This window comes from Blennius ocellaris (assembly GCF_963422515.1).
Source record: "Blennius ocellaris genome assembly, chromosome: 18".
NCBI classification, from domain to species: domain Eukaryota; kingdom Metazoa; phylum Chordata; class Actinopteri; order Blenniiformes; family Blenniidae; genus Blennius; species Blennius ocellaris.
This window is the reverse complement of record NC_137667.1, coordinates 7,439,012-7,510,446: the sequence shown is the minus strand read 5'-3', so window position 1 is coordinate 7,510,446 and position 71,435 is coordinate 7,439,012. Positions and strand designations below refer to the sequence as shown.

General features: G+C 42.3%; 6 protein-coding genes across 7 annotated transcripts; 3 read left to right on the top strand and 3 right to left on the bottom strand.

Moving 5' to 3' along the window:
- Positions 1-13,028: 13,028 nt before the first annotated feature.
- On the top strand, positions 13,029-14,456 carry pou3f2a (POU class 3 homeobox 2a; the record flags this gene model as incomplete). The annotated part of the gene is made up of 1 exon (XM_080514558.1): positions 13,029-14,456. Exon 1 carries the CDS (start codon positions 13,245-13,247, stop codon positions 14,454-14,456), a length of 1,212 nt encoding a protein of 403 aa, XP_080370684.1. The 5' UTR covers positions 13,029-13,244.
- Positions 14,457-22,109: 7,653 nt separating this feature from the next.
- faxca (failed axon connections homolog, metaxin like GST domain containing a) lies at positions 22,110-29,564 on the bottom strand (the record flags this gene model as incomplete). Its single annotated transcript, XM_080514281.1, has 6 exons — positions 22,110-22,479; positions 23,500-23,616; positions 24,312-24,529; positions 25,282-25,478; positions 25,761-25,896; positions 29,305-29,564. 6 exons carry the CDS (start codon positions 29,562-29,564, stop codon positions 22,139-22,141), a joined length of 1,269 nt encoding a protein of 422 aa, XP_080370407.1. The 3' UTR covers positions 22,110-22,138.
- An 813-nt stretch (positions 29,565-30,377) lies between these two features.
- ccnc (cyclin C) lies at positions 30,378-36,060 on the bottom strand. The gene is made up of 12 exons (XM_080514606.1): positions 35,935-36,060; positions 35,484-35,590; positions 35,223-35,307; positions 34,335-34,404; positions 34,115-34,166; positions 33,963-34,018; positions 33,309-33,344; positions 33,120-33,211; positions 32,958-33,025; positions 32,768-32,847; positions 32,213-32,331; positions 30,378-31,889 (listed from the first exon to the last, which is right to left on the bottom strand). Exons 1-12 carry the CDS (start codon positions 35,964-35,966, stop codon positions 31,835-31,837), a joined length of 852 nt encoding a protein of 283 aa, XP_080370732.1. The 5' UTR covers positions 35,967-36,060; the 3' UTR covers positions 30,378-31,834.
- Positions 36,061-36,762: 702 nt separating this feature from the next.
- On the top strand, positions 36,763-40,297 carry ngs (notochord granular surface; the record flags this gene model as incomplete). The annotated part of the gene is given in 12 exon segments (XM_080514399.1): positions 36,763-36,820; positions 36,823-37,075; positions 37,174-37,339; positions 37,694-37,840; positions 37,979-38,098; positions 38,202-38,297; positions 38,721-38,855; positions 39,179-39,289; positions 39,381-39,491; positions 39,614-39,738; positions 39,857-40,105; positions 40,204-40,297. Coding segments are annotated over 12 exon segments (1,665 nt in total).
- Positions 40,298-40,662: 365 nt separating this feature from the next.
- On the bottom strand, positions 40,663-45,366 carry pgm3 (phosphoglucomutase 3). Of its 2 annotated transcripts, none has more exons than XM_080514598.1 (13): positions 45,272-45,366; positions 44,451-44,659; positions 44,083-44,267; positions 43,881-43,948; positions 43,638-43,771; positions 43,333-43,528; positions 42,889-43,046; positions 42,716-42,799; positions 42,534-42,632; positions 42,237-42,356; positions 41,711-41,833; positions 41,282-41,455; positions 40,663-41,169 (listed from the first exon to the last, which is right to left on the bottom strand). In XM_080514598.1, the coding sequence occupies exons 2-13, from the start codon at positions 44,655-44,657 to the stop codon at positions 41,083-41,085; spliced, it is 1,635 nt and encodes a 544-aa protein (XP_080370724.1). In that variant the 5' UTR covers positions 44,658-44,659; positions 45,272-45,366; the 3' UTR covers positions 40,663-41,082. The 2 variants fall into 2 exon arrangements, with proteins under 2 accessions (XP_080370724.1, XP_080370723.1); XM_080514597.1 differs by lacking the exon at positions 45,272-45,366 and adding an exon at positions 45,127-45,197.
- Positions 45,367-47,742: 2,376 nt separating this feature from the next.
- On the top strand, positions 47,743-70,024 carry LOC308143533 (clathrin coat assembly protein AP180-like; the record flags this gene model as incomplete). The annotated part of the gene is given in 22 exon segments (XM_080514378.1): positions 47,743-47,872; positions 54,551-54,693; positions 55,046-55,121; positions 55,782-55,884; positions 56,028-56,121; positions 56,219-56,407; positions 56,409-56,483; positions 56,745-56,786; positions 57,286-57,359; positions 58,130-58,142; positions 58,231-58,361; positions 58,519-58,592; positions 59,163-59,177; positions 59,711-59,881; positions 61,573-61,674; positions 65,265-65,348; positions 67,234-67,320; positions 68,090-68,151; positions 68,884-68,937; positions 69,097-69,180; positions 69,269-69,380; positions 69,891-70,024. Coding segments are annotated over 21 exon segments (1,890 nt in total). The 3' UTR covers positions 69,356-69,380; positions 69,891-70,024.
- Between the last annotated feature and the right edge of the window lie 1,411 nt (positions 70,025-71,435).

Sequence of the window (71,435 nt, the reverse complement as noted above, 5' to 3'; positions counted from 1 at the left end):
GATGTGCGGTTCAGTCACCGGTGCAGGTCAGCTTTGAAAAAACGGATTATTTGTTGCACAAACCAATTTAGGTTTTTAGATTTACATGGACATTTTCAACTTTGCACTGATTTTGATGGCATTCTTTGTCTTTAGCTTGTCATTTTAGTCAAATGTATTGTCTGGCATGATAACAGAGGAAGTTCACATCAAAAATTTACCTTTTCTTCAATACTGATACCATCAGGGGTTTTTCTGCTTGTCAATGATGAAACGATACTTGACACGGTTTTGAAAAAGGGCAGATTAAGTGATCACAGTTCGGCTGAGTTAGAAATCCATAGCAGTAAGGACTAAAAAGCCCTTCTTAGATGCTAGTGAGTCCTGCTTTTCCCAGAAAATTACAGCCGTGCCCTGCACAATTTCGCACTTGCTTAATGTGAAATTCATAGCCTTTACTCTGTCCTCTTTAATTAAATGTAAGATTTTCGGAATTAATTTCTCCACGCTTACAGAAATTGGCAAAGGTTTTCGGCCGTCCCTGGCCTCACTCGTGCAAACCCGGGGCGTGCAGTGTTTTCAGGCTTTATATTCACATAGAAAATACATCAGAGATGAAATATAGCCCTTCAAAAAGAAGGCAGAAGATCACCTCCCACCTCCAGTCATAGCCCCTTCTCTCGCTTCCACACACACACGCATATACACTTTTCACTGGCGACGTGCTGATTGGATGCGGGCAGGGGTTTGCAAACAGAACTGCTTGTGATGGGAACTACACTGAGCGGCAGAGAGATGAGAGGAGCCCCTGCAGTGCCGAGGATTGGTCCACAGTCCTTCATACTCCTAACGATGAAAACATCAAAAACACAGAAGAGAGGACACAGACAGCACACGTCCTGATGCACACATAAAGAAATACTGTCAATGGCCTCCGGGCTGGCTGGGTTTTATGTCTACCTTGTAAACTGGCCGCACATCTCTCTGCCCGTGTGAGCATCGAGTTTATGAATGTGGAGGTGCTTTACGAGAAAAAAAAAAAAAGTACAAGGAAGAAGAAGGAGGGGAGCAAAGGGAGTGTGGTTCAGTGACCCCAAACAATCCTATTCCATTCAGATTGTGCTGCTATTTCCCAGCTGATCTATGCCATCTGGCTGTGGATCTGAATTTTGGCACCTCATCCGTGTGGAATGCCCCGACACACGGCTCAGCTCGCAGTGAAATGAAGGGAAAATGAAAATGAAATGAGCTGAGCTTCTCTCCTGATCCTGGTCTCAGCTCTGTCCTCCGCTCAATCTCATCACCTCCCCTCCCTCCCCTCTGTATCATCCTCCTCCTCCTCCTCCTCCTCCATCCTCCCACCTCCCTCACCCTCCTCCTCCTCCTTCCTCCTCCTCCTTCCTCCTCCTCCCCTTCTCCCTCCCGCCACCCCTGGGTAATCAGTGTGCTCTCTCATTCTGTGGCACACGGAGACACATTGATCTGGCAGCGAGCACTCGCCGACACGCACCTACACACACACAAACACAAATACCAGGATTGTCTCACGTACGCACACACATACATTGATCTGGCCCGCAGGTCAAGTTCAATAGGAACAGCCAAGCGGCCCTCCTTTTTTTTTTTTTTCTCCCTACCCCCCCCCCCCCCCCCTTTTTTTTTTAACTGACTAGCTCTGCAGTAAACTGCAAGGAGCTCTCACTCCTTATCATCCTCTTTCGCGCACACACGTACAAACACTATTACATACACACCCTTTTTTTTTTTGGTACACTTGCTGGCTTCGGCACCTGAATCTGACAAAATAAATAAATAATAAAAAACACAAAATAAATGAAGTCACACATGGCTGCGGGATGAAATGTCATTCTCAAGCATTCTCCAATTGTAGCGCCATCATCACCCATTAAAAACAATATGTTAATTTATATTAGAGGGTTTAAACTGTGTAAAATATTTGGGTTACGTTTAGACAGGATTTAAAATATGGTTTCATGAATGAAAATGTAAAAATGAAATCGGGCAAAACTGTGAAACTCCCCGGTTGTGTACCCGCTCTGCTTGCTCCTGTTTCTACACATCAGACGAAACATGACATTCATTTCTGTACAAATAAGTGTGAATTTTCCTGTGAGATCCAGCTGGCAGAGACCCACCAGTACATGCATCCTACAACCAGAGACACCGAGGAAAACATGCAGAGAAAGACACAGTCAGAGAAACTCTCACAACCCACCGGAGGCACATAAGCCAACATGTCAGTAAGCAAAAGCGTGCTGGGATTGTTTGGGAGGGGGAATCCCTCTTGACTGAAATCTCTCTTTTCCTCTCTTTCTCTAATTTTCTTTTACTCTTTTATGATGCCGGAGTAATTTATCCCTCAGAGAGAGAGCGAGACAGACAGACGGACATACAGCGAGGGAGAGAGGCAGCGGGAGAGAGTCCCACATTTGGCACTGCACTTTGATTTAGCGAAGCAAATTTAATTTTGTTTGCTTTATGCAAAAAAGCGGCGTCGGCCTCGACTTCTGTTGATTTCCACTGGAGGCAGAAACATCGCTAATGGGAGCTAGCGCCGCACTCACCACAGCTACAGGGCTACGACACTAACTGAATTAGCCTCATGCATATATTTAATACCGACCTGCTACACAAATTAGCCTAGTGGTATGTAGCCTAGCACCTCTCCAGTGAGGCTTTGAGATCTGAGCTGCAAATTAATTGGCTAGGTTGCCTCCAAGAGTAGCTCCTCTGTTTTTCCTCCACCCTGAATTATGCTTTTCAATTGCCGAAACATATTTGATATGCACGGGGTGGAGGGAGGGGTGTTGTAAAAGCAGCGTCGCCTCACAAAAGCAATGTTTGCTTTCATTCCTTCACTTTTGTGCATCTGTCATTCATTTAATCAAGTGCAGTTATATAATTGTATACGAGTCTCAACATATGCAATTAGCTTGTTATGCACAGGAAAACAGGGATGGATGTTCCCCCAAACATTTCTTTTGGGTATTTTCTGCTCTCATTTGATGTTTTATTTGAAGGTGAATTTGTCTGTTCATTAGGAGTCACGTAAAAGTCTACATGCCGAGAGACACTTTAATGAACATGAACACATCTGTATCCCATGGTAACTAGCAACTGGAAGTACTGGGAGACTGTTCTTTTGACGACCCAGAAAAACTGCAGAGAAAAGATATGTTTAGAGACAGTGAGGCAGGAGAGAGAAAACCTCAAACGGAGTCAAAGGAAAAGAGATACTCTGCTGTGTGTTAGAGACAGAAAACAAGTAAGAGAACAAGACAGAGATTAGTTTGATTACCACGCTGAGAACAACCATTATTGCTCCCCGAGGTCTCGGCTCTATCCATCTTGGTTCGATCTCAGGACATACATCTTGGCTGAGTTTCAGGACAGGATCTTTAAACGCAGGCATGGCTTAAGTCACGCCTCGCGCCATCTCTTGTCAGACGGGTGGTCATTTTCTGTTCCACGCTGACCTTGACCTCGACCTTGTAAAAGCTTAACGACGGTTTTTATAGCACTTTAATTAATTTTAGCTCAGGAAGCACACAAATATGTCAATACTCTATTCATTTGTGAACAGGAAGTGCTGTCCAAGTGACTTTAGGGGACAACGATGTGACATGAAGGACTAAAGAAAAACTTTCTGTTGCTGTTTTCTTTTTACTTTTTACTATCAATATGAGATTATGTTTTTGTCTTTTGAGTTTTGCTTTAGATTAACTTTAAATGTAGTATATTCACAGCAGCACAGTGGCGAAATCTCTGGTGGAGTGTAAAACATCGACATACCATTTCACAAAAGCAAGAAATTATTATCAACTTCATCCCATCTTTACATCACAAATGGGAGAATCTATTTTGAAAGGGGCTGCATGACAATCTAGAACTGCTATTGAGGAAGTCATACATTCAATTCAATTCTGCTCTGTGTTCATACATTTCTTTAATAAAGAGCTGTACATGCTTTGATAAGCTGCTATTCAGGCTCAGCTTCAGGAATGTTCTGCACGTTTTACACACTGATGGTAATTAAAGGTGCGACCCTTTAATATGTTCTCCACGAACACAGCCTTTAAGATTGGAAAACAATGTCACTATCTTGTCGGGGAATTTTTTTAAAAATTTTTACATTATCTATTCTTTCTTGAATCAAAATTTTAGCCAGATTACGACTGTTAACTTTAATGATGAAAAAAGTAAAAACAAGGTAAAACTACACTAGAAGCATGGTTTATAAACAATGAAAGAAATCAAGGCAGCATCTTGATTACATTTTCTATTTTATTTATAGCTGTTTTTTTTTTTTCTTTATGCAATACCTTTTAAAAACATCAGTATAAATAGACAGAAATAAATACCATCTACATATACTGGATATCTTATCACATCCTGTACCCTACAATGCATTAGTTTCTTAAAACAATTCATTTGTTATGTAGTATTATTAAATTAGAATAGTTAGTTTTAGAGAAACCAGAAAAATAAAGACGTGACCATATATGGTAAAGGGTGTGAAATCACATTTGCATTGCCCAGATCTGTTTTTGTAGCTTTAGAAATTATATGTGAACAATACATTCTGTATGTAAGATGTATTAACATGCAAAATCTATGCATTTAAAATGAATAAAAAATGTGTTGTGTTTATTTACCATCATACATATTAACATATAATCACAGGATTTTTATACACGCGATATCTGTACAGATAAAATAGCTGATGAAGTTTTGATTCTCCATCCAGCGGTTTTCTCACCCACGTCATGGGGTCCAGGGCTGCGGGGAGCTGGAGCGGATCCCAGCTGACTGTGGGTGAAGGTAGAGCACACGCCATCACAGGCAAACACAGAGAAACATACAGTCACATACTCACATTCACACCTTTATGGTCGGAAATTAAACTGCGGCACATATTTGTAGATTATTGCAGGTAACAGGAGAGAAAACACACGTACGGAGAACATGCAAACTTCTCTCAGAAAAATCCCCCAATCTTGCTGTTGGGCAACAGTGCTAATCACGACACCTCTATTCTGCCCTGTAATTCGTCATGCTGCCAATATATTTGAAAATACCAAACAACTTGGTCAACCGGAGTCTTCATGCTAAATCTCATACCATTTCCCTCCCCGTTCCCTTTGTATTGCTCTGCATAGCTCCCATCCAATTCATCCCCACAACAGCAGAACTCACCTTCGCCGCCCCCCCACCCCCTCCTGCTCGCATGTGTAATTGACCAATTTAGTAACTAGTGTTTGCACCTGTGAATCATCAGTGTGGCCAACTGATCCTCTTGCTCACTGTTTTGAAGAGACAATGCTGTCCACATGTAACCGAGAGACTGTCGTGATGAAGACTGTGCCAAATGTGGTCAATTGTGTGTTGTGTATCCTTTTGGAGGGAGAGGAAAGGTGTGAATTTTGGGTCTGCCACATGAATGAAAAGTGGGAAATGTGCTTGTATTTTTTTTTTTTTGGAGAACTGGTTTCGAGGGTTTGGGAGAGAGCTGTCAGGTTTTTGTTGGTGTGCGTCCAGCCGAGGTGTCAACATGTAAAACAAGTCAGAGGAAAAGTGCATATGGTGGCAGCAGCAGTGCAATAAGTAGTCTTTTGTCCATTAAATATACGCTCAGTGTGAGCATGTGATGTGATATTTGAAGAAACATGAAAACGATCTTCACGGGATTAGACGTGACACGAGGCAACAGGCATGATGGCTGGGCCAAAGTCATCATCTCTCAGTGAGAAAACAAATCAACATATACACCAATATGTCAAACTATTCCTACTTGACTTGCCCTCGTCAATTGTATCAATTTGGTCCTGTCTGAAATCTGCCCTCCATGATTAAAGGAAACAGATACCCATTTAAGAAAGAGACAAATCCTTGCAACTGTGAGAAATTAGCTGATAGGAATATAGAACAGCTTTTCTGTGCTGGTGTCTGTCTATAGCTGCATTGATCTGTATTGGTAATTGATACACAGACATGTGGCCGTGAGATCAATTTGAACAGTCATGTCCGCCCTCCATTAGGGTGTAAAACGGTCAATCACGCATGTCAGCACTTCGTCTATAAGCCATTCTCCGCTTTGCTGCGAAGAAACAGAAATGTCATTTTGTCATACACACTCTGTAAACATATATTTATGTGAGCTTTGCCCATTCTGCTCATCTGCATCGATGAACCCAGATTTATGTCCTGAATCTTGCTACTGGACAGAGTGTATACCCAGAAGAATATATGCACATGTGTCGCCGCTGAAGGCCCATACAGCGCTCATTCTTATCGACTGCACTCACGTGCTAACCCATTGTGTGTCCATTTGCATGGATAGCTGCAGATTTATCTGTACTGTAGGCCACAGTGCAGACTTGTGTATGGACATGTATGGAGATTTACTCCGGTTTTAACCTCAGGGTTAGCCATCAGTATTGATTGGAACAGACTTAGCCCAATTTTAATCCCTGCTTGGCCCAAGACTATCGATCAGGGCGCTGAGCTTTCAAGTGGGTTTAACGACCTACCTGGCCCTTCTCCTGTCCCTCACTCCCCTTCTTCTGAGACACACTTTTTCTGCTTGAGAAGGAAAGGGAGAGGTTCGTTATCACAGCCCAAAGCAGAAGTGACATGAGGCGTTAAGCACGTATCCACAGGCTCGCTCACTCCGCCTCTCAAACGGGGCTCTCCAGCTCCGCACCATTACAGCGGGGTGTGACAAGTAGCTGCCAGTAAAATATGACTGCACTCATGCTTCTCCTATCTTGAGTTTGTGTAGGACATTATAAAGCAGGAGACGAGATGAATCTGTGCACCTCGACAGCAATGTCACGGTAAAAATACCTGCTGGTGAATTATGACCACTCAGCTAGAGGTAGGAGCGTCCCTTTATGTCTTTATGGGTTCTCTGAAGACAGTTATATGGGACAACATGGGAAGTCTTATAGGAGCCCTGGTGCCTTGGGACTTGGGGAGTGTTGTGAATTTATAGTTCCACACAATGGTCACCAGTGTGATTGGTCCAGCAGAGTGACGCTGCACAGGGAGACCAGAGTTCCGGGAGGGGATTTTAGTATTTATGCATGTGTACTTGTGTGCATTTTTGCCACTTCTATACAGAAATATAAATTTGAGTACATGTCTGCATTTTTTTTTTCTGCTTGTGTCATTGTGTGTGTGTGTGTGTGTGTGTGTGTGCGTGCGTGCGCGCGCGAGATAGTTACTGGGCTTGGCGTTTCTCCTCCATTTGTCCTCCCAGAGGCAGATCAGGCGAAGGGGAAATAAATTGGAGAAAGAGAATAAATCAATGCTAAACTGAGCACCGGTGAGACCTCCTAACCCTGACACTGCCACTCACTCACACACACACACACACACACACACACACACACACACACACACACACACACACACACACACACACACACACACACACACACACACACACACACACACACACACACACACACACACACACACACACATGTTATGTTTTCATGCCTTCTTGGTACATTACATAGACATACATTCATGTACTCAGCTGTGACTGCCACGCCACTCACTCTGACTCCGACCTTAACCCTGATAGAACCCTAATCTTAGAGAACATTTTCAAAAAGTATGATTTTCTTGATGAGAGCCTCATTTTTTTTTTTTTTTTTATGTATCTCCCTGCTGTGGCATGAATTGCCAAATGGTGTCCCCACACCAGTATATAAAAAAAGGCACTGCAAGCCCGACGTACACACAAACACAGTGAAACTGATGTTTACGTCCACATAGAAGCTTCAGCCACACAACCAGAGAGGAGAAAGTAGCTGGTTTGTCAGGTAATGTCTGCAGCAGTGTTTCATGGAGGAAATGTTTAATCCGACATCTTAATACTTCTCTTATCATCATGTAAAGCTCAAGCTGCTGAACATTATTTTTGTTTCTTTAGCAACGATGATATACTATATACTATTACATTGCTTTCTATTACGAGCGAGTTTAGCTTCTTTACATGACCTCATATCTTAAAATAATCTACCTATGATAAATGTCAGCTTCCATCTTTTCCTTTTTTTTACTTGCTGTGGAGGCTTATTGGCTATAATCTATTATATTTGTTATCATTACGCAAATATATATTTACATTTTTGATAAATGTCCTCCATGTGATCCATTGTCAACATAAAAATGTAAGTTGCATAAAACAGTGAACCTGGAAGTGAGCATCACAGTTATTTCTTTGTTTTGTTCAAACACACCAACTGTTTCGCTCGGTTCATTACTTGAAATAGCCCGTGGCTCACATATTAAAACTTTAATTGAGGTATCTATTCAGCTCTCTAACTTCAGATGAAGCACTACTTTCATCTCCAACTTTTAAAACGACAGTCACAATACTGTTTTCTCTACTCAACTGACAGTCCAGCTATTTTCCCCCCCAACTAGATTCAACCTTCGTATGTTTTCTTTTCTTTAATTGGCTCTCAAGTGATTTCACAATCATGTAGCAGTACTCGATACATCTAAAATCACTTCAGTGCTTCAACTAACAATTAAATTTTCCTTTCAACATACGTGATTGAAGGAGTTTTAGGACGACAATTTCAACTGTAGTCCGCATACTTACGCTTTAGGCTTTTGTGGTGTGTCTTCAGGTTTGTCTCTGCCTTCACTATGATAGTCACTTTGTTGGAATAACTCAGTGTACCAGTGACTCTGATGAAACCAGCTGGATATGTTGTCACTGCAAAACTACCAGGCTCGCTGAACTCGCTAAGGAGTTCTTTACAGAGACAAACTGCACTGCACTGAGCTGAAGCTGCATAGTTGTGGCTGCAGATGGAGTCGAGCACCGGCGGTTGGGGGCCAGAGGGAGTGTATAGATTGGGATTATGGGGGTGCGCTTGGGAAAGGCTCTTCACTGTGTTTTCTATTCAACCTAAGTCCTCTAAGACCTCCTCATCTCTTCTGAGAGCAGCAAGCTGAGATCTGATCTAATGCCGAGTGCCACATGTGAGTGTGTGCAAGTGAGAGACACACACACACAACACTTTGATGAGAGCCTGCTGGGGATAGGAGTGTGTATGGGTAATGAAAGAGTCCAGAGTGTGTGTGTGTGTGTGTGTGTGTGTGTGTGTGTGTGTGTGTGTGTGTGTGTGTGTGTGTGTGTGTGTGTGTGTGTGTGTGTGTGTGTGTGTGTGTGTGTGTGTGTGTGTGTGTGTGTGTGTGTGTGTGTGTGTGATTTTTAGGGATAATAAATTACACCAGGGTTTATATATTTATGTGTGCGTGCCCCGTGTCTGTACACTCTCCTTCCTCTCTGAAGGGTTGTTTGGGGTATTCTGTGCAGGTTTTGCTCAGGGTGGGTGGGTGGGGGGGGGTTCTCGGGGTCTCGCATTCAGATGTAATTAGCCCAGACAATGGCCTGGTTAAAGCTGGAATCCTCCGAGCCCCCTCTTCCTTTGATTGTGTGGGCCAGCTGTGGAGGAATGGCCATTATCTCCCTGTGTCCGGCAGTATAAAGAAGCCCCCCTGCCCCAGTTACCCCTGTGTTAAGAGTTCCCACAGGGGGAGGGACATGGGCCGGTCACATATTGGTCTGGAGAAAGTGAAAGCGGCCAGGCTTGCTCACAAACATACACTCATGGAAATGGTCACACCTCGCACTTGAACCGTTTTCCCCCCGCAAAGCGCCGTGGAAGAGCTGGTGCCACTGTTTACACAAGAGCAAAAAAAAAAAAAAAACACCAAAAAATCTTTTTCAAATCTGGTTTTGAGGAGAACCCACATTGAAAAGATTCTTTTTCAAGTCCAGAAGTATCACACTAGCCACGTCTGAATGCATAAAAAAAAAAACCACAGGTGTCTTTATTCAACATGTATCTGTGTGTGTGTGTGTGTGTGTGTGTGTGTGTGTGTGTGTGTGTGTGTGTGTGTGTGTGTGTGTGTGTGTGTGTGTGTGTGTGTGTGTGTGTGTGTGTGTGTGTGTGCGTGCGTCTCAATCATAAATATCTCATACAGAGTTCTGCCTGCGCACAGGGACACTTAGGCCCATTAGATTTGCAAAGAAATTGAATCTTTACAGCTCTGGGGCCACATAATTACTGTTAATTTAACGCTCAGAATCTCCATCATTAACTCACTCTTGAATACAGACAGGGAAGCAGAAACAGTATGTGTGTGTGAAACTGCTGCCTGTGTTGACAGCATATCCAGCCCTTTGACTGAATTAACAGCGACCTCTTCGTCTTGTAAGAACAGGACTCGCATCGTTTATGCGTTATTAAGTCCTGTAATTGGGCGGCCAGTAGTTTGCATATTAGTCTATTAGGGTAATATGTTTTGCTTCTCTCAACACACGGCTTGCCAGAGCCCCTGGCGACACATTTGGTAATTCTCCGAATTACACTCTAATCATAAGCCAGTGTTCTTTCGATCTCTTATCACTCAATGTGTGTCAGTTTATGTCCATGCATCTTCAGCTTGATTAGTCAAAGGATTCACTGATGAATGTACCAACTCCTATCTGTCATTTTATTGCGCTGGGCTCTTTGATAAATCGTTTTGTGTCCACGTGTTTGGAGTTTGGCTTTAAACTTCAGTCTGAATGCAAGTATGATGCCCATATTTTTATTGGTGCACATCTGTTTGAAGGTGAAACTTGGTTATTTTATGTCCACTGAGGTTCCTTTAACCTCATAATAGCTGTGATTTTTTTTTCTTTTTTTTGCAGCCAGTGCCCCACTTTGAACCAATAAAATCACATCTCCTAAATACCAGTGGTTGCCAAAGTAGGTCCAGGGATTCCCCCAGGGGTGGGAGAGGGTTTCAGGGGGACTCAGCAGAATGAAGAATAGTTTAATCTCAATATTGTTGCATTAATTTTAGGACAGGACTAGCAGATTCTGCAAAATGAGTGTTTAGATGAACTTTCTCTCAACTTACCGTCAGTGCGACTGAAATGATGGAAAATGTTCAAACGAGTGAAACGAAAGTTTCCCCCATGATTTAACCTCCTTTTACTGAACCCATTATTGGGCATATTGCTTTATTTGGTAAATTCTCCCAGTTTCTTTCAAACTAATACTCTTTCTTTGAATAAATTGTTATTGCTGCTGCTGCTCTTTGTTACCAACTAGTTTCAATATAATTGATTTCTGCAGATATGTCGGTGGAAATAATCATAAACTATGACAAATCATGCTTAAGTACAACATTGTAATGCATAAAACAAGTGCAAGTTTTCAAACAGGTGCCCCTTTTTTGATGAAAACTGCAATTTTGGTAGAACTGTCATATTCAATTGCATGTTGCTAAAAATGATGAGTAAGCGGGTCTAATCCAGCCCACAGGATGACATTGAAAGATATTGCTCAGAAGACACAATCTGAATGATTTTTCTTTATATTTTACTGCTGTTTCTAATGTACATGATTTACTGGAGTTTGCATTATGTATATCAGACATAACATAAGCCTAAGGCTTCAGCCGATAGATCAGTGATGCAGCAGTGAAAGATGCCTATCACACTGATGAAGTAGCATTATTATTAAAGATGAGTGTGAGCTTGTTAAAACGTACTGAATGTTGCAAAATGCACAGAAATGAAGGACGATCCAATGTATTTTGCACCTGGAGTCATTGTTGAAAATACTATGTAAGTTAAAACAGCACTTAAATGTATTTTTAATGTTCATATGTTTACAAAACAATCTGTTTCATGATAAAATAAAGAGAACCCACGGGAAGTGTCACTGTGCAATATGTCAAAATCATACTGAGGTGCAATTTGTTTTACATCATTTCTACCTACAATCATTTCACAATGAAGTTGTTTTTGATGAGCATTACAAAGTGAAATCCAAATTTCGACTAAACCTTATCTATGAGTTGTCTAAAAATGTATATTCAACTTTTATTTTTGCACCATTTCACTGGTCAAGACCACATTAATCTGTGTGTGGCCCATGGACGAAAACGTTTGTAACATCCATGGTATAAACAACACTCTATTCAACAGACTAATATAAATATAAGGGGAGGATGTAAACTTTTTGTGGAGGAAATGTGACTGTAAAGTGGAATAATAGTTAAGTTCTTCTAACTGGAATAAGGGAATGTTACATATCTGGCTATATGGTTTGGAGTGGGAAACACGTGCCATTACTCCCCCCCCCCCCCCCCCCCCCCCCTCATCTTTGTTGAAACTTTAGAATTCAAGACTGGCTGTTTTAGTTGGACCTTTGAGAGAAAATGAGCGCCTCACGTGCCTTTGTGGGTGCATCCAACTCAAAGTTTACCCAACAAGCAGGTGGAAGGGGGCACGGCGGGCGCAGAGCAGCCTAAAGACTCCATTCTTGCAGCCTCCTCTCTTTGGCCTCGACTTGCCCTCTTTGCTCGCCCCCCATTATTTGTCCTGGCGGCCGAGCGCACGGCCCCAATGAGCCCCTTTGGAGGGGAGCGAAAAGAAGGAGCGGATTGCAGCTGTGACGTGGGCGTCGTTGTTCCATTCACCGCGTTCTCCATGGCAACGGGGCAAGAAGCTAGAAGCACGCAGCCCCTCTCCAGCGTCCTGAGGGCAAAGAGGCAGCTGGAAGTTTCTCCTCACCGCCACTGCTCACTGATTCATGGCGCACTACAGCCTCGAAATGTTCAACTATTCAATTATAGAATCCAAATAAGATTAAGGTTTTTGCCACTTATCGGCATTTAAACCCCTAAATAGCTTAATTTCCCACTACAAAAAAAAAAACGGATTTAACGCAGTTCAAATAGTAGGTAAATTGCTTTTTGCACGTAACTTTTACGCAGCGTTTTTGGCGCACGAGCACATATTCGTGACCCAGTGACCTACATCAAGGTTAATAAACTGCTTCAACCGAAAAGAAATCTCATTTTCCGTTTTGTATAGTAAAGCTTCTTCTGTTTACTCTCGGCAGCCAGATTTCTCCCTCCACTTTGTACTCTCGCATGCTGCAGGACTGCGAGTATTGTTGGGCAGGGTGATTGGGGTTTCTGTACAATCTCCCGTGACCAATGAGCGGGGTGCTGTCAGGGGTAACCACATCTGTCAACCGTTCTTGGCCAATAAAGAGCGGAGCGAGGCGGACCACAGGTGCGCGCCTCTGCGTCCCCTTGGCACAGCGCCCGGGAGATGCTGGAGAGAGACGCCTAGCTGCCCCGTGGCGCAAAAGAGTTACTGTCAAAGCAGCTTCCTTTTAACTCCAGCTATCACTCTGGCTCCGATAGTTATGGCGACCGCAACGTCCAACCACTACAGCGTCCTCACCACCCCCAGCAGCGCGCCGCCGCCGCACTCGGAGTCCGGGAGCATGCAGCAGGCGGCTGCGTACAGGGACGCGCACACCCTGCTCCAGAGCGACTACGGCACGTTACCGGGCGCTGGGCATCCGCTCAGCCACGCGCACCAGTGGATCACGGCGCTGTCTCACGGTGACAGCGGAGCGCAGTGGCCGTCCAGTCCCCTCGGAGAGCAGGACGTGAAGCCCGTGCTGCATGACAGTGACCGAGAGGAGCTGCAGAACTCCAGCAGTCTGCAGCAGCAGCAACAGCAGCAGCAGCAGCCGCAGCAGCAGCAGCAGCAACAGCAGCAGCAGCAACAGCGACACCCTCACCTCGCGCACCAGCAGGCGCATCACGACGGCAGAGCATGGCGCACCAGCACGGCCACCACGCACATCTCCGCCATGGCGACGTCTGAGGGCCAGAGTCTGGTGTACTCCCAGTCCGGCTTCGGTCTGATGCCGGGGGGAGAGCAAGGGGGGATGCACCACCACCCCCTGCGGGACGAGGACCACCACAGCCACAGCCCGCACCTCAGTGAGCACGGAGGCGGCCCCGGGGCCCACCAGCAGTCTCTCTCACACCACCACCAGCACGGGGGCCACCAGGACCAGTCGGACGAGGACACGCCGACCTCCGACGAGTTGGAGCAGTTCGCCAAGCAGTTCAAGCAGCGGCGGATCAAGCTGGGCTTCACGCAGGCGGACGTGGGTCTGGCGCTCGGGACGCTGTACGGGAACGTGTTTTCTCAGACCACCATTTGCAGGTTCGAGGCGCTTCAGCTCAGCTTCAAAAACATGTGCAAACTCAAGCCGCTGTTGAACAAGTGGCTGGAGGAGGCGGACTCCACGTCGGGGAGTCCCACCAGCCTGGATAAAATCGCGGCACAGGGGAGGAAAAGGAAAAAGAGAACCTCCATCGAGGTGGGCGTCAAAGGCGCTCTGGAGAGCCATTTTCTCAAATGTCCAAAGCCCGGAGCGGCGGAGATCAACTCCCTGGCGGACAGCTTGCAGCTGGAGAAGGAGGTGGTGAGGGTTTGGTTTTGTAACCGGCGGCAGAAGGAGAAGAGGATGACACCCGCTGGGGGACAAATAGCGGGGGGAGAGGACATGTACGGGGACACTCCACCGCACCACGGAGGACAGACGCCGGTGCAGTGACCCCACTTTCATCCATCCACAGAGACACGCGGACTCGGTTTCCTTTACTTCTCTGTGCTGCTGCGCTCAGAACTGGACCCCGGCCAGTTGACATGTTGGACCCACACACACACACACACACACACACACACACACACACACACACACACACACACACACACACACACACACACACACACACACACACACACACACACACACACACACACACACACACACACACAGAGTGGGGACACACTGGAGCACTACAAATACTCAGCTGTGCGCAGAGGCTGCGTGTGCAAACCAAAAAAAAAAAAAAAAAGAGGAAAAAAAACACAAAAGAAGAAAGAAAGAAAGAAAGAAAGAAAAATAAACTGCGACGCTTTTCTACACCTTCGATCCAGGCGCCGGTGTGTCATTATGTAACGTTGTCATTAACGGAAGGCAGAGCGTGATGTGGACGGGAGCTGTCCACCGGGGGGAAACATCAAAACAAGCTCGGGGCAGGATGATTTAGTCGCAGCCAGTGTGGGTAAATAAACGCCATCTTTCCGTCATAACAAAAGCAACAGGGGTTCTTCACAGCTTGTAGCAAGACCGGGCTGAAATGGCAGACACCTGCGGAACAATGTCAAATTCCAACCAACACCAGCCTAATTATTATTATTATTATTATTATTATTATTATTATTATTATTATTATTATTATTATTATTATTATTATTATTATTATTATGTTTAGAGAAGGCTGGGTGGAAAACACCCAACCAAATAGATTCAAATGTATGTATTTATATTATATTAAATAAAGCAAAGATGATTTCCAATATATTGAAATACGCCTTTAATATATCGACAAAAATTATGGGAATTCAAATCCAGTATAATAATAATAATAATACAAATAATAATAATAATAATAATAATAATATGTGTTGTACTGCGGGAGACTGCGTGTTGGTTGACTTTAATGCTTTCCTTTCTGTGCAGACATTTCTGTGCGCCTGTTTACAGTGTTTTTTGCTGTTTGTTATTTCTGTACTTTTCCAAAATGCTGTGATGAGAAAGACCGAGACTGTCCGGCTGGAAACACTCAAAGCAATCCAGCCCATCTTGCCTTCCTTTCCTATAGAAGTAAAAATGATAATAATATAAATAATGATGACAGACACTGAATCTATCCTGGTACCAGCTCTGGCCACACTGGTGGCCACACTACTACTTCTACTACTGCTGTATGAGTCATTCATTCACGGAGAAGACGATCTGTGGGATGTATTTCCATTCGTTTTTGTATTGCTTCGTTTGTTTGTATGTTCGTTCAGTTTTCTCTGTCAGTCTGTGCCAAAGCACAAACACAAGACACGTGTTTTTGTGCCACTTAAATCCTGTGAATAATAATGATCTGATCTAATCTGATCTGATGATGGAGGTTTTGTGTGGGGAAATCCACGGGTTGGAGAATAATTTTTCTGACTAAATCCTGAAGAAAATATAGAAACACAGAAGCTCAAATCCAGTTGAGGTACATGATCCTACTTGAATGCACTTGGGGCTTTTTTCTTCTTCTTTCTTTTCATTTTAACAACTATGAATAACAGTCCCAGTCGAAATCACCTTTTCAATGGTGTTTGTTTGTTTTGTTTTGGGTTTTTTTAAATCACAGCAATATTTAACGTTCTGCAATACATTTTCTTTATTTATTCTCCTGTAATTCGCCCTGAATTAAAATAAAATCTATTTATCGTAATTCTGACTGCACGTCATGCAATCCTCAAACTGAATTTGAGTTTCTGTGGTGGAAAAAAAAAAAAAATCAAAACCAAAACAAAAAAAGCATTGACCTGAAATCTGTGATCAAACGAAGAGGGGAAAAAGAAATCAACGATTGCACAATTTCTATATGCTTTTTGTCATTAAATCGTATTTGTTTTATAAAACACTGCACTCCTGCACGTTTATTGAGCTCTTGGTTTAAAAAAAAAAAAAAAACTAAAACGTCGTAGCACTGACATCAAGCTATTTTATTTGATTATTTATATGTGCGGCCTTGCATTATAATTATGACTTTTATGAATGTCTGTAAAATGTCCTTCAGCTGTTGTGGTTAAGTGTTTACTAGCGATGCTCAGAGAGAAAGGGCCTGGAACTCCAATCTAAGGCAACAAATAATGTTATGACAAGAATCAGTGTGAAAACTAAGAGACACTCATGGGGAAATGTGATTTGAAATGTTCAAAGAGATGAAAGACATACACTATAAGTGTGCAGAACACTGGTTGATAAATTAAGAAAAGAAAATCACCTTAAATCGGACCTATTACCTCTATAAAATAATACAAATAATTGCGATTCTAGCTAGATGTAGCATTTTGCTGCTGTGTAAAACAATGTTATCAGCTGCAGAATCAAAATGAAACGTGTTGACACACATTTCGAATACTTGAAATTAAATTGTAGGTTGTTTTTTTTGTTTTTTGGGGGGGGATTTAAACAGATGCTCTGAACACCACAGACGTTTTCAGCCAGATATTTTTCTACTCTGCACCAGTAGGAAAAGTGATTGTAACTCCTCATCCTGTCTTGGGTTTGTTTACCTGACGTCTGATACACGATCTTTTTTATTGCAGCCGAGCTGAGCGACACAGTTGGACGCTCCAATGGCGGCTCGCTGGCGCCACCTAGCGGTCACAAGGAGACATTAGCTGTGAGCCAAGCAATGGATTTAACTGAACTAAAGATTTCTTTTCTTTTACGTTATTTTCTTTGATGCGATTTCGTTCTTCTCCTTTTTCCTTTTTTTACTCTCTGACCTTTCATTTCTTGACTGCTGCTCGTTTTTTTCATTGTTGTTATTTTCTCCTTTTATCTTCTTTTTGCTATTTCATGATCATCTATTCTTTTATTTTGTCCGTTTCTTTTCCTTCACTTTCTTCTCTTTCTCTTCTGTTCTATTAAACATTTCCCCCCATTGTGAATTTAATTTCCATAATTTTGGGTGATGCTCTTAACCACTTTTTCCCCTTATTTATTTATTAATTGTATTTCTGAATCCAATACGTCACAATATTTCAGTTGAAGTGTCTTTAAAAAAAACATGTAATCTGGTCTGAATCAAAAGGAAAACAAAAAGCAAAATTGTATTTATTTGATGGTTGCAGTTATTTTTTGACAGATTTCAAACGTGTTGTTTTGGAAAATTTCCTTAATGTACAAAAAACATTTTCTCGAATATATTTGGATAGCAAACTATAAAAAAGTCCAAACTATTTTTTGAATAAACAAATAATCAAAACTTGGCAAATTGTCTGAGCTTGTAGCGGTGGGGACATGAAATAATGTACTTTAGTCGCTGAACACGTATAATGAAGCTTTTGATAAGTCAGCGTGTGCTTATATCATTTATATTGTATCAAATGACACATTTATGGAACTAAAATTCTATAATTGTATTGAAATTATTAAAAAAATGTCAGATTTTGTTTAATCAAGAAACAAAAATGCAAAAAAACTGGAGGATGGATAAATATTTATGCGTGTGCGGGAGTGTGTGTGTGTGTGTGTGTGTCAGGTCTGAACCCACCTCTCTGGAGGACCCTGTTGCCTGGATTCTGTCCTATCAGCGGGCGACCATCTGCCCTCCTCGCGGCCCTGATGCTCCTACAGGCATCCTCTGCATTATTCATATCTTTACACAACTACACACCCGCACACACTTTCTCGCTTGCACACAATGTCCTACCTCACACATCATGCACACACACACACACACACACACACACACACACACACACACACACACACACACACACACACACACACACACACACACATACACTCAGCTGCTACGTCTGACACTGTACGCCATCTCTGACTCAGATGGCTCCCGCTCTGGTGTCATTGTCACTTCTCGATTGTCTCCTCCGTCTCGTGTGGAAAGGATCTTCCCAGGGATTTTGCACAATGGTCCCCGGGATGCGACCAGCCAAATCCATCAAATATCATGCGTCTGCTTCGCCACTGTTTGTCTCGTTGCAGATCCGTGCCCTTTTCTCACCCAAGCCCGTGCCCCCGTCTCGACAGTGGCGCTCCCACAACTTGTCTTTTATCTCCCTCTGCCCTCCTTTTTCACTCCCTTCCTCCAGAGCTCCAACACCAGCACAAAGAAAAGGGCAGAGAGCTAATCCTCCAGCATTGTTGGGTGGGCTTAGCATTGTCGTGTGGTAGCATGCACAGAGGGAGAGGGATTATGAGATGGATATATACCAGAGTATACCCACCTAAATGTCTGCGAGGGACTCACCTTTTATTTCACCCCAGATATGCAAATAATAAGCAAAACAAAACCCAGGAGAAAATATCACAGCTATATTTAATGAAATATTATATTTTATCCATTGTTATACAGCCTTTTTTTTATTATCTCTATTTATGATACATTCATGAGATTCTTCTTCTTCTTTTTTTTTAAACCTTCTAGAACATTTTCTTTGAAGTCATGTTCATGTAATATTTCTTTCTTATGTACAGTCCAATGAGAGTCCACAAGTGTATCAAGCACACACAACACCAAAAGACAATGCAATATGGCTTCTACGCTCTACAAGCAGAAATGGTGGTGGGTCAGTGAGACACGCGGCGACGCTGAACCGGCACCCCACCGAAACACTTCGACCGGCCGAGACACACAAGAGACAGATGGGAGATTTGCTCAGCGGCGAGTGAGAGGAGAGACGCCGATCATCAGCTGATCAAAGATTTAGTGGTCAGTTCGGCCTTTCGGCTTCAACTTGACATGAAAGCTCTGCAGAGTTTTTTGACGATTATGCCAAGTAACGAACCGACGGCAAGCTGCCGTAACACGTCGACACCGGGCCGCCGTTGCCGCCTCACAAATTCTTAATCGCCTTCTCACCAAAACGACGCCTCGGAAAAAGGAAACATGGAGGGCACATGCAATTACAGCAATGAGAGGTGGACGTGCGATTATGCAGATGTTTCAAAGTGTCGTGTGTCTTGAAGAGAACCGGCGACGTTGCGCGAAGACACAGATCAGTAAATTCGTCTCGACGGTATTTTGCAGCGGCAGAACAAAACGCATGTAAACAGAAAGAAGGAAGTACAACGAGATCCACGGTATGTCCTCCACTCCAGCACACCCACAATCAAAATCAATAAATAGAAGAAAAATAGATAAATGAATAAATAAATAAATAAATAAATACAAACTTATAAAAACACAAGTCATACGCTGGCACTGGTAGAAAGTAAACAGTTCAGTTTCCATAAGGCTAAATTTGACAACTTATGAGAGAAGGCAACGGCATGCAGGCGAGGGAGTTTTTAAGACACAGAAAGAAAAAAAAATTCCACTTCTCTTTTTTTTTTCCTCAGTTCCACCAAACGTTCCAAGTTCAACCGTGACATAAACACCCGTCAAGGTTTTTTACTGCGCGCCGCCTCGCGTTCCGAAGGGCTGGCTGGCTGCCGTACGAGTCGGGCCGAACGTGTTGCCGGCGAGAGTTTGTTCGGCGGCGAGTCGCTCCGTGGTTAAAGTGGAGGGAGTCGTCAGGGCAACAGTCTTCTTCGGGAAGATGAGCGACATCTCAAAGCACAAACACATCTACTGCTACATGTCAGTGCTACAAAAATCCAACTCGGTGTCACAAGTGCAACATCTTCGCAGGTGGAGTCGGGTTGACGGCATTACGATGTGTTGATGTTGAAGTTTGGGGTCACTCCAAGTGGGGGATTTCAATCATTCTGCTCACAACTACACTACGCCATGTCCCATTGTGTGTGTTTTTTTTAAATAATAAAGTAGTTATTGTTTGCGGAAAGGTCTATTTGATACAAGTAGATAGAAAGAAATGCTTTCTTTTGACATTGTTTACACTGGTTCTGAATGAAAACAGCCTTTTGTTTCACATTCATAGAAATATCTCCACCTGTATGTCCACATCCTTGTAATTATCTTGTGGGCGAAAAATATCTGTTTTCACTCAGGATCAGGGAGCTTCAGCATCTCTTCTCGGTAACTTTTCGGAGGAAATAGTGCATAATGGTGAAATTGGACTCATCTTAAACACGTTTTTTTTTCACCAAACTACTCTGTGACGACTTCTATATTACTTCAAACATAAATCATTCAAGTAAAAACTCCATGGTGTCCACACCCTCGCTGAACATTGAAGTTGCTATTACACTTTATGTGAGGAAAGTTTAAGGTGGGAACCCTCACCACTGTGGCATAATCCAACACGCATATGCTGCCTACGGATTCCGAAACACAAAACGTTGCCAGTATGTGCATTTGCTGATCGACAAATACACATAAGGCCTGTGCCCGTGACGTCACGCAGGCCCATCACGAAATCAAAGAGCGAACGAAAGGTCTGCCTCTTATTGCTTGAGCATCCTCCAGTATGTGCTTGACAGCTACATCTTTGTACGGTGGATTTGAGCCGGAGGCACCAACAAACAGACTGCATCAAACTTAAATAGGCCAGCGAAGAAATATAGTGAAGATCATCTGCACCAAGTCGTAAAGGGAGAGTTCTGTGGGCACGTACCAGCCATGCACGTTCAGTCTACTTCTACATGATTGTTAGACTCGCGCTCAATTGCTTGAATGCACAATTTTAAAGGTCTTTTTTTTTTTTTTTTACACCTAAAGCTACTGTCCTTGTATTTCATCCAAGCAACTCAGCAGCCTGATTATGTTTGTTGTCACTCTGAAATTATGAGGTGGGGTTTATTACTCTACTTTTCTTTTTTTTTGGTAAAACTATTGTCTTCAAAAGACAAAACAGCTCAAAGTGCTTGTGGAAGATTAGAATTTACCATCCGCTGTCCACTTGCAGACGTTCACAGCAGGAATCACTGTCGGATCGCTGCCGTGTGAGTCGACGCGCTTCCTACTGCAGCGGAGTGGGTTTTCATGGAGACTAATACAAGACAGCTCGTGTCCAACCGAAACACACACACCGACAGTATTTACATCATATGACACGTGGTGGTATTATTCCAGGCTATCTATACTATTTATACCTATATATAATCGAATATTCTATCTATTGTACGTATCTATTTACACCGAGTTGAATCATCCACATGAATCCTGTACAGGTCCTATTGATAGAAGGCGTTAAGGGCTCAGTGAGTCTGAAGCACACACACACACACACACACACACACGTGCCGGGTGCTACGAGGGACAACAAGGGGCTCGCACACACGCGGTTGTCATGGTTACGGCGAATGGACAACAGACCGAGGGTTGTGGCCGCAGACGGCGTCGAGACACGTGGAGGAGTTTCTCGGCAGCGGCGTCATTTACTCCTGGACTGGAATTCCTCTCCGCCGGGGTTCTTGTCCTGTTCCTGCACTGTTCTACTCTCCCCTCCAGTCACCTGGCTTCTCATTCTCTCTCTCTCTCTCTCTCTCTCTCTCTCTCTCTCTTCCTGCTGCAATCTTTCCTCCTCTACAGGTTGCATGTTTCGCCCTCCGCTTCCTCGCCGACTCCGCCGGCACAGGCAACGCCAGAAACACTCCCCCCGGTTCCTTCTTCTGTCCTCAGAGGCAGGGGGCCGTGTGCAACAGGTGGGACGTGGCTCTACCCCCATCCTCCCCCATCCCCCCCCCCCACCCCCCTGCGCTGTGCCTAAAGTGTGGTGCGTGTCCTCTGAGTGTACGTGTTGTCAACACTTCAACTGTTCTATCTCGGAGCACTCCGTGTCCATGTCAGAGTCGTACAGCGAGTGGCCCGTCGGGTCGCTGACCGGCGACGGCGGGTCCTGCGGCGTGGGAGCACGCGAGGTGCGCGGCGTGTGCGGCGTGTTCGTGTCGACGTCGTCGTCGTCGTCGTCGTCCTGGGAAGTGCCGGTGCGGGAGTACAGGCCCAGGTCGGGCAGCTTGGACGGCGAGTCGATGGCGGACTCCGTGGTGTCGCTGTAGCGGAAGTCCTCCAGGTCCACGAACCACTCGGGCCAGAATCGCCGGCGGATGCGCTCACAGTACATGGCCAAGTTGATGAGCTCACCTGGGGAAGACGGATCGGTTTATTGTTTCACAATTTGAGAGGCGAGAATCGTCAATGTTATAGGCTACGAGCTGAAAAATCAACCATTAGAGTCTATTTTTTGTGGTTTGATACTGTACCATTCAGCTCCAACATTCAGCATAATCCTTGTTTTAAATGGCAGATAATATTTGTTCATAGTTGAACAAACAATTCAAGTTGTATAAACTTTCCAGTTCACCCAGATGTGCCTCTTTCCAACATAAAGCTCTCGGTTTTTTTTCAGAGGATTTCCAGACAAAGACAGCATTTAGAAACCAAATCCGTTTTCACCAGTATACAAGAGCGTCTAAGAAATTAGAATATAATTCAAAAAAAGTCATTGTGTCTGTTTTTTCCTCTCACAATGGGTAAAATAAAAAGTTTCAATGCCCCTTTAAGTTGTGATAAATATCAGTTACAAAACTAGGAAACATGTCTCCTCTAATAAAGTATTTTCATATTTTGAAAAAACTATTTTTCATTTGTTTTCTTTTGAAAGCCAATATTTTAAAGAATGAAACAAAAAGCTTTTTAACATTCCATTTTAGTTTTATTACATCAAAGATATATGAGTTTTACTAAACTTTTCTATTGTACTACGACCATAAAATTCACACATATTATTATATTAACACATTGTTTTATTTGTTGTTGTTTTTTTAAATTGGGAATAAAGGTCAGTTGCAATGAAGAGATTCATCACAACATATCACTAAAAGAAATCACAAATAGAGCTTATTGATTACTTTATTTGGGGCGTCAAGCGTCACTGGAGCACAAAGAATCAACACACGAAACTGACCTGTTATAAATCCATGAATTGATTCTGCACTAAACGTTTTTCTTAAATAGTAGTAAATCATTATTATTGCGCGAACTGAAGCTCTGAAGTGAAACGTTTGTGGATGTTCTATAGAAAACCCCCAAAGATCAAATGGAATGCCATGGTTTGTGACATAAGATGCTCATTCAGCAGACTCCCTTCCCGACGAGACCCACCTTTGATTAGCTGCTCCGGCCGAGAGCCCGGCAGAGTCCACATAGCAGGAGCCAGGTGGCTGAACACTGCAGCGTCCACGGTGGAAAGTCTGGAGCCCATAAGGTACTTCTTATCCCCTGAAACAGCACCAACAACAAGAGAACCATCAAACCACTACAATAAACACAAACATTACTTTTATGTTACTTCTCTGAATCCTTAAGCGACAAAGTGCAGTGCCACCTTTCACCACTGGAGGTCAATGTTGAACCATTTGTTTCTGCCACTACTCACTCTTGTCAATTACAATCCTCAAGGTTCCCGTCGAACACTTATTTTAGTTGGATGATTAATCCATAAATCAACACATGAATAGAGCCAAGGTTTCTCAGTGCCACGGTGGAATTCACAAGAGTTAGATCGAGGGGCTCAGTAGTGACATGGATGACACAAATTGAATCAAATAGAGAAAGAAAAAAACCAAAAAAAACCTCAGATAATTAAATTGCATCACTCCGGTGAACTCTGTGGTGCAGTGGCTGTAAAGTTGCTTCACAGCATGAATGTGCCTGCATCGATTTCTCCCACAAAGGGCAACTGGTGACTCTAAATTGGCTGTTGGTGTAACCATGTGTGGGTGATCGTCCTTCTCTTTGTGCTGGTCCCATCATGCACCGAGGCCTGTCCAGGGTTTTAGTCCCCCTTTCGCCCTGTGCTTGCCGCGATAGGCTCCCCGCCCACCCCGCACCCCCGCTGCTCAAGATAATAAAGGAGGCATAGAAAAAAAATGGTGAATGGACGGTCGCAGGACGACGGCCACAAACAGCCTCACCGAGCAGAGTGGCGAGGGTACGCATGTCCTTCTCCATCAGCGTGTAAACCTCCTCCCTGGAGAAGCGCCCGATCCCGTGCCCGTACATCTCCCTCTTGACGATTCCGCCGGTCAGGTGACTCAGGATCCACTTGAGCAGGTCGCTCAGTGGTCCGCTCACCGACAGCATCTTCTGCGTCTCCTCCAGGTTGTCCACCCACTGACAGTAAGCTATTGTCCTGCGGCACAATGACAGACACACAGAAATCGACATCATCGATTATTCTATTTAGTGGTACGTGGAGAAAAGTCGTGAAATGAGTTAGAAAATATGCCTTATCAAAGCTTAGAATGAAAGTAAACACCTCATGATGTTAGTGTCTGAGGCTGAGTTCGGCCTGTTATCTCTATATTGCTGCTGCTGTGTACAGTTTGGCTCTGGCTACCAAAGAGTATCAATAAATATTTGTCATACTAGGAATAAATATGTTTTCTTAAAGTATGCCTCCACATCAGGGCTGTCATTTTCGTTTAGAGGCCGCATACAAACCAATTTCCTCTTGAGTGGGCCCGACCAGTGAACCAGTGCCATAATTACCTTTAAATTTAAGTTTTTCTTTGTTGTGGTGCAAAAGAGTACATGTGATGAAAATGTCTCAGAGTTTGAGAACAACTGGGACAAATCATCAGTTAAACACATTTTTTTTTATTCCAGTAAAAGTGTAATTAGAATCTGCTTGTTGCTTTTTGCTTGTGTTTCCACTTGTTTTTGTGTTTTCCTTCCACCTCTGTTTATGTTTAGGGGGTTTTCTCTGTAAAACACAACTTTCTGCTAATTGTGATGCAATAGTTGTCAACACATTGCTGGAGCACCTCATGCCGCCTTCATACTCCTTCCTTTACATTTTTCACCTGATGAAGTCGCTTTTTTGTAAAAAAAAAAAATCACAGTAGAGGACCGTAAAACTCCATGAGCATTTGTGTTGCTCACCAGTAGAAGTGCTCCTCCACCATCTTGGTAACGGCGCGCGACACGGCCATCTCCTGCACGGTGAGGCTCTTGTTGAGGCTCACGCCCAGCCTCTCCTCCAGGAAGTCGATGATGAACTCAGTGCCGCACACCTGCTCCTGGTTGTACTCGATCCACGGCATCTTTCCCTGCGGCGAAAGCTTCCCATCAAAGTAGTTCTGCGGGAGGGGAAATGATAAAAGGGGAGACGCTTCATTCGAATTCAAGCTTACTTATCACACCAATGACAACCGAGCGACGGGAGACTTGGGAAGATGAACGTCTTTATAATAAAACTTGGTAAAAGCCACAGAAAGGCATTTAAATGAAGAAAAAAAACATCAATGATAAAATGTTAATGTTTGATATACATTTTGTCTGACAGAGGAGTGTAATAGATTTAAAGTTGATATAAAAAGAGCCCAGAGCACCGTTAACCATCAGGTCTGCCTCAGTCTTACCTGGTAGGGCAGGTCCACCATACGGAGGTAGGTCTCCAGCTTAAGGCAGAACGGGGACAGGGACGGAGCACCAGATTTGGGCCGGGAGAACTGATGGAGTATGATGGCATCTTTAGAGTCCAGCTCTTCCTCCTTTCTGTGAGGGGACAGAGCGGCACATCAGGCAGTGATGGATCAGTGTGTGGCGGGGTGGGGGGGTGGGGGGTCTCCACACAGCAACCAACATTGAGGTATTAGTTTACTTTTGCCTGAAAAACGCAGTGATGAGGAAGTTCAGCCTGTCCTGCTTGAAAAGACACTAAACTTACACTAAAAGTTACTCTGGGCTAGGTAAACCCCTTTCACAGGATCGCGTTGACGGAAAACTACTGTGAAATGTGCATCTCAAAACAGAAACAAAAAACAATTATTACACTTTATGCAAAAAAAAGTCAAACTCAACTTGAACCTGAGGCTACAAGGCGACTCCAAAGCCTTTATTTCAGCCTGTGAGTTGGGTTTAATTACGTGTTTATTTATTAAAATGCTACATACTGTAAATAAAGCAGTTTTTTTTAGCGTGCAACAAATCAATACAATTGAGGTTTTATTCCCACATCGATGTTTGTGATAGAAACTTATCTACTAAGATGGGAAGATTGATATTGTTCTAATATTTGTTCTTTGATGCTTTGTATTTCAGAGACTCTTTATTAGAAGTGGGGTTTTTTTGGTGTAGGTTTGATTTAGGTTTATTTCATTACAACATCATATAAAGGCAAAGAAACTCAACTCACTGTGAGCAATGAGAGAAAATAATCTACATTTAGTCTTTTTGGTGATTATTAAGATAAATAATGATATTATTTCATGATTTATGTTGAACTGTGTTTTATTCTACGTTACCAGGAAGAACATTGCAATTTTATTTGTGAAAAGGTGCTATATAAATAAATGAATAAATAACTTAATTCATTATACAAATACTTACTCAAATAAGTTGCAATGATGTTTTGTGATGTTGAATCATGTCAGAGGTTCAAGACAAGCAAATACTGTATGTATGTCTGTGTATTACCAATTATATGGCTGTTTGATCATTTTATGTTTACTTGATGCTTTTGAAGAAAAAAACAAAACCACAGAACAAACAGTAGATCAATAAGGAAACGGTCGGCATTCAGAATGAAGGTGGAAGATAAGTTTCCTTTGTTTTAACAAACAACATCAAACTAAAACAACCCTCAGAAACAATTACTAATTCTTTTGTTTAAAATCATACCCAGCAACTGTTTCAAAGGCTCTTTGTTTAATTGTGTGAAAATTGAAAACAATTAACCTTCCATTTGTTTCTAAAGAATATACACACATATAGCTATGAAAATCTCTATTATACCTCAAGATTTTAAAGTCAGTATAAATATACACTTTTTATCTTGTCGATTTTACAATCGAAGCTTATTTTGGACAGAAAACTGACAAAATCCACACACATTCCACCACTTCTATTTCTTCTACTTATCTCTAAATAGGCTGTATCCCCTGTTAAAGTCTACCTATACTATACTGACTGCTACTACCCTACAGTAGAAGCAGGGTCTATTTGGCTGCTTGTTTTTTTTTTTATTATAGGAAAGTCACTGCAGTTTCTACTGTAATCTTGGCTTTTTGTACCTTTAATGCCACAGACCAGGTCCCCCACATTAAAATCACAAATACAATTAATGATCACTTTGGAGAAATTTCTAGGAAGTCAATCCACATTTTGACGCTATGTTGTTTGTGTTAACCACTATTTATACAACATGCCCTGTGGGATAATTAATGGACCAATGTGAGTTATCTCTGCTCTTGTGTCTGACCTCAAATTAATAAGTGTCAGGAGCTGACAACCTGAACCTGAAGACTGTCTCAATCTCTTCACATAACAGCTAAAAAGAGAAAAACTCTGACAAGAACTACAGTGACCCACCACTTCAATCTACGTTACAAGAGAGCAGGAAAATTGGGGGGGTATAGTGTAATGTTGTTCCTTTTTAATTTAATAATTTATATCCCGCCAAATTAATTAAAATACTGATTTATTTAATGTATTTGAACAGGACAATGCATAATAAAGTACAATCAGTCTCTTCATGGGGTTACTGTAAATATGCTGGACTACAGACAGGGCAAATTATTTATTCTTAATAATAATAATAATAATAATAATAAGTATTATTATTATTATTAATAGAGAAGATATATAGAATCAGAGGTGGACAGAGGCATAGAGAGAGTTCAACTCAGCAATCATATGAATCACTGATTTCATCCATTCACTGGCCATGAGAGGCCGTCAGCCCAACTGCAGCGTCAAAAATAATGAGGCATCTCCTTGGGGAGACGCTCGTGCACTCACGTGGCCGGACAGTGGCGAGACCGGGCTACTTTTATTGGACCACCACGGGCCTGCAAATGGCAACAATCTCACGTGAGCGGACTCGGGGGGGGGGGGGGGGGGGCGTCCACTGTGTGCAGTGCTTGAACGATGAAAACAGCGGCAGAGGAGCTGTCCGCGCCAGTGTGGTGCTGAAGTGCCCGCGAGAATAACCTGGAGAAGAACACGTTGTCCTCTCATAGAAACACCTCTGAAAGGTTGCAATGACAGGAAGAGATGCGGGATTTCACAGAAGCGCCCCGGTCTTCAGTTTGAATGAATATTTCACCCTGTTTCCGCCTTGAGCTTGTACGCCACTATTCTTTATATGAGCTTAAATTGACTCCATGTCATCTCGACATAGTTTAAATGTCCATAGAAACGTCATAAAAAAATGCATGGCTGTGACATTTGCTGTGAGGTGGAGCCCAACAGCAAACCTGGCTCCTAAAACCTTCACATCTACTGATTAGAAACAAAACAAACAAACAAAAAACCGTTATATTGTCATTACAGCATCCATAACAAAGCATCGCTTCCTGACATTGTGAACGTTTAGATTCTAGGGATAGGATGAATGTTCCATGAGCGCAGTGTTTTAAAAAACAACAACACCACACACACACCTCGAACTGTCATGAAGGAAACGTCACATGTACCCGATGTCCTTCAAATGAAAGTGCCCTATACTGTCAGTGTCTCTCCTGTCAATCCGTGTGAAAACAAGCGCTGCACGCCTCAAGGGCCTGCGTGCTGGCGAACAGACCAACTTCAACAAACACCAATGGAAATGAGCCATTATTAACCCGTCGTCCTCCCGAATGACCCACAGGGCCAAATAGCAGCCGCGACCTTTACTGGAGGGGTCGCTGACGCGTTTAATCCACATCCAATAATCCAATGAAGAGGATGGAGATGTATGTGTATGCAAGTGTGTGTTTGTTGGGGATGATGGGTGGGGGGTTCCGTTACATCACAACCCACCCACTCACGACTCCTTGTTCCCCACCGTCTCCGCTCTCACCCCGCCCGAACAGACGGGATTAAGTAATATCAGGAGTCGGTGATAAAGCAGCGGACCTGGGAGATTTGGAGTGAAAATGCAGATTAAAGGAGGGGGGGGGGGGGCTTCTGCGCTGTTTGTACCTGATGGCCAGCAGCTCGTGCAGCAGATAGGCAGCGGCAGCCAGCAGAGCCCCTCCGGTCAGATACAGCGTCTTCCGCCACCACGAGTCGGAGCCCAGAGCCGACATGATGCCGCCGTAGTCCTGCAGTGGCTGGGCGACGATGTATCCATAAAACGAGAGCTGCTCATCGGAGCCCAGCAGGCCGGAGGGGAAGCTCCGGTTCTGGCCGAGATCAACCACACACGACCGCGTCCAGGCGAACCCGACGCGCCAGTACATGCTCTCTGTCTGCGGCCGCTCTCCGCCTCGCTCCGGAAGCTCGGGGCTTCATCAGGGGGGGCTTCATGGGTACCGGCTGCGGGGCGACACGGCGAGGGACAGCGGACAGGACACAAACATCCCGCCCGGAGCGTGTCCCCGCAGCGGGGTGGGCATCCTCCGAAGCCTGCTCGGAGCTCGCTTTTGCATCCCCCCACCCCCCTCTTCTTCCTCCAAGCCGCACTAGTACAGAACACAGCTTCCAGAAAAGCCTTTCAAAGTAAAGTTCATATCAGTTTTGTGAACGTTTTTGGTCTATTAAAACTGGAAAATGTTAATAATATCTGGCTGTACTACTCTGACTGCTATAGCTTCCCCCTCCCAACCGCAAATCCTCTCACTTTATATCGGGACAGGGATTGTTTACGTCCTTCAAATCGAATTCAGTTTTATTTTGCAGGAAACACAACGTCGTCTTTTGCAGCGTTTCCGGTATGCTGTGGCGTTACTGCTAACGTGACGTCACGGATACGTAATGACATTGTGCAATTTTCTCCACCTGAACACGAGCCTAAAACAAGGAATGTTATTTAATTTTTTCCACCCCCAACTTCAGGAGCGTTAAAAACACGGCAATTACAACTAAAGAGTTTTTAAGTATGGAGAAAGATATAATTGTACACGTTCTTAGTATTCACCACTAGAGGGCTCCGACCACTGCTGACATTGAAGTTGTGTAAAAGGGTCTGTATGTGACTTTGGCATCATGCTGGAATTTTCCCAGAAAAAGGAGATTGTATTCACATGACATAAAGGCAAGAGCCCACCTCGTTTTGCACACAAAACATTTTATTCAATAAAATGGTGCAGGGAAAATGCTATCGACCAGAAGTCGAGGGGATGGGAGTGAAGCCCTTTTGCTTTTATGCCCATTCTGATGAGCAGAATAGCAGAAATAACAGATGGAGAGTCCCTTAAGGGCTGGAAAATGCCAGAAAGGCTGCATCCAATTTGCTCCACCGTTTTAGTATTTATTCCTTGAGGCTGGGAGAACCAGATGCCCCCAAATAATTCAAATTAACACCCCAGCATATTCTACAGCTCACCTGAATGGACAATGTGCTTTAGTCATGGATTTTCCCTACAAACAGCAGCTTTTTGTAAGGCTTTAAAGCACCTTGTTTTGTGCACACAGACAGCCACACACACAGACAGCCACACACACACACACACACACAGGTCCCACTGTAATACATCACAAAAATATGAAGACATTTAAAACATACACGCCAGTACATCACCGCAGATCAGTGACTAAACAAAAGGGAGATTATTTCAAAAGTGTGCAGACAAGTTGATTGCAATATTTACTCAAAAGAAAAAAAACAATATTTTACATGGTAAGTCCACAACTAAAATCCAATAAATCAAAAAGCAGACTACAATTAAAATAAAAAGCTTTGCAGCAGGCGAAATGAATCATGAGTAAACACAAACAAACAAACAAACCAGGGGCACTTTAACCTGAAGCTGAAGTACAAAGCTGAACCGACTCATAATCAAGCCAAAGATGAAAAGTAAATGAAAATAATTAAGGTTAAGTACAAAATGAAATGCGGAATGGGAGGGAGGAGGTGGAGTTCATTTCTCACTCCTGGGAGTTTTCCTGGCGCAGTTCTTTGATCAAGCAGACGGCAGGCGTTTCCCCGTCACGTCACACGCTCACATGGTGACATCCAATCAGACTCTCACTGCACGACATGGTTTTACAGAGAAGACTAATGCAGACCCTGAGGAATGAAGAAACCCACACAGACTGGCCACTCATTGCCTCACACACAGAGACACACACACACACACACAATTTGTGATCAAGTATTCTAAAAATCCCGCGGAGCTTCGTGTGAACAGACTGGCTCCTCTGGGTGGTTCAAGGATGTCAGGATCATCACAATGACAAGTTTCTACTCAACCATCACACCAGCTCTCTTCCCATCTGTTCCCCAGTTTTAAGTTTCTTTCAAGAGTTCATTTGTCCCGGGCACTGCAGCCGCTCCAGAGGCTGCCGGTTCGATCCTACGAACCCATAATGAGCAGAGAAGTGACTTCATAGATCTCAGGTGGTGATAAATGGACACCTGACTCCGCTAAAATGTGTGGGCTTTTGATTTTGCCTTTTTTTTTTTTTTTTTTTTTTTAAACCTGGCATTGCAAAGTTTACACTGTGTGATGTTTGTAAAAGACCCTACCCCTTCTCTACGTGAACGTTACGGATTCAGAGAGACGCTGTGCTAGGACTGGCTGTAGGAGTTGCTCTGGTTCCCGTTGGAGCTCTGATCGCTCTCACTGCGGACACAAAGACGCGATAATTACATAAAGCTCCATGCAAAGTGGCATATTTCCCAGAGTGCATCAGGCTAAGGGAGTAGGACGAAAATTATTAAGCAAGGAATTAAATCAAGGGACTTTTTAAAAGCAGACATGATGAGTGCCAAATCTACAAGCACAAAAATGTATGTGTAAATATATGGAGGCGAAGGTGACTAAGTTATGTTTCAAATAGAGGTTTTTGTTTACACCTTGTACATTTTTAAAAATAACCACGACACAATGTATCATATTTAACGAACATGTGATGCATAGAGCAGCGGGATCAGAAGCTGATGTACCTGTTGGGAGGTGGTTTGGGTTTTGGCATCTTGTTTAGGACAGCAGCGATCTCCTTCCTGTCATCAAAGTTCTTCCACTGGTCATAGAGCTTCAGAATGACACGGATGATCTCCAGGATCTTAATGGAATGAAAAAGTATCAAAATATAAATTAACCCACCGTTTGAGACAAAATCTGTCAAAACCGCATTGAGCAGGAAAGAGTTCCCATGCCATGATTAACTTTGACTTCGGTAAAATTCTTCTATGGCTACCTGTTTTACATGAATACTCAGCAATAGTTGGTATTTTGTTTAGATTTCTGGTACTTTAGAAATGGCACAAGCAAGGGTGTTTGCTAGACTAGTGACATTCACAATACAGATAAATAATGCCAAATTCAGAAAGATTGCTTCAAATTAAAAAGTCAAGAAAAATATACAAACATTGTACAAAATTCTGTCTTTTTTTTTTTTATTTAAACTGCCGGCAGTTATCATAGACATTTGCAGCAGCTTTATCAATTTTAATAAATGCTTGTCTCGATATCAGACATTAAAACGAGTGTAGTCTGACTTTGTCCATGTCCACGGAGAGCTCGGCGAACCACTGCCTGGCATCTTTCTGCTGCACCACGCAGGCCACATGAAGGCAGGCTGTGGGGGGGGGGGAGAAGAAGTGATCAAGTTACATCTAATCAGGCCTATTTGAAGCCAGTAACCACATTACCCAGCTACAAGTGGACACACATGGGGACAACTCTTACCAAGGGCAATCATGAAGGGAGGGTAGAGCAGACACAGATCTGTCCTGTATGTGTCATTCACTATCCGCCTGGTAAAGACAACAACAACAACAACAAACTCAATCAAAATGTTCAGCATGAGTCAAAGTCCACAGAAATGTTTTAACAGAGAGTGTGTAATACCAAGCCAGAGGCAGCAGCATGTCCTCCTGTCCCATGTCCTGCACATACTGCAGCAGCGGCCGATACGGGTGGTATACGATCAAGCAGCAGTCCTGAAACACAACAGTCCACTTTTTAAGCAAAGCAAAAAACAATAAAAAATTCAAGTGTCCAGCAGTGAGACCAGTTTTTTTCTTTTCCTCCACTCACCATCAACTCCAAAAGGTAGAACTCACATTCTAATATCTGTGAAAACACAAATGTAAACAACATCAGGAATCTATGAAGGAAACCACATGATGGCTTCCTGCATTGAAAGACACATTTGAGAAATTAGACTTGGGTTTAGCGAGTTTATAAAATATCTTTCAAATGCCGTGCTGCGCATATTTATGTCGTTTGAAAACTGGAAATCACACGGTGAAGTCAACGTTAAAATAGATGGTGAAAAGAATGAAAGATAAATGATTTGGGTGTGACCACAGCATATTAACAGTTAATATTAACATTAACAGTTGCATAAATAAGATGTTGGCAGTGCAGCGCACTTCCCACCACAGTGCGAGATGCAGCGGAAAGCTATCTCCCACATCAACTGAGTTTTTATCAGCGGAGTGCGAACATTACCTGAGGAATCTCACGCGGTGATGGACACTAATGTGGCAACACCGCAGTACATTGTAAAGTTGCCGTCTGTACGCACTAATGCAGCATGGTGATACATTAACGACTTTACAGGCTTACTTTCTGGATTTATAGTGTGCTGTGTTCCGATTACGTTTCACACGTATTTTTTCTGGATCTCGGTCACACTCAAAAATCAGCAACGAGCTCCCGAAAAAGTAAACATTTCATTTTACTTACATGATTCATTCTGTATGGGAATTCCTTTGGGAAGGCGTAAGAAAATCGTGTTTTCACTGTATGAAGACAGGCAAGGTATGTTAATTCAACTTTTCTGCAGAGGAAAGCTGAATTAAGACTGTTGTTGTGGAAAAGTGAAAGTGGACACTTACACACAGACGTTGCTGCGGAAATCAGTCTGGTATTAGACACAACTCCAAATTCCTGAAAGGAAAGAAATGATTAAACTCAAATTCATCAAAATTCGGATTTTAAACAGTGGAAGACCCGAGACGCATGTCGCGTTTTTAATGACCTCATCGCTATCTACTCCCTGTTATGATGACATAAGCTAGTAATGATGCCTTATCAAGGCTGAAGCAACACACATACCTCTACTTTAGAAGCCAGGAAAACACAGGTGGGGGCCATGAGCACGGGATCTATACTTTTTAGAGAATACCTGAAAGCAACACAAGATAAACAATAAGTTTTAAATCGGAAAAATAACATTAAGCTACATTTTTTCTCCGTCATTCATACATACATACATTTCGAAGCAAATCTGATCAGTGATGAGAAGGATTGATATATAAGTTGGTGTTTGGAAGTTTTGAATAGCTAAGAGTGTGCTTCTGGCTGATTCTTCACTGCCAGTCATTCCATTACATGTATCAGAGATATAATAAAATAAAATAAAAAATCATAAATATGTCGTAAATGACTGAAGATCAATCATTTACAATCGATAAATTTCTATACTTAATGTGGGCACATTTTAACATCTCCTAGAGTACAAATGCAGCTGAATGTACTTTATCATCATGTTTGAAAAACAAATATAGATAACAACACATACATCTTATATAATGAAGATTCATTAACTACAGGGGTCGCGCACAGTGGAGCAGTAGTTAGCACTCTCACCTCCCAGAAAGAATGTTGTGGGTTCAAATACGGGGCAGGCCTATATTGTCCCTCGGTATGAGTGGCAGTGTGGTGGTTTCTCTTTCTGTGTTTGTGATGGACTGGTGACCTGTCCAGCATGTACCCTGCCCTCGCCCCTAGTGAGTTGGGATTGCCTCCAGTGGCCTGCAATCCTGACCAAGTAAAGCGGTATCGAAGATGGATGGATGAATGCTATTATTAAAGATTTTTGATGACTCTTGTGAAAATGATCAGTATTGGCACGACTCCATGACAAATTCTGGCCTCAGTTCTAAGAATAAATGAAATGTAATGTTTTCTATTATCATTTCACTGACGCTAACCAGATCTTACCTGGCATAGAAACGTTTGAAGTAGACAGTGGCAGTGGCGATGACCTGCTGTCGTAGCTTGAGGTGTTCTCCTAAAGCCTGAATCACTGTAACAGACAGTAACGATCGATGGATGAAAGGAGTAAAGATCAATGTACAGGGAGTACTCAAGTTCTGATAAGTGTACACAATTTCAAAATATAATATAGCCATAAGAAGACACTGACAGTATACTTCCACTGTATTCTATTAGCCTCAGCGAGTTAAACCAATAAAACAATACCATTGGCAAAGAAGATCTGCAGCTTCCAATAGTCTTCCTCTGTCAGGAACTTCAGGTCCTTCTGGCGCTCTTTCATCAGGTCTTGCTTATCCAGCACCCACTGCAGACTTTTAACAGATATATCAAATAAATATCTTTCGTAAACACTGAAAGTGTCAAACTCTCAGCTGGTAAGCTAGCGGGACGAAGCGACAACAACAACACGAAGCTCAACAAAAGCTGTCTATATCACTGTCAGCACGGTGTACAGTGGAGCTGCGAAGTTTAGGTTTTGTAATAATTTTCAATTTTACAAACGTTTTCTTTCTGTCTTTATACAAAAAAGCGGTTTTGTCCCGTAGCAAGAGTTCCGAAGGAACATAACGCTGCACAGACGCTGCTAGGCCTCAAAACAAAGACGGAAAATTATAAAATAAACACGTATCGACAACACAGTTTAATGGAAACTTACTAGTGGGAACTTTGCCAGAAATTCCCTGCCATGTCGTGGAAGTTGAGGTAGAAAATCACACTTTAAATCGGTATTTTTAGTCTGAAAAGAAGTGTTTATCACAGTTGTGCTCGGAGGATACTGGAGTAACTGCGAAAATCGTCCGGGCAGCCCAATGAAACTGGTACGCTTAAGGTTCCGCCGTTAAAACCGATTTTCTTTAATGTCATTATATTTTATCAAGTTATATGTGTACATAGTTCTCTCGATCCGATTTGATTTATTTTACATATAACTACACAGTTTAAGTGCATAGCAAGTGTATGATAGTGAACCAAGACTAATAGAAGAAAACAATTAGTTAAAGAATAAGGAATCATAATTATAAACAATCTTGGTACATTCAAGTGCTAATGAATCGGCACCCCCCCCCCCCCCCCCCAAATTTACTCACTGAAATTGCTTCCTTTAGTCCTTCAGGTTGGTCGATTAAATAAAAGAATAATTAGAAAAGTCATCAATTCCCTTTCTTTCTGAAGCCTGTTTGGTGTCACCAAATTGTTTAAAATACACAATTGCCCGAATAAAAATGTTCTTTTCACACTTTACAAAACAAACAAATCTAAATTAAAAAAAAATCACACTTAATACAGTGGTGTGTGCATTTGAGTGCATTAAAATACTTGTTTCACTAAGTTACCGTGATTATATGATACTATCATGTTGACTGTTGAAAGACCTCCATGTTGGTGATGATATTTTTTTTTTATCATCATCATCATCATCATCATCATGGTAGTCTTTCAAGAGTATACAGGACTACTAAATTACTTCACGTAACCTTGATAGATGTTTGTAAGGACATTCACCCTTTGGTTGGGGAGGTTCAACATTCCTCTGTGGTGTAGAGAGGATATAAAGACGCACCACGCTCTCAAAGGGTGAGAGATCACTTTCCAGGTCTGTTTAGAACCGTCGACATGAGCCGCAGTCCAGAGAGGATGTCCTCATACCGCCGTCACTTTGATGGTATTTTCGCCCACGAGGTGCGGGGGTCCAGTCCATCTCCCACCCGCAGGGAGGCGCGCCACCGCTCGGCCAGCTTCACCCGGAGAGTCACGGTGGGACGCAGGACACGCACAACCAAACCCTGCATGAGCAGGTGGGTGCATCATGGAACAACGTCCCCTTTTGTCATAGAGTGTGAAAAGACATTCAGTTCAAATCCACTAAAATTCACCCAAAGCCTCTCACCGACAGCGGTGCCAGTATGGGAGAGCTGTGTTTTAACTCTGCTATGGGCCTGGGGCCAAAACTGGACCTGGATGCAGCTGCAGCAGAGAACCAGGCCTTCATGGTGACCCGCACCAATGAGAGGCAGGAGATGATCGCCCTCAATGACCGTCTGGCAGTGTATATTGAGAAGGCAAGAAGCAATCTGTCCACAGACAGACTCTACCAAAACACTATTATCAGTTAAATCTGGTATGGTATGTTTAAAAAATGTAAAAAAATCTTAATAACTTAATAATGTTGCTGGATTCAATTTGTGTGACCTTTCCATTTGGAAAGGCATAAAATATTTTGATTCTTTGTGGAAAGGCAAGAATATGTTTCTCCAATAGTTTCCAATAGAAAATTAAGACTGTGAACAGCTAATACTTAAAGGGTTATTCTCTTTATTGCTTGTGTTTATTTGTCATCGTACTCTATAATATTTGAATAAGGATTTTTCAATTGGTGATAATCAGGCTGATCTTTTCCCTCCCTGTTATTGTAGGTACGGACACTAGAATCAAAAAACAAGCTTCTGGAGGCTGAGATTGAGGCTCTAAAGAAACGCCAGCGACCATCAGGCCTCAGGCAGCTATACGAGTCTCAGCTGAGGGATCTCACCAGGGAAGCTGAGCAAATGAGAGTGCAGAGGGTGGGTGAGAGACTTCACAGCCTATTTAGATGCATTATTTTAAACTGAACAAGTCGAGAGACACTGCACTTTTTTTTTTCTGGTGCCATTACTGATCGTATCACACCATTAACTATATTTTATTCCTGTTCTCTGCAGGATTTGTCTTTGGCAGCCAAGGAGGCGATGCTGCGCCAGCTTCACATGCTGAAGGTCAAATATGATGATGCTTTGGAAGTCAGGAAAAAGGCAGAGCGAGACATCGAGAGTCTGCGTCCAGTAAGCTAATCGAGAAAGATCTTTTAGTTTGAATGAAGGAGTGATGTACAAACGTATCTCATTAGAAACGTATTATTTCTCTTATTTCACCTTCCAATTCCAGGATGTGGACAAAGCCACGTCGAGTCGGATTGCACTGGAGAAGCAGATGGAGAACCTGGTGGCTGAGCTGGCCTTCCTACAGAGAGTTCACCAGGAGGTACCACGATGTCCGTCGACTCTGCGGCGCGTGGCCGGCGTGCCATTCATTTTGTCATTGACGATTTAGTGGGCTGGTAATTATTGCTGTGACTGGTTTTACATGAATGAAGACCTCATTGATGGATTGAGTGAGTCAGACCAGAAACAGTCAGCAGCATAGTGTGAAGGGCTCATAGCAAGTGGCAGAAGAAAGGTACAAATAATGTGATGGGAGAGCAGTGTAGTAAATCTTTTAATACACTCGAAGAAATACGGTTTTTGGGTCTGTTAAATCAACAGTTTAATGAATAATCTGCATAGATAAATATTGTGGTATTTGTATTATACTAAAAACAGGTTTTCAGATTAAACTCACTCACTCATTTCTTATCGCATGTGATATTCTTGTTCTTGTGTTTGTTTGTTTCTCGTCCACGGAAAGGAAATTGAAGAGCTGATGCAGCAGATATACTCCGAAGTCTCTAAGGTGGAGTTGACCTTTGACCTGCCAGACCTCTCCTCTGCTCTCAAGGAGATTCAGTCACAGTATGACAGTATCTCAACCAAAAACCTGCAGGTACAGAGCTCCCTCCACTCACAATTATCAGAAATATAGAATCAAAAATAAGCCTCAAATGCATGTTTTTGGCCTGTGAGAGGAAACCGGAATAAATGGATGGAAAAACCCTCTTAGACACAGGAAGTACATGCAAAAGCCCCATCGAGGGGCCCCCAAAGCACACTTTGACTCAAACAGTAATTTTCTGCCCATTATAGCCTTTTCAAAATAATACGGTGCAAGTAATGTGGTGTCATCTGTATGTTATTTAGGTCCAAATCAAAAGCAACAAAATGCATGTGAGCCATTTCAGATAAAATGCTCCTCATGTTCACTTATAGGAGATGGACTCTTGGTACAGAACAAAGTTTCATGGCCTGAGCAATGCTTCCACCAAACACGTTCAGAGTGTGAGAAGTGCGAGAGAGGAAATCGCTAGTTACAAAAAGGACGTGAGTATTAATTACTGTTTCGACTTTGTTTTTTCACCAGTTTTTTCAAGCAAAAAAACAACCAAAAATGGTTTCTTACATCTATGTTTAGGTCATCAATAAGGAGCGTGAGTTGACAGCATTAAAGGCAAAGAATGAGTATTTGGAGGCTCAGATCCGTGATGCAGTGGAAAAATATAAGATGGAGGAGACGGACTTACAGGTGAGGTGTAACATCTTGGTTTCTTGTTTTACTCGAGCGTAGTAAAGCAATGGGCTTTCTCCACATCACATGGGCCTGAGCTCCCTCAAATGTGACCGCAATGTTCTGGTCTGTTGCACCAGGAGCGCATAGAGGCGATTAAAGTGGATCTACAGGCGACTAAGGGGAAGATTGCTCTGCTGCTGCGGGAGTACCAGGACTTGCTAAATGTCAAGATGGCTCTGGAGATTGAGATCATCACCTACAGGTGAGCGATCAAAAAGTGCTTATGGCTGAACTGAACTGATACTGCTTTATTGTCGTTGCTCTGAATTGTAAATGCCATGCGTCCACATTAATGCAATTCTCTTCCGTTTAATTATCAGGAAGCTGATTGAAGGGGAAGACAGCCGCCTGAGCACCGTGGTCTACAACCTCTCCTCCACTCGAGGTCTGCAAATGCCTCCCAGTGTCGGCACCTCGACCTCGGCCACCTCTGCTGCTGTGGAGAAGAGCTGCGTCGGTGCAGAGAAAGCTGCACGTCGGGTGGAGGTGGCCTCATCCGACACCCAGACCGAATGTACCTTCGGAAACCAGGCAACCGAGATGTCTGAGAGGAAGACAGTCCTCACCAGGTAGAGTATCTCTTATTAGTTTACATGATTTTTTGGTCAAATCACATAGTAATTATTTTTAATCTTCTAATGGTTGGTCCCCCCCCCCCCACCCCCAGAACAGTTAAAACCAATGAAGAGTCTTATGAGAGCAAGACACAAGAGTGCACAATCATCGTTTCTGGAGCAGCTGATGACACAGATGAAGAGTAAATCCATTTTTCCCCCGTTCAGACTAAAAATAATGTACTAATTTTGAGTCTCACATTAAGCTTATTGTTTAAAAAAAATGTAAACTGTATATTAGAAAAAAAACTAAACTGAAGAGCAGAAATGTACTCATCATGGCAACATTAGATTTGTGAGACATTACAAGATTTTGTTCTTCAGTGTGTCCTCTTGGTCTGCTTTGCCTGCTAATTCTCCGTCAGCTAATTCTAATTCTTGTTTAAGCCTTCTGCATTTCATTAAAGTGTTTTTGAAGGTATTTCTTAAACAAGTGTGGCTTTCAATTCATTACCAAAAAACTGTTATCAAGGGTTACAGGACGGACTGCTTTAATTGTGAGAAATAGCGTTTTGTTTATTCAAAATAAAAGAAACAGAAATTACAACCATTACATAAACCTTTGATTTCATTGCTTCCAGTACACAAAAACACTCTATTGGGTAGAAATTTACATTTGAACAAGAAATTACTTAAAAACTTGAATTATGACTTTATGTATCTGGTCTATTGGTAGTGTGACAATGATGGATAAAAAGCACAGTATTTTATTGACGACAACAGAAAACCCCTTTAGATACACAGCATGGTTTGTGAGTGACAGTAACATCACTTCATTATTCTCCCATATCGTTGTAGTGAAGGTGAAATATAAATAAGAAAACTGAAGTACAGTACCAAGTCCATCATATAATAACTTGGTTACTTTAAATATGATTGACACTATGATGAATCTGACATGTAGAAAAAGCACTGATCCCGTACGTGTTTGACTATAATGGTTTGGGCTCATCACCCACTCCTCCAGCGAGCCGGTACACCGCGACGCTCACTTCATGTGCCAGGGCATCGGCGCTCTCCTGAAAATCGAACACATGACATCCTTCTTTCACAACACGACCTCGCGCACAGGGATTTCTACCTACTGATGCCTGTGTGAGAGAACGGAAGAAACATTAAAATATTCCCCACCTGTGTGTCCGCTTCGGCGTAAACTCGAACCACGTCTTCGGTACCGGAGGGCCTCACGAAGGAGCGAGCTTGTCTGTACTTCTTCACGAGACCGTCGATGGCCTCCTGCAGTCCCGCTGGGGTCACTGCCCGTCTCTCTGCGTCGGTGGTGTCTATCACTCTGCGGTCGGACACCTACAGGAGAGTGAAAAGTCCAGCCATATTTGTGGTTCCAGACATACTTGTAAGGACTACACTTATAAATTAGGAGGAATCTGCTCACATTAACTTAATTATTTGAAAACATCATCGTGACCACTGACAATACTGCAACTATACAAACATAAAAATGGCTTTAAAAAAAAAAAAAGTATCAAGTTGTATGCTCCTGTACACTGAATACATCAACTCTAAATGATTACACGTAATTAAAAATAAATAGGTGTGTACCTTGACTTTAAGCTGTCTGTTGGGCAGGTCGCTGTAGATGGCGTCCCACTGCTGGACTGTCATCCCTCGGACAGCTAATATGGCTTCGATCAGGAGCATGTCGGAAATCGCGTCTCCTACGGTCTTTGAAAGGCAACATGAGAGGAATTACCAATAGCATCTTTGTCTCTTCAACATTAAAAAGTCTCCACTGTTCATTAATATGGTCAGTCTGTATGTGCCTGCGTTTGTCGTGGGGACAAAAGTCTGATAAAACACTTGAACTCTGTTGACTTATCTTACAAGGCGAGACACAGCGCAAATGTCCACAACAATCTTCGAGGGTATATAAAGGTTAATAATTCTAAGGGTTTTAAGGTTATTGAGTTGATAGTTACGGTAAAGCAGTTAAGGCGAGTAGTAGTTACAGTACCTCTGAAAGAATTTCATATATTTCAATGCAATGTACAACTAAAGGTGAAAGGCATAAACACATCACGAGTGTGTGTGTGTGTGTGTGTATGTGTGTGTGTGTGTGTGTGTGTACCTGATTGACGACGTTGATCGTATTCTGTAGCAGGAGAGCGGCTCTCTTCTTCATGTCATTGCTGTTAGTATCTTCTGCGAGCTGCCGGATCTTCTCTTCTGCAGCTTGACTGAACAACACCTGCCCACCACACAATTACTCTGTGAGACGGATCTGCACGCTGATCACATGACGTCGACACACTGCTCCGTCTCAATGACGCAAAGCCAACTAAAGTAACTGCACAGACATCAAGAATCCTAAATAATCGGTCAGATCTATTATTGCTATTGAGAAAGTGTGCATGCGTTTACTCACAGTCCCGTGGCCGTTGGCCTCGAAGTACACAGCGACATCAAACTCCTGAGCCGCGTGATGAAGATGCTTCACTCCAGTTTTAGTGCACCTCACGATCACCTGCGTAAGACCAACATGTCTGAAAGCATCCGCAAATGAGAAACATTATACAAAAGATGCACTTTTACATTTTGTCCACTCACCTTCATTGTGTTTTCCAAATACTGTGTTGAACTTCCATTTGCATAAGCTGTTTGCACCACGGCTATCTTTAAGTTGAGACCTGCCTGTGCATCCGGGGAAACATAAGTAATCACAATGTGTGTGTGTGTGTATATGTGTGCGAATCTGTTGTATCATGTTTTTGTGAGTATACCTCTGTAAGCAGCTCTTTAAGAAAGGTGCTGATGAGAGTCGCTATCTTGTCTCCGTCCAGGAGGCGGAAACGTCCCTCAGAGTTGGTGTAGTAATAAACTATCCGGTCAGCATCACCATCGAAGGAGCAGCAGCGTTCTCCTGTGTTAACCTCAATGCCTTTTCCAAAGGGAGGGGAGAGATGTGGCAAATTAGATACAACCCCCATTTTTACAATTTTGTTGGACATGCTTAACTTAAATTACAACATTACAAATACCAGTGTCACTGCTTAGATGATGCCAACTGAAATGACGTAGCTGCAATACATACAATACTCTTCTGTTATGAGCATTAACACTAATCAATCTTCATACAAAGCAGAATTTTATGCAAGATTTAGTCTTTGTTAAACGCTTTTTACAGACACCAGAGCTTTGTATATATTTAGGAAGCATTGTTGCACCTGTTGGAGGTTTTTGCTGCACTTTGACGAAATCGGCCCCACACTGGTAGTTCAGCTTTCCTTTGCTACCATCATTAAAGAGAGAGATTTGCAGCTCTTTCTGCAAGTGAAGCTCCATCTCACGCACCTTCAGTGCCCCAATCCCATTGGCACCGTCCACACAGAGGTGCTTCTGGTCATCTGTTCGGTTGGAGGCCTACCAGAGAGGAAAAGGAAAGAGAAAAGAATAATCCTCAATCAATGGGGTGGATGTATTAAACTAAATGATTTCACGTGACAAGACATTCCATGTGCTCGTTTCTTACATTTTTGGTGAGCTGAATAAAAGCTTGACAGAGTTTGCTGTAGTATCCTTCCACTGTGGCCTTTCCATATTTGCCCCGTGTGTTCTGACAGCACACCATGTAATGGAGCTGTGGGGTGGTCACCAAACCGTAGTCTGACCACACCGATGGAGAGAATCAGCAGAAACAGTGATAGCAAGAAGAGGCAAGGTGAGCAAACAGTTCACAGAAGAAAAAAAAAATTACATTTTTAATGAACCTTACCTTTGCTGTGACCACCAAGAGCAGAAATTCCATCTAATACTGCTTTGGAAAGTGCAGCACTGCTGCTCCTAAATGGCCGAGAACACAAACACATGAGGGTGAATGTGCATGATCAATAATGGCAGGTTTATAGTTTATCGGATTCAATGTTTCACTGTTTGAGAGAGAGAGAGTTTTTTCTCTTGCTTTTACATCTCAATACCTGGTATCTTTTCCGACAAACACATTTGCCTCCTGACTCATATCTATAGCCTCCTTCTGTATGATGTCCTTCATAGCAGAGACCAAATCGTCCTGCTCTGCGTTAGCCAGCTGGCTGGAGTAGCCCTCCCATGTTGGTGTCACCATCTCCCCCATCGGATCAATCAGCTTCACCCCATTGTCCTCCTACACGAGCACCGATATAAAAAGGTTGTGTGCTTTATGATTACAAAGAACGTGAATACATACAAGCATTTGTAACAAAGATAAAGACATCTCCAACTTGTTACTTTCACAATTATAACAATATGATAAAACCAAACATTTCAGTTGAATGCATAAGAGTCAGTCTGAATGAATTAGTCTCACCTCTGGGTTGTGAGATGCAGTCACCATAACTCCGATGGTGGCTTGGGTCTTTTTAGAGCGCAGGGTGGCCAGCATCCCCATCCTGAACATAATGTGGTCCAGCTGTTTGGCGTTGGTCCTGAAGCCAGCGGTGCCATATTGCAGAACCAGGCCGGCTGGCTTTGGGTGCAGAGTGGACTGCTTTAACACTTCCTGAAACTCGGCCATCTCTGAAAAATCAAGTCAAGTCACCTTTATTTCTAGGGCACTATAAAACGCCTCCAGCTGGAACCAAAGTGCCGTAAATAAATAGACAGGAATCTAAAGACATAAAGAGTAAGTAATAAAACAATGAAATACAGTAATAACAACTAAATGGCAACAATAAAAAAGGAGCAGAGTCTCAAACATGGTTACAAATCCGGGAATAAAAGTGGATCTTGAGATTAGTTTTAAAGTGGACAATGAAGGGCAACTACCTAAAAGAACATTTACCACTCGTAGCTGGTGATTTGTCTGTATTTTCAGCCGAATACGTAGACTTTGACACTGAAGATCTTTGAACTCATTGACAAATCTTACTTCATGTAAACAATGCAGATTAGAAGATTTTAGTTGTATGCATTTTAAAACTCAATGACAAACAGATTTGCAGATTCTGGTTCACATTTGCAAATTGTTTTACACATTGACTAACCCCACATCGGACAGTGATTCAGATGCAGAGGCAGACATCTCTCCGCACGCGCAGACAACTTCGAAACACGAAACACGTCTCCCTCCTCACAAACCCGGAAGTCCTGCCTCCGTTTCGCCAAACGCGGATTCGCTTTTTAACTCACCTTTGTACTTTTATTTCTGCAAGCGTATTATTGAGAGAAATGCACTTTCTGTTTCTCCTCTTCGCCGATGACGTGGCTGCGAATGACGGGTCAGGAGACGCGGATGCGTCGGCGCATGCGTCGGAATGACAGGACGAAACGGTGAGCGTGTCGCTTTAAGAAAACGTCACGTGACCGATACAGCGGGTTCTTTCTTCCGGTTTCGCTTGTCACCAAGGCACCCATAGATATAAACATGTTTGTTCCATATATCTAGGGAGGCACCGAGTTGTGAACGCAATGTGTCTCTGCCAAAAGAATCGCAGATCATTTGAAGAACAACTTTTCCTTTCAAGACATTGTGATGTGTAGCCTGAAAGAAAAAGAAAGGTTTCGGCCATGTGGGACCTTTTTCAACTTATTCCCTTAATTATTTCATACTGTTCCTCTCAGTTTCCCCTTGATCTATCAGAATTCAAATCCAATAAAAGTGACTTAGTTTCAACAATCCATTTAATTTTCTGCAGGTTAACTCTCACATTTGTCCAACTACAATAATTACAACTCCACGAATTCTTCACACATTAAAAATACGTGCTTTCATGAGTGGTATTGTGCTCTTTAACAAAGACAAAGTGATAGTATGCTGTATCAATAAATGTATAAATTAAGAAACAGATTGTTCATTTGGATTTATCTCTCTCTCTCTCTCTCTCGCTCTCGCTCTCTCTCTCTCTCTCTCTCGCTCTCGTCTAACTTTGAGTATATTTTTCACTCAGTGCAAACTGTTGAAACGAGGAACTAAGCTGACCCAGTGGCGCCGCCAGGATTCAATTTCATAGTACTCCGGTCGACTCTGGTGCGACCCGACAGTGAGATGCCCCATCCAATATGGCGGCGATGCTGGTTTCCCCACCAGTGCGGAATGAGGCGCGTCACAAACCCATCACTTGTGGCTGCACTTCCGTTTACGTCGCGTGACGCAGAGACGCTCATAGGTTAAGATCCGATACGATTTAAATAAATAAATAAATAAATAAATACATACATAAATAAATAAATAAATAAATGACGCATACATTAAAATATGAAACGAAATACGATATAAATTGTGCTGTTTTTATTTACAGATTCACAGAGATCCCACTCAAGCAAAATCACAATGTAAGAAAAATGTAAATCAAAATGACTGAAATCACTGTGGAGCCTTAAAAACAGCAAATCCGTAAACACACAAGAATACTGTTATTCCCTACAAGCAGATTATTGGAGGACAACTCTGAACGGGAAACCTTAGGTGATCCCAAATTGAAATTTGGGTAAAATGTTGTGTGCAGCGTGTCTGCACAGATCTGACAGAAAGTGCTTGTCCTTCATCATTTGCCGTGCACAGACCCATGCGACGCACAGCCTACTTGCAGCAGTGCGTGAACCACAGTCACGCTCATAAATTAACCCTTTTGGTGCATCGCTTTCTTACACTGACCCTTTAAGAGACGTGGGATGTAACGCGTGTCACCCAACCACATCCAAGAACCTGCTTGTGGGGGGAGGAGAGTCTAGATGGACTTATAGATAGGCCAAATAAATAAACAAACGACTGGGGGCGGTGGGGGGCGCAGAAGAGGAAATTCCCTTCTGTCTTTTCCTGTTCCCGAGCATCCTGCGCTGCGCATAGCTGGCGACACCACCGGGGAGCGGTGCGCATTATCTGACGCTGTGAGGAGAGGACCAGCGCATCTGAAGCGACGTTTCGGAGCTCAAACGCACATTTGAAAGAGGGGGGAGAAAGAAAGAAAAAAAACAAAAAAAAAAACACCGCAGTGTGGAAGCGGAGTCGGACATTGCGGGTTCTTCTTTCATTTTGAAAGACTTATTGCAACGGCGCGGGAGGAAAGGCAGCCAAACCTGATGCCTCCGTCCAAACGGGATATTTGACCGACCTATGGAGAGCTAATTTTCATCTCGTATTTCCCCCCCAAAATAGTCATCTTTTTTCTTTTTTTTAACCAAAAGGAGGATTCCTCGTCGGGTTTTTTTTTTGTTGTTTTTGTTTCTATATTATAGCTGCCGGGCGAGAAAATATATGCTATTGCCAGCTGAGTGTTACATAACCCAGTGGCTTTAGCTGTCCAAGGTGCTGAACTGAACGGGTCGGAGCCTATAACGGGACGAGCTGTGGGGAATTCACAACCTTGCGTAAGTCTGCTCATTGCCACCGCGCATATCATCAACGTGACCGCACGATTTTGTGATAAATGTAAAAAAAAAAAAAAATCCTGGCAGCTCGAGCTTATTTTCCGTGCTCTACCCCCTCTTCCTCCCTCCTTCCTCTCACACAGAAGGTCACAGGCCTGTCAGTCGGAGGAAGAGAACGCGCCGGATCTCATCGTATACTGATCCAAACCACCGGGTTATTATTTTCCACATTTCCCTACTATACGACTGGCGGAGAAATAGATTCTTGAGGTGGTCGACCGAGCGGAGAGAAAATGTCGGGGCAGACGCTCACGGATCGCATTGCCGCTGCGCAGTACCAGCTAACGGGATCAGATATGGCCCGGGCTGTCTGCAAAGCCACCACTCATGAGGTGATGGCGCCCAAGAAGAAGCACCTGGACTGTAAGTGTGTGCTCCTTCCTCCACCTTAACCCCTGCATGTTGTAGAGACAGCAGGCCTTCTGCAGTCACACACAGGCCACATGCCTTCACCACCACGATGAGCAGTCACTTGTTAATTCCCTTTGCTAAAGTGGGTGTGGTACCATAATGAATTGATGTCGCTGTGGTGATGACCCCTTTGGTGACCCTATATGTTTGAGCATCCAGTAAAGGTGATGAAAACCCAGAGAGGGAGAGATGACCATCCTTTCAGTTTGCCTGACAAGCCCATTATACTTTCCTTCACAGTCTTCCTCATCATTTCACTTTTTCCATTCTGGCTTATCTAAAGTAAACTGAATCAGTGATGTTGAAGAGCCTGTCTGCACGCTGACTTCTCAGTTTGTGCACAAGTGCAACAATAAAATTTGAATTTAATGCTCCGTGTGCATTTCCAATAGCATGCATAGACTCCTGTATGGGGTTTCCATATATGTCCATAAAGGCATAGCGGTATAACCTACTACTATCAAACCTCACAGCTTTATTGACACTTTTAGGACAGCATGGAACACCTTATGATACATCGTGATTAGTCACTGCCCATACAGCATCACACCAGAGCACATGTTGGTAGTTGTCTAATTAACATGGCATTGCTTTCCCCTGTCTGTCTGCTCTCCTTCTGTATTTCCATGTCCAGGCAGGTCTGGTCCTGTATCTTTTGCTTGGACCTTAAATCTTGTGATCCGCTCCCCTGCTGAATAATTCAATAATCAGCCAATGACTGTCCTGCATTATTTACACAGCCAAAGGTGACAATGCTAATGCTAGAATACGCCCGAGGCCATTTATTCCCTGTTCTCTGCTGTATTCATGTGTTGGCTTTTTGTATTTTCAACTTCCGGCCGTGCAGTCTTGACGAGCCATTGAGAAAACTTTAACCAAAACAAGAAATAGTTCCTTGGATTTCTGCTCATAATTTGATCTCGCAAAAACTGTAGACATGTTGGAAATATCCTTCTCTGCATTACTTAGAACGAGATCAGGCAAGATGCAACATTGAACATTTTTCCATGAGATTATTCACCAATGAGGTTAGGTTGTGTCTATTTCTAGGTCAACTCAACAAGCTTCTTGTATGTAGGCCAACATGTTTCTCTCGTTGCTTTAGACAGAGCATCATCACCTCAAAATACTGAAAAACATTTCCACAAAATCAACAAGATATTTACATAAACAAGAAAAAAATTCAGTGCCTAAAAGCATGTTTTCATCATTTTATATATTTTCAAAAGTACAGAATTTACAAAAAGAAATGTGAGCACCCTTGATTGATTCACAATGTCTGATATGTTTCTTTATGACACACTGACCCTTGCAGGTTCACATGTATTGTTGTTATGGCAATGTGGTTGCCGAGGCAGCAAATTCTCATGGTAATTACACTGTAATGACAGGGCACGAGGAGGAAGAGGGCAACCAGCAGTCTCTTTAAATCTGGAGAGAAAAAAAAATCATGATTGACTGTCTGTTATTTAACCAAAGCAAAAACAGTTAAGGATGACTAAAATATTTGGTTTTATTGAAAGACTTGCTGTAATGTTTTGGGACAATTATGCAATTGACTGCCAGTGATGATAAATGACAAATCAATAATCTGGCTGTAAATCAAATGATAAATGATATAGATGACATCTACAAATTGGGGGATTCATTAAATATAGTCATGAAAGGCATGCATTTCTTTATATTCTTCATAGAAATAACATACAATATAATAATATAAACAGGTCACTGGTTATAGAGGACATTCCTGTCGAGTTAAAAAAAGAGAAAAGAACAGAAAAGAAGGTATTTTGCCTTCTTGCATGTAAGCAAGTGGAACATTGTGGTTTGAATTACATATTATGTCTTATTGTCTTAATGTCGACATACAGTAGCATACAATAAAAGCGTAAAGAGTCCCTGAAGTGCACGAGGTACAAATTTGCAAATATGAGTCTACGGTGGCAACTGCAAGAGTAGAGTCCACTCAGCAATACAAGGAATAGGACTGAATTAATATGAGATCATGTTGTTAATGTACTGGATGTCAGAACAGTCGATGTAAAGCCAAAGCTGAAATTGAAGACAACATGTGTGTAGCGGCACATTACCAGTCAATATGAGCCACAGTACACATAGTTTTATATAAAGATGTCTACCAGCAGCTCTAAATCTAATTAACACATCGCGTCTCAGTGTTTCAAGTGTAAAAAGCACGTTTTCATTTTGGGGTGTCAAGAGTAGTTGTGTTAAAACACGTCTTGGCTGGCATCAGTAACTTTTTGAATCATTAAGGAATGCACCGCATGCTGTAGTCATTCATCTTCTTGTTTAACCTTTGAAACTTTTGAAATAGTAATGCATTTAATGTACAATTTAACATTTTGTAAAAAATAAACCTCAACCCATTACACATGTAAAATCAACATATAAAAGAGAGGTGTCATGTTCAAAAAGTATGAAAGACTTGAGATAAAAATAACATAAAAATTAAGATTTATATGGGACTGCCTGATGCCAATACTCAAATGAGTCACGGCCTAAATACCTACATATGGAAAACTGTTTTTAGTCTCTTTTCGGAGGGTAGGAGTGGGTGTCATTGATTAAAATAGTAATTTATCATCATTACTTCTGGTGGGAGGCTATTCATTACCGGTACAATAGTTCTTACATTACTTTTGTATTACTCTGCAAAATGTGAGGTGCATTATCACACAGTGACTTATTCTTCTCGTATTCACGCAATTGATCAGATCCACTGTGAAACTAATGAAAATGATCTTAAAGAAGGCCTGCACAGTCACTACAACCTTGATTTGTCTTTTTTTCAGGTTATGCTCACATTTCTACACATAGGCCATGTTTGACCTACATATCTCTTGTATTCGATTTTGATCATGTATAGATAAAACTAGTAAAACACACCAATGTGGTTTCTGTGAATGCTTAAAGGCAGGTTTGAGCTGGTGATTAAAAAAAACAACAACAAAAAAAAAATCAAAGAAAATGCCAAGGTGTGTATTGTTTCTAATGAAAATTAAATGGCATCAGACAAACTCTTAAAAAGAACAACACCAAAACACAGTTTTATAATTATACTTAAACTTAATGTGTTTTTCTGAAATAGTAGAAATTATAATGCAGATAAAATAAAATGCAAGATGCCAATAATTGTTTCAGTCGTGTGAGTTGTAGACTTACTATAATTTTTCGAAAAGTCTCAAATTCACACTAATCAAGACACATGATTTATTGCCTATGGATCAGCTGTTGACAACCATATATTCAGAAAAAAAACTTGAGTTTTACTTTCATCATGCATCTACTTTAGTTAGATGATTAAATACACTATATTCAGTGTGTTTTGTCTCCTATTGAAGTAGCTTGAGATATATGGTAGCCCTCTTTGTGGTAACAATAAATAAGTCGAGTTAGCATAGTAGAGGTAAACCTTCATCTGGACAAAACAAAATAGAATTGTTTGATATGCAGTTTCTACAATCTTGTGCAAAAACACATGCAATATTATCACAGTAACTTCCTAACTAACTTTAAGCACATTACACTCAAAACTTGTCATCTGTAAGATGTGTAGTTCACATAAACTAAAGCCAGTGACTGAAACAACTTCCTACTCACTTCTTAGGCCATTATGTTTGCTGTCTGTCACTTTAGTTGAATGGCTGAGTTATGAATGTGAAATTTATGCTCTTTACATGGCTCTCAAAATTCTGTAGTACAAGTGCTTGAAATCCTTCTGCACACATTACATTGAGCTTTTAAGTGGCTATGAATGGTTGTGATTCTGGGTACAACGTGCGAGCTGAAAGGAATCATTTACCTGAAAAGCTGGTCTGGGTGGCACTTTAAACACTATGCATGAATCCACACACCAGTCTGACACACAAGCACACTGTTTACTCTCTTCTGATAAATTCTGGTTAGTTGCAGTGTGAAATGTTAAGTACGGCAAAACACAATTATCCTTGGTACATTCGGACAGAGCAGAAAAAAAACAACCCCAGACTTAAATACACTCTCCAGCACACACACAGACATACACATGCACAGCATGAGGCCTCGCAGTTCATTCTTAGAAGTCTCCTCTGGGCTGTGGATTACTGTAAGAGTCTTTATTTAGCTCAGCCAATCCTCATCGCGCACACTCGCACCAGTTGTATGTCAGTGAGTGTGTTTCAGGTAACGATATCACAACAGAAAGCACGGATTATAGACAATGATATACCCCATATGGCAGCACATGTACAACTCACAAACAGATAAAATAACATATTTACGCAGTTATTTACAGGATAAAGGGGTGAGAGAATGGCTGTGGACGAGGCTGCGTTCATGATGCCTGCAGAAATATTAACTTGTAGCAATGCCAGTGACATGATAAGGTTATATAATCGGCCACCGTGGACCACGTCTGTATGTGTTATTTGAAAAGGCTGCAGGGGATTGTAATCGCTGGTCATTTCACACAGGAGAGAGGACAAATGAAGACTAAAAATGGGACAGAAATCAGAGACTGATATGATCTGATATAAAAAAAAAACATGGAAAAAAGACTAAATTAAATCCAAAAGCAGACACTGGCGGTAGGATTTATGTCACTGCAGCCTTCATTGAATATCAAAAACATGGGACATCAGGAGAATGGCTGATGTGGCTGTTACCATCTGGTAGAAGTGGACAGATTGAAGTATAATTAGTTCCACAAAGATCAGAAGAAGATTTATAATTTACACAACTTGAAATAACGAATCAAATATTCTCGCAAGGTTTTAATTTTTTTTGTGTCATTTATGTTGTTTGTCACAACTGACACTCTCCTATATCGTACAGTAGCAGATAATTATTACTGGATGACAGCATTGACACAGAATACAACAGCGATGGTGGCTGTGAAACAGTGTGAGGTGCGTTTGTGCAGTGCAGTGTCAAGGGGAAGGGCAGGGAGACGTCCACCACTAAAAGACCAGGATCAGTGATTAGTAATAATCTTCTGTCAAAACCCCCCCAAATCCCTCCGCCCCCAACCTGCCACCCTGTTTTGAGCTTAAAGGGCCTCGGCGCTCCAACTCGCACGTCTCTCGACACGTTACACACTTATCTGACTTCCTGTTGTACTCCTCGGTGCCAGCTGTCGCTCTCGCTCCTTGTGATTTTTACTCATCACCTCGCTGTATTTTTGGTCTGTGATGACTTACAGCTGAGGTCTCTGCTTATTTATGGCAGGTCCAAGGCCTTTTCTGTTTAATAGCCTTTCACTGCTTCCATTATCTGGAAGACCTGCCAATATTTGCTGTATTGCTCTCTGTATAGATACACTCTGCATTGGCCTTCAGAGGTGTAAATGTAAACATGGTGCACTTAAAAAAAAACAAAAAAACAATGCTTGTGTATTGTAGCAACAACTAATGTACACATTTCTGTTACATACATACATGAACCCTAGCCCTTTCAAATATAAAGTGTGACAAAACGGCAACAAAAAGCAGGTTTCGCATTTGTAGGAACCTGTTCAAAGGAGTAAGATGAAGCAAGTCAGAGCTTGTGTGTTAGAAGAGAAATTGAATTATTTCAATCTGCTATGGTTCTCATTAAATTGCATGCCGTCTATGAGGCTCTGCTCTCTGTAGTTGTTCGTCTATCATTCAACAGTGAGATGATCCAGAGAGGTTTTTTTTATCCTTCACATGTGCAATGAACCTTGTCTGGGTGCTCTGATGTCCTCACACTATCCTAAATTCCGCATTTTAAGTTAATTTACAATGTCATTGACTCCAGTGTGTGCCCTGCCTTCGCTCAGTCAACTGGGATCGACGTCACCTTTGCTTGGGAAAAGTTGGAAAATGTGGTGTAAGATAGATTAATGGAATGTGGCCAATTTGAGATGATTCCTCTCGACGAGTTTGGAGATGCACAGGAAGGAACAATCTCCATCGATGATCGCATTTTTTGACATTTATATCACTTTATCAAACCTCAGGTCTTGTAGGTGGACGTGATCCCAGCCCTGACGGCACCCTTGACATGTCCCTGTCCAACCACACACAACGAATGACTGGACCATTTGTATGCATATTAGCAAGAAGAAAAATGTGCGTCTTCTAAGAACGACTGTGAATCAGAGTTCGCGGTATACCCAACATGTTTATCATTACTGTCAAAGCTGTGAAGCACAGCATGAGTTACATGACTGTATTTGGCACTGCAGCTGATGTAGTTAATACTTTATTTTGCATGAACGCAACAGTCCAAACACTTCATTTTGGGAGACCTCTCTGTCTGTCTTGAGTGTCCTAACTGGCAGCCATGAAGAGGAGATGACAAAGCATCATTTTCTCTGCAGTGTCAGCGGGTTTGTGTGCGTGTCTGCATTTGCAAGTGTGTCTGGCTGGGTTCCCTGCACCAGCAGTATTTTGTATTAGCATCAGGTCCTCCGAGAGAATTTATATTCAAGTAGGTGTTTGAAGCAACACTTAGTCTTCTCAGCTGATTAAAGTTTAATCAGAGCAGTTGAACACGAGCAGCACATTCGTCTGAGGATAAACTTACTATAGCGTTCAGGCAGACGGAATGTATTGCATTTTACTGACAAATGACAAATTAATCTGTCTTCTTGTGACTGTGTTGCAGATCTGGTGTCAGCCACTAACACCACCAATGTGAACATCCCTCAGATGGCTGACACACTGTTTGAGCGATCCACCAATGCCAGCTGGGTGGTCGTCTTCAAAGCGCTTGTCACCACTCATCACATGTGTGTCCACGGCAATGAGGTCAGTTTGTACCATGCGAACCAATCACACGAGGGCAAAATCACACGAGTAATAACTTAGTTATAACTTTAGAGAGCTGGAACTGGTCTTTTGGGGCCACTTTGAGATTGAATAAGAAACGTGATATATACTCCGGTGATCATTAATGGCTTCAGCCACAATTGCTCAAATAAATAGTCTATATCCTGTGGCAGAGAGCATCGGATTTGTAAAAGCTGCTCTCTGGGAAAGTGCTGAGAAACTACACAAAGGACAGCATATATTCAAGGCCTGCAACTGTGTTGTAAATTTCATCATTGATTTGATAAAGTATTCATTGTGTTTTCTGTTGGGTTTTTTTTTTTCTTTCCAGAGGTTCATTCAGTACTTGGCTTCCAGGACTTCCTTGTTCAACCTCAGTAACTTCATTGACAAAACCGGCTCTCACGGTGAGAAAGTCTTACGGTCCGTTTTAGCTGGAAGAGATACTTCCTTTATGTACACGTGAAAGACAGACTATATGTATCTTACACACATAATACTAATTCATTCTAAAATGATCTTGCATGCTTTTTTTCTGAAAATAAATTGTGTTTTGGTCTAAAAAACAAAAAGAAATGTATATTTATTGTTCATGTTTAACTAAACAAAGCTACCGTGCCGGAATCCATAGTTTATTTTTAGACGTAAATTTACATCTAAAAAAGCAGATCTACTTTATGCTCATGGTGCGTTTACAATTATTATTTGGGAAGAAACAGGAAACGCCGAAGTTATTAAATATGTTCAGCTACTCAGTGAAGGACAGGTGTCTCTTATTTGCGTGTAAAAGCCGTGAAATAACTGTTGTAATAGGGAGCATGTAAAAGAAACGGGACTGAACAGAAATTAAAAGGGAAGTCTGAATCGACGAATAATACAGGGACTGCAGATGGAAACGAGCTACGGCGAAAATGTGGTATGAAGCAGCTTTTCTTTAAGATGAGTGTTTTTGTACATGGTCCCTGAATAATAAACTAAATAAATAAATAAATCCTCAGAACAAATAAAAAGCTCATCATAGGAAAGCAATCTTTCTCACATCCTAACTTAAATGTCTTTGCGTTTAGGCTATGACATGTCGACATTCATCCGGCGGTATGGACGCTACCTGAACGAGAAAGCCTTCGCCTATCGCCAGATGGCTTTTGACTTCACCAGAGTCAAGAAGGGGTACATGAAACACTTATAAACAGCTTATCTCACTTATTTCTCAGACCTTAAAGTCATTCTTGTGTAATTCGATGGAAAGTGTGACAAATTCAGTGGCTTATTTTTTTTAAAATGTGTGAAACCTTTTTGTTCTGTGTTTAAAGTGCTGAAGGAGTGATGAGGACCATGACCACCGAGAAGCTGCTGAAAGGCATGCCAGTCCTGCAGACTCAGATCGACACGCTGCTGGAATTTGATGTGTGTCATCTTTGCCCTATTTTTCTTTGGGTTTTGATTAAATGATCGGCACACTGGATGACCCTTTTACAATATCCCTGTCCCACAATCACTGCAGGTTCACCCCAAGGAGCTGAACAACGGGATCATCAACGCTGCATTCCTGCTTCTCTTCAAGGACCTGGTCAAACTCTTTGCATCCTACAACGACGGAATCATCAACCTACTAGGTTTGTTTTCCTTCATAAAAATGATTAAAAAAAAAAAAAAAAAAAAAAGATTGACGCGCCTGACTGATGTTTTTGTATCAGGACGCACTGGAGATCTACAAGAGGTTCCTGACCAGGGTGACAAAGATCGGAGAGTTCATGAAGCTGGCAGAGGTAGGGCTCGGCTATGTTTGCTGCTGCTCTGAGCACACACGAGTAACCGATTGCTACAGTAATATTAAATCTGCAATGCAGGGACTGTCATGGAAGTAATCAATTTGTGAAACAAATGTAATGCTAGTATAGCATTCTCAAGAAACTGGTTAGTTTTTAATTCCCCTTACACTGATTCTTCAGCTAATTTTACATACTGACCATACATTGTTTACCTTTTATGTGTAGCAAGTTTTGTTTCATTGTCACTTTTCTTCACAGACAGTTGGAGTTGACAAAAATGACATTCCTGACATCAACTATGTAAGTCGCGCATACTCGTCTTTTTTTAAAAAAATGTTTTACTATCTGCAAGGATTAGAACTCTGAATCTGTTGCACCCGGATGCCGTCCATCCCACCTCACGCACACACACATGCATACACAGATCCACATGTCTCACCCGGCCACCGTCTCCTCACCCAGTGTCTCCACCCGGGGGTAGTGGTGGATCTGGCAGACTCAGACGATGAGGACTGTCCTTTTAAAACCCTTGAGGAGCCGGTAACCACAGAAACAAAGGGTGCCCTGGCTAAGTGCCTGTTTGCAGGATGAAGTGTCGGCATGTTGATCCTAATTTATTTTGACAAACACGTCACACACGCAAATCCAGTGTGCGTGTGTTTATAAATGCATGTCAGTATTGCTGTGAGATTCTGAAGTTCTGTTAACATCGCTTCTGTTTTTCTTGGTGACTGATATGTAGACTTTGATTAATGAGCCTGGAAAAAATTGTGTTATTGATGACTGCATGTGTCGTCAGGCCCCCAGCAGTATCCTGGAGTCTCTGGAAACACACATGAACGGCCTGGAGGATGTAAAAGGAGGAAAGAAGGGGTAAGGAAGAGTGTCACATCTTTTCTTTTGATAATAGTGAAAAGTAATTGGGATAATCAAAATCCAATGAATGCCTTTTCCCCAATTTTTTTTTTTTTTTTTTAAAGATTTGTCACAAATGCTAATTTAATCCCAGGAAATGTTCGCAGAAACAGGTCTTTACAAGTATATTTCTTCAGTTTCTTTTAACCCCTTCCTCTCTTTTACTCTCCTTTATGTTGATTTGGAAACATCAGTGAAGGGTGAGCATATATTGTATGTTTTGTTTGCAATAAATCAGATTCCTAGAGAACCATTTTTTTTACTGTCACCCCACCTACAGATATATGTACACATTATTCATGCGTGAATCGAGCAGGGGCAGATTACGCCCAACGGCTAACTGGATTCACATGTGTAAATGTGTGCATTGATGTGATTACATGTTGTGATCTCTGACACATGTTTTCACTAACAGTAAGTCACCACGTCCGCTGTCATATATCGATATGCAATGTGAATCAGAATATGAAGGGTTTTGCTCCCAAGTGAAATCATTTGCATGCAAGTGATGGATTTATATAACAAAATTGGACAATTGTAGCCCGTTAACTTATTTTCAACATACAATATCCAACTTTGGACTTGAACCCTTCATATGATCACATACGATGCAGTCTACTTGTTTCATTTCCTGAGTCCACACCTTTATAACTTTAGAAATGAATCATTTAATTCATTCTGTGTGAAACTAATCTTACTAACACTGCCTCCTGCTCCTCCCCCTTCAGGTCTCCAACGAAGGTAAGACTTTCAAATAGTCTTGGTTTTACATGAAGCACGCCCGGTCTGACGTACCACTTAAAAAGGGGTTTCTCTCTCCATCCTCCAGGGATCCCCAACAAACAATGTGTCACCAACATCGACTCCGGCCAAATCCTCAAACGCTGTTCCCGCACTGCAGCCTCCTCCCGGAGAGAGCGCCGCGGCTGCTGCTTCAGCTGCTCCAGAAGCAGCCGAAGAGTAGGTTTCCGTCTCCTGTAAAATTACATGTGATGAAAATCAGCAATTGATAATGTTGATCACCCGCTGCATAAAGACAATCTTGTCAATTTACTTTTTTTAACTTTTTTTTTTTAATGGAATGAATAATCACAGAGATGCTTTGTTGTTTGTTCAGTTCTTTGTTGGACCTGGACCCGCTGTCTTCCTCTGGGCCCTCAGCACCATCAGCAGCCCCCACATCTTGGGGAGGTAAGTGGCTCCTTCCACTAAAATGATTGACGTCCCCTCACGTCCCCTGTGAGCCAGATAGAAGTTTGGGTGAGAGGGGCGCTTCGACCTGTAGGATTATCTCCTTTTAATATTTGAGAAGGCATCTTGATGAATAGAAATAGTTGGATGATGTTTCCGGAACTTAAATTATTGTGAGTCACCAGAAAACAGGTGTGACAGTTACAGATTTCATATAAAAGCTTGTCCTATATCTCAAATTAGAAGCATTTGACAAGTATAAACAATTTTATTTGATTGTCTATGGATTTATTAGTAGTTGTAATGTGAAAATCATTAGAATGTCTGGCATTGTCCTCCCACACTTTGAATAAGTCTCATCTGAAGAAATGCACTCCCATTAACAAGCATGTCGGCAGTTGTACACTGGCACTTCTATCCAAGCATGTCGGCAGTTGTACACTGGCACTTCTATCACTGCTCGTGTTCACAATAATAAAAAGTGCTTTAGTGACTGTGCAATGAGTCATTTTTACAGGAATAGAAAATGGACTGAAAACCCCTGTGTTCTCTCATTCCCCGTCTCCATAGATCTTCTTGGATCAGGTGAGTCTCTGCTTTTCAACAGTCTCTGGTCTTCATGTGTGTCGTCTCCCTCCCAGTTACCTGAATGTCGACTTTCTTTCTCAACAGCTTCCACCTTGAAATTGTATTAGAAATAGGTCATTGTGCTCCACTACTGTATGGACCAATCTGAGATGGTTAGCTCCCTGTTTGTCTTCAGCTGTTGTCTTTAGTCTGAGAAGTCTCTTTGTTTCTCTCTGCCTTCTCCCTCCCCACCCTCCACATACTCCATTGTCTGTTTTTGCTTTGTAACGGGGGCTATTTTGCTTGGTTTTTATTTTCTTTCTTGGCCATGACCGGATGGTGCCGGAACTTTAATTTGGTCCAAAAAAATATGGATTTGGGGTTTTTTCTTGGTCAATTTGAAATTTTCTTCAACGGGTTTTATTTGTTTTGGACTTTTCTTTCGGCTTGATGCCACTGGTTATTTTGGTTGTCGTTATTTAAATTTTTTTTATGATTTTATTTTGCTGACTTTCTTTGGGGATTTTAAACACCCCCGCTGGTACTCGCAGAAATGGGCGATTCCTTGCTATCCGAACCCACCCTCACAGCAGAGCCCACCCCCTCCCCTGCAGCAGCAACGCCCACTCCTGCAGCGGCAGAACCTGGAGTGTCTCTAGCTCCTCCCACTAGCACAGCAGCCGCCACCTCCCCTGGCGCCGCCAATATGGATCTGTTGGGAGGTCAGTGGGCTTCCAGAAAATTCTGCTTGAAGGAATCACTCTGGGAAGCTCAAGCCTAAAAGCCGTCACACGATGTGGTTATACAAACGACTGCATGTTTGCACACATACCGTATGTAGAACTTTGCTGATCTTCTGCAGATATTGCCTGTACACTGCTAGCAAAGTTGCATCATCCAAAGCACTTCTTCTGCACACTCATCACACCAACTGCTTGAAAATGATGGAGGCCCAAATCACTCAATATCAAGTGATTTGAATATCAAGGAAACCTCAAAATGTATCATCCAAGGAATGAATGGTGACAAAAAAACAAACAAACAAAAGAAAAGATAAATGATTACGTAATAACATGATAACATAAAGCTGTTTTTACTATTTATCACACTATTTTCCTTAATGGAGCTTATCTTCAATTCATTATAAATGTCTTGAACATTCCCCAAGAGCTATTTATATTCCTGCTAAATGTACAATCTAAACATTTCTAATCGAACTATAACGTTGTTGCCTTATGAATGATCAAATGATAATGCTTTGCCTTTCAAGTTCTGTTACCAATGAAATTATTTCACTGAAATTAGGAACTTAAAATTGCGTTGAATCCATCTTTAAGACAGACGTTCACAAAGAAACCAACGACGGAACCGTATGGCTGCAATATATCTCAGCCTGGCTTTCTAGTCTGAAATCGGTATTTATCTACGAGTTTAAGGCATTTGTTCACAAATTAAACACATCAGATATATAATGTTGATCTTTGATATCGTTGACATTGAGGGGCATGTTTAAGTAACTCCACATCCACAGCATCATGTCTGCAAGCTTCTCCAACTTTTAACTTTTGCTTCTCAGACGATTTATTTTTTTGATAACGGATCGAGTCATTTTACTGGGCAACACAGAGAAAAGTGCCCGTTCTGTGGTGCACAACTCAACGCTGCTGTTGCAAATATAGTCTGCATGATTAAATGAGTCAGGGAGCAGATCGAGAGAAAGCTGAAGTGGCAATGACTCTGCTGCAAAAAAGTAGCATGACGTTAAAAAGAGTTTCAGAAAAAAGTTTGATGATTAAATGCAATGGATAGAAAGGAGCATCAATTTTATAAATAAGAGTTGCATCTGTGTCGGTTTGCCTCCATGTTGAGTTATGTAAATAAATAGTATATTAATTTGGGGCTCCATACCATAAAGATCTTGCAGGATTGAGAAAAAAAACCCTCTTTCTTTCTTGCACACATGCTCACACACGCACATTAGCACTGCTACTCTCATTCTCCACATGCGTCCCTGTTTGATAGGCAGACATGCTTTTCTTTGATCTCAGTGAAAAGCAATTCTATCAAACGCCGTCACGTGGCTAAAGCTACAGCTACACATGGCAGCTGTAACGTTTCGTAGATTTCTGGCTTATTCTCTTCTTTGTGCAGTAGATTAATCCTCGCCGTAGTGCCTCCTGTCTGTATCCCCATTCCATTCACCTGTCAGCCATTAATGTCACATAACAAGGCTGAATACTGAACACAGAGTGAACAAAAAAAAAAAAAAATGCTCGACTCATCGGCTGTAAACTTACTTTTACTTTCCTGCTATTCTCTTTCCACCTCACATTTCTTGACTCCTATCTTTATTCCCTTATCTGTTTCTCTTGGCGTTTCTGTCCTCTCCTGCGGCTCTTGCATGACACTTCAGATGCCTTTGCGACACCTGTCCCTGCCACTGAGGCCTCTGCAGCAGCAGCCGAAGGAGGGGCTGCAGCAGCCACGTCCACCCCAGCCGCCAACGCAGGAGCTGGTGGGTGAATCAATCTGTGTGTGTGTGTGTGTGTGTGTGTGTGTGTGTGTGTGTGTGTGTGTGTGTGTGTGTGTGTGTGTGTGTGTGTGTGTGTGTGTGTGTGTGTGTGTGTGTGTGTGTGTGTGTGTGTGTGTGTTGTGTCACAGTCACTGTGGCATTTTGTAAATATGCAAACGCAGGCACCACACACTGACTTTCCATTGAATTGTATTTATTTTTTGTGTCATTGAGCATCAATATTTCAAATTTACGTCAAATGCCATCATTATTGTGTACATTCATGACATTTCAATGTACGTATTCCTTTTAAATAGCATCAGTTGGAGGTAAAGTTTATGACTACTTTAAGGAGCTGAAAATATTTTTTTTGTCAAGAGTCATCTTTTGTTTACCACACAGCTTGAAATTATTGTTGTTGTTTTTTTTCAATTATATGGAAACAAACAATCAACTGATTGAAATGTAACCTGCCTTTGCTGTTCACCTTATTCAAATTATGTTCATGCTTCAAACCAGCAACAGTGGTGAACTTTCCCCACCCAGGCGACGTTTCCAGACGGCCATCCTATTCTGTGCCACAACATGAATTGGCATGCATACTTGCTATAAATATAACTGTGATTATAACTATAACACATGTATCTAGAAAAAAAAAAAAAAAAAAACCTAGACATTTTAGTGGGGCCCTGAGCTATGACTGTCCAATCAAGATTCACCAGCATACATTTGTAACATGATCAAAAATGATCTTTAAGTTATCTTAGAAGATGGAGAAGCACTTACAGCCATAGAAAGCTAAATAAATCTTGTCAGTTCAATAATGAAAGGGTTAAAAAGTAGATCCAAATAAATGAAGCATTCATTTTGAATGTTCTGCACTTTTTGTACTGCAACCTTTACTTAGATGACGCCACCATCTTGTAATAGTTATATGAAACAGAAGGTTAGCATTTGCAATGGAACTCTTCACATTTTGTAAAAAAAAATAAAAAAAAAAAATAGAAATGATAAATTTAACGAAACTAGCTTTTCTTAGTCGCATTTGGATAAACTAAGTTAAAGAGTGGTAACTTTGGCCTTTTAATTCCTATGTTGTGGAATTATCTTGTCAAGTAAATTCAGCCAACTACAATTTAGGGTCAAAGCAAGCCTTAATTTTTTTCTTTTTCTTTTTCTTTTTCTACGAGTGTTAAGTACGATAGCTGAACAGACTGTAGAGTGGGCGTATGTGGGCGTATGCGTGTGTGTGTCTCAGCCTGCATTTCTTGTTGGACTCATCAGGGTTTCATTTCCAGTCTTTGTGCAGGAACAGTAGGGGGTCCAGCCTCACTCTCCATCTCTGCTTCTGTCTGAGATTGCTTTTGTACTTTCTGAGGCAAACAGGGAAAAACCCTCGCACTTTGTCTTTTCAAATGAGAGGAGAATTGATGTGTGTGCTCGTGGCAGTCAGCTGGTCTCGTTTACGGTTCGGTCGCATTGCATCTTCTGGGGTTCATGTTCTGTGGAGAAACCGTTCAATATTTGCTGTATTGTTTCGGGCCGAGCAGAAGTGTGTTGGGGTTCTGTTCATTTTCTCCGGCTGTAATTCTTCTTTGATGCCTATACGTTTCTGTCTTCATAGTATTTACAGTATTTTCCTCACCATTAAACCTGTTAAACATGCAGTACAGAACAAAAGTTGGGTAAAAATGTGCTTCATGAGCCTTCCTAAATGATAATAGTCTTCACACGGGTCAACACAGCAATTTATTGCAACTTGTACCACAGCATTAATACCCAAACGTATGTGGCAATTCTCCACAACCAGTCATTGGTTATCCTTGGACCTAAGCTGTTTCTCAGACGTGTGTATTGTCACCTGTCACTCACGTTGACGTCTCGCCTTTGTTGAGAATCACGCTTGTGTTCAGTACTGCATGTACATCCATTCTAAAGTGTTAAAGTCATTGTCTAACACCCCCATCCTCTCCATTTGTTACTGTTCTCTCTCACCCCAACCCCACTTCCTCCCAAAAGACCCCTTTGCTCCTTCAGAGGGCAGCACCAACACAGCGTCTTCAGGTCTAGACCTTTTTGGCTTGATGACGGTGGAGAGTAATAACCCCGGCAGTTCGCTGGACGCCTGTTTTAGCTCTGTGGTGCCGCAGCCCTCCCCTTCCCCTTCCCCTTCCCCTTCTCCTTCCCCGTTGTTCATCTCTTCATCCAGCACCATTACCACCACCGCTACCATTTCAGCTCCCATTGCCCCCGGAGCCACCAACCCCACGACTGACCTTTTCAGCGGTAAACGTTAGAGATGTGTGTGGTCCGATATTAATCTCTTGTCTTGTCACACTGATTTGCATCTCCCTGGCTCCCTCATCTGACTCCACCCCCCCCCACCCCCTTCCATTTTCCTCAGCATACAACACATGTATGCATCTTTGCTGTGTGTCACCATTTAGAAGAATCAAAGCACATTCGTAATCTTTGTCATTGGGTGCACATGTGTTCGTAGATATTTTCGACTCCATGCCAGACACAAGCTTCTCCAAAGCAGACCCCGCCCCCAGCAATGACTTGTTTTCATCAGGTACCCTCGTGGCTGTCACCCCCATGAGCACTCTCAGTCTCATATCCTGTATTGCCGTGTCTGTCTCTCAGCTTTGTCCTTGGCTTTGATCAGAGAAGAGGAAAAAAAGGAAATGAGATTGCTCACTTACGGGTCAGCTAAAAGCTATTGAGCTGTCTGAAACGTTTACTGAATGACTCTTACCTCCTTTCCAATGCCAGCATGTACTGCGTGCACTTTGCATCATAATGAATCCGAGTGTAGAGTTTGTGTGCTAGTGTGTGTGTGTGTGTGTGTGTGTGTGTGTGTGTGTGTGTGTGTGTGTGTGTGTGTGTGTGTGTGTGTGTGTGTGTGTGTGTGTGTGTGTGTGTCTAAACATTGTCCCCAACCTTGCCTTCTCCAGCGGATGTGTTCACTTCCCCTGCCCCCATCCTCTCCTCAGCACCCCCACCCAAAATTGACTCAGGAGCCATCATGAACCTGTTTGGTGGTGGGTAACTCACATGATTCCCTGCGTTCACTCTGATTTCCTTTATCCTGAAAACAGAGAAGGAAAGAGAAATTTGTTTTCTTTTCTTGCTTCAAGTAACCTTAACAAAAGCCAGGACAGAATAAAAGAGAGTTTTCCTGGTTGCAATGTATCTAATAGGAAGAAATTAAATCAAATCAGTGTAGACTTTTGTGAATTTCAAACTGCACATGGATGATGCGATGCATCAGCTACAGGACCCAAAAGAAAAAAACCCACTGAGACGCGTGTATGTGTGTGTGTATGCGTGTTTTAATCTCAAAGGCCCTGCTTCCCTATTCACTTTCTGAAAATATGTTTGAACCTTCATTTCTCTAACTGCATTTTCTCTGACATCACCAGTGTGAAGCTGAAGGCTGATTCTTACCCTTCTCTGCCCTCATGCTGCGGTGGAAATGGATCAACCTGCGTCGGCCTGGCATGGATTGGTTTGTTTTTTCTTTTTTCGTTGTGATTTTTTTTTTTTTTTTTTGGGGGGGTGGGGGGTTTTGTTGGGGGCTGATCTGCCAGAGTCCACAGGAGGGGACGCCCCAGCTGCCGCTGCCGCTGCGGCTCCTGCCGCCCCCGCTGCCCCCGGTGCTGAGCTGATGTCAGGTAAAATCCTCAGATGTGACAGGCGGCAGCCTGCATGTGCACAGTGGAGACAGTAAATACATGTAGCAGACATTTCATTGACATGTTTCACTGACAAAGGACAGGCATAGAGGACAATGATGTTGCGCCTTTGGGGCATTTGGGACAGAGACCGAGAATAAACCACATTTTCATTCTTACTTTAATAAAGAAATGGACTGCTTCCAGTTTATTACAATGGTCTTTTTAAAAAACATTGTGGGCCTGCCAACCAAATGTAATCTGCTTAAAATACTTTGGCTACAGTAAATACTTTAAAATAAAGCATTGTAAAGGATCCTGAATCTGGAGTATTGGGCAGATTGATACCAAAATATGAATACTTAAATAAAACCATGTGGCTCTGATCATCTTTAATGGAATAATGACTTAGTCGAGGAGTGTCCGTGTTGATTTGCTGTGGCAGGAAGTTTTGGAAAGCAGTCACTTTTCATCTAAATAATAACACTCAGCTGCAGCTTTCTGCAAATATATATATATATATAAAGTAGAGTAACATTTTAAGCTTCTGCTATGTTTTTGCATGATACTTTGTCACAATATCATGTGAGGTTAATTCACTGACATCATCAGACTTTTCTACTTTTAAATTGTACTTTTAAAATCGTTTCAATTGTGTTTGCTTGCTGAACTAATTGATGTGTGTTAGTTGATTTTTACATTTTGGAAGAGTTATTGAACTAACTAACTGTTGTTTGATGACAAGATCTCATTGTGTGTATTCACCCATAAACGTACTACATAGGAAACTTTCCATTTTGTCTGTGAAGTCACAGAATCCGTCAGATTTACGTCAAACTCACATATGGCCATTTTAGTGCCATCATTAAAATTACCTCATTTGCAAACAGTTAAAGAAGATATTTCTGTTCAGGGAATTCTATCACTCGCTACGCATATTTGTTACCATAACAACACAGGCCCATGCACTCCTCCTCGCCATCACCTCTGTGCCTCTGGTCTCATATTATATAAACTGATGGTCTGCAATACTACTGCTCTAAAGCTGAACTCTTTCTCTTTCCCTCTCTTTCTGTCATTTATGCAATAACCTCTCACGGTCTCATTGTCACCGACTCCTTTCAAACCTCATTGCATTTTTCCCCCCCTCCCTCTCTCTGGCATCTGTGCTTTTCACAATCCTCTCTTCCTCCTCGTCGCTCGCTCGCTCGCTCTCTCCATCTGGCTCTTGGGCTGGCTCATTTCTTGCTTCCTGCCATTTGATTGGGTGAGTTTCCTTGCTCTTTAACACGCCAATTTCCCACAGTGCACTGCATTGCAGTGGTGCACGGCAAGCTCAGCTGCACTGTCCCTTCCACCACCAGATGCCTGACGGTTACACAGAGTGTGTAAAGTAGCTGCAATAATATAGCACCGCTTTAGCGATCAGCGCAGCTTTTGCCTTCACCGCAGCTTCTGCAACAAACACAAACACACAACTCCAAATCGAACACCTTTAGGCTGATGTTCATGTTTCAAAGATGTGAAGTTCTTATTTTATATGACTTTATTGTATATCATCATAGCATATGTCTCCTGATGCAACAGTGACAACATGAGTTTAATCTTTTTCACCGTCAGACAAAACGTTTATCACACTGTTGGCCGTTGATGACGCCCAATATCTTATTTTATATTAACCTACTGTCTTCAGTAGTTTTCACAACCCAGTGGGTTTCTCATCTCTCTGTTGTCATGGAGACATCTGTTGGTTGTCATGGTAATCCCCAGTAGTAAGGACGGCTGATACTGAGTGTGAGGATAGCTTGCTCTGAAGGATGCTAATATCTCCCTCACTTCTCCACCCTCCTCCTCCTTCCTTGTATCTCCTCCATCCCCGCTGTAGTATTTGATGGCTTAGGAGATGTAATGAAGCCCACTCTGACCCCTCAGGCGGGGGATGTTGACACCTCCATGGCTAACATGGCTAGTAGTAAGTAGTCCTTAAAATGAGTAGATTTCTAGATTATTCCTCAGAAAAATGACATTTTGGGAAATTGTCTTTTTTTGCTTTCTGGTGGGAAAAAATAAATATGAAACAATGACCAGAAAATTGTGTAAGCGTCTTTCAACAACCAGTTTTCATAAGGACATATTATATCTCACCTGAGCCTGACCAGACAGACTATCTAGCTATATTTGCAGGCTTTATGCAAAACTAAATGAAGTGCAGCCTTAAGTTTAATGGACCAAGATTTTCTTCATTAGCTCAGATTCTTTAAAAAAATAAAAAAACAAAACCATTTTTCTTATCAGAGCATGTCTGTAGTTGCCAAATAGAAATAGTCTTGATCAGATTGAAAGGTTTTGGTTTCAACACTTGTTTGCTCCTGTTTCCAGTGTTATGCTGAACTAAACTAATCAATGTTTAACTCTAATTTAGCTCTAAATCTGTTGTGGCTTGAGAGCGTTTGCCTTCTCAGCTCTGAAGAACGCAAATAACTATATTCCCCAAAATGTCAAAAACTACAATCAATTCAGACCAAAGGCAACATGGATGCGTATTACTTTATGGTGATTCCCAGTCTTTGCATCATAGAATTAATACATTCACATCACTGCCAGCTGTGCCTCGGGTCCTAATTGATTCTGTTTTAAACATATCAATGTGTTGTACTGAATCTGGTGTGATTATGAATACAAGAAAACAGTCATGTTATAATACCTGTGTTTTTCTCTCTCTCTCTCTCTTCTTGCCTAAGATCTGACGATGGGAACCACAGCAGCTCCTCAGGTAGCTCCCCCAAGTTGGGGTGCTCCCATGGTAAATGTTGTCTGTGTCTTATAGCATGGAGTGGAGCCGCATGGCAGCGACAGACAGGGTCTTCCTGTAGCAGCAATCGCAAGCATTGCCTTCATCTGGCCCTCCAGGTTTCAGCTGTAGACACAAATAGAGGAGAGGAACTGTGAGGAAAGAAATGAGGCAACGATTGAACGTTCCATTCAAGCTGTAGCAAGAAGACAAACCCTGATATGTTGATGGCCTGATGTCAATCAACAATAGAAATGTAGGCATGTTATCAGCTTTGTATGAATTTAAAAACAATTCCGTGAATATACACTGGAGAGCAATGAAGTGGCATTTGGTAATGCCATCCGAAGAAGCTGTTGCTTGGCAACGGCTTCGTATGCTTTCAACTTTCTATTTTCTTTAAAGCCTAATATGACCAGAGACATCAAGTGGATCTCCTCCCGTAGGCTGACTCACAACTTCATTGCCATATGTGCATATTTGACAGCAACAGATTTAAAACCTCCGTCTGAAGGCTTCGTGCAACAACCTTCCCCTCCGTTCTCTAAAAGCTCATGCATGTGTGGAAAGAGAATAAATAAGTAAAGTTAGTTTTGTCGTTTGTGTGGTGGTGTGTCCAGCGTCCTCGACACTTCTTTGTGCATCCTGTTCCCATATTGTTTGTTTATGTGCGTGTTTGCAGCAATTACGTCTTGTCTTAATGTCCACCTCCTCCTTTCCATCCGCTGCCCTCCACACCTTTAGACCATACCCATGGGTGTCGCTCCTTTTATGGGGACTTACCCTAGCTTCACCATGGTAAGACCGAGAGTGCAGTCCAATCCTGCAATGTCTGTCCAGGACATTACTGGATGCTGAAGGACAATCGCCCCCTTTCGGTGGCCGGATACGCACCCAATCAGATATCAAAAACTTTATCTTAGTGAGCCTTATATCTTCCATCTGTGTTCATGTAAGGCCCCGGCACCAGGTGCAGGAGCTCCCATGATGCCAATGGCAAGGCCTGGCCTCCCTGCCACGGGACCGACCCCCGGGGCACCGGTAGCATGCTCAATCCTCATATCAACCCCATGCATAAAGGTCACTTGGTTTAAAAGAGCACAAGTGCTAAAATGAACCGTTTCTGCAGATGTCTCCTGGAGTGGCCCAGAGCCCCAGAAAGCCTCCACCACCACGGAACGCTCTGGATGACCTCAACATCAAGGACTTCATGTAGACTGATTGACCCATAAACACCCGAGGTACATGCAGCGAGTTCACATGAAAACAGAGTCGAATTGCAATATTTTTGCTGCTCTGATTGGGGCAGATGTCGGGAACATGCCATAGAGGTCACAGTCTGGTGCTGCAGTGTACTATAATGTCAACCATTATAGAGCTTTCCTGGTTCTGGAAGGGTCCCTGCTCCAATACACCTGAATTTAATGACTGTATCACGATGGAGCTCTGCAGAAAGCCTGATAAAAAAGCCAGTCATTACTATCAGTTGTGTTGAAGCGATATATAAATACATACAACAAAATGTAGAAGAAGAATATTGCTTGACCTTTGTGCTGCAGTCCAACTGGAGATTTCAACAGCTAAATCTTTACACCTCTTCACCAGTGTGTGATTTAGGACGCTACACACTTGTGAATGTATTTCCGATCTGATCCAGTCATTTTTGTGTGAACATGTCCTTTGTCAGTATAATTATAATATTTCAGAGGCCATGTTTAAATCGGAGATAATCTTCTTTCTCGTCTCTACAGGTTTGTCATTGTGTCTGGAGCTCTGTGGATGTGGATGTCTGCACTCCCGCCCCTCCTTCCTGCCCCTTCAGCCAACCAGCCATCAACCCTTCCATCTTTGGCCCCTCTGCCCTCCTTCCTGCCGCGTCCCCATAAAAGAAGATGACCCTCCTTCCTTATCTAATGTTGTAGCACAACTGTGAATGTGAACCCTAGATACAAAAAAAACAAAACAATTCTGTTTACGTGTGTGTGGGTGTGTGTGTAACTCAGTGTTAACCTTTACTTAATATACTACAGAAAATCTACCAAAAAAAAAAAAAAAAAATTTAATGTGTATTTAGATTCATCCTGGATTTCGGCGTATCAGCTGACTTGGAATGGTGGATATTTGTTGGTTTCTTTGCGCATCTCCCAGACGAGGACTGTGTTGTTAAATGTGGACTGTGTTCGGTGTAACTTCACTGGCCAACCCCCACTCCTCTTTCCCCCGTTGTCCAAACTAATACTCAGCTATGTTTAATGTCATAAAAACTTGGTTGTACCTATATCTGCTTGGCCATCCGTTCTCACACCTGTCTACTTCGAGTTTTGGAGAAGTGAAACATCTCAATCGAAACGTTCCTTGATGCAAATCTGGATTTATCATTGAACACGTCAAACGGTTTTGTTTTTACTTTATTTTCTAGTGATTGTATGAAACATGCAAAACTGTGCTTAAATTGACATATGCATTTTAGTCTATTTTGAATGATAGATTATACATATTTTCTTTAATCTTTATTTTGAGTGAAAAATATATCATATATTTTTAGTTACATTCAGTTTTAACGTTGACAAAAAAAATAAGAAGTAGACAGAAAAAAAGCTTCCCACCCTCTTTATACAAACCTCCCAATGTGTAACAAGATGTGGGATTGAATGGGAACCTTCTCCAGAGTGCAGAGTGTGAATTGTTGCGCCCTCTGCTGGTATGGAGTGATACTCCATCATATCGTGCAACACAACTCAATCTGGGATGCATTCAAATACTTTCAAAGAGCTCATTTCTCCACACAAGAAGTTTTAATGTGGAAGTCGATGAGAGGAGGAAGCATTTGTGATTGGAACAGGCCCTCAGACCTTTTCTGGATTATTTGTGATGCAACAGTGTTTGGTACATTTGTTTAAGTACTGCTGCAGAAGTCTTGGGGATTCACTTTAAAGCACTCAAGTATACACTGGATGTTCTGTGTGTTGTTTATTTCCGATAAAAAAAAGTGGCTGTATCTTAATCCATTGTGGCATAAACAAAGTGTTGAAAGAAAAATAAAGGTGACTATGATACATAAAATCAAAAAGAATGTGGGTAAATAATGTTTGCTAAGTATTCCAATGAAAGTTGTGGTTTATTTTCCCTTTTGATTTTCTTTTTCTTTTTGGTTATTATGGATGACATCGTCCTTCATCCTTCAACCCTACCTGCATGTGAGTCCAAATGAGATGCAATAAAGAACAAATACACTGATCGAAATGAGGCTCGTGGCTCCTCACTGTTCTCTGCTCTGGTTCAGGGTTCAAAACTTA

What these genes read in the sequence shown, in the direction of transcription:
- ccnc (XM_080514606.1), bottom strand. Translation starts at nt 35,966, where the DNA reads ATGGCAGGGAATTTCTGGCAAAGTTCCCACTA. An exon ending in TTCCGCAGCAACGTCTGTGT is followed by an intron (nt 34,019 to 34,114) that starts GTAAGTGTCCAC and finishes GTCTTCATACAG; the next exon opens with TGAAAACACGATTTTCTTAC. An exon ending in ATGCTGCTGCCTCTGGCTTG is followed by an intron (nt 33,026 to 33,119) that starts GTATTACACACT and finishes TGTCTTTACCAG; the next exon opens with GCGGATAGTGAATGACACAT.
- pgm3 (XM_080514597.1), bottom strand. An exon ending in GCAGCAAAAACCTCCAACAG is followed by an intron (nt 43,047 to 43,332) that starts GTGCAACAATGC and finishes CCTTTGGAAAAG; the next exon opens with GCATTGAGGTTAACACAGGA. An exon ending in ATTTGGAAAACACAATGAAG is followed by an intron (nt 42,633 to 42,715) that starts GTGAGTGGACAA and finishes GGTCTTACGCAG; the next exon opens with GTGATCGTGAGGTGCACTAA.